Source organism: Phycodurus eques, chromosome 5 (genome assembly GCF_024500275.1).
Source record: "Phycodurus eques isolate BA_2022a chromosome 5, UOR_Pequ_1.1, whole genome shotgun sequence".
Classification (NCBI taxonomy): domain Eukaryota; kingdom Metazoa; phylum Chordata; class Actinopteri; order Syngnathiformes; family Syngnathidae; genus Phycodurus; species Phycodurus eques.
The window spans coordinates 11,778,125-11,850,213 of NC_084529.1; the positions used below are offsets into that span (position 1 = coordinate 11,778,125).

The window sequence follows — 72,089 nt, forward strand, 5'->3', positions numbered from 1 at the left end:
AAGGATCTCCCAATCAGTTTGGTTACACCTTTAAGTTGCCTGACAAGTTCTTTTTTTTTAAGTCATGAATCACAATCAGAATATCACAATAGCCTCACCTATCTTTTTTCAAAATAGCCCCAACAGCAAGCGTTGCTGAAACATCCTGTTTTTGCGTGTGTTTTGTTTATTTATTTTTGTGGTTCAATTTCACGGTGGCCGACTGGTTAGAGCGTCAGCCTCACAGTTCTGAGGACCCGGGTTCAATACCCGGCCCTGCCTGTGTGGAGTTTACATGTTCTCCCCGTGCCTGCGTGGGCTGAGGCTCCAGCACGCCCGAGATCCTAGGGAGGAGAAGTGGCTCAGAAAATGGATGGATGGATGGAATTACTTATACCAGGCATTTAAACCACAATTAAAGTGTTGCTGCCAAGCTCAACAAAAATGTATGTATGACACGAGAATAAAATTTCTCATGATAAGCAATGTTTTTGTGGATTTTGACGGACAGATTGCTGCTTTTGCAATGTATTTGAAAGCCAGTTGCTTCCACTACATTAGGATGGAAGAGAAGAGAAGAGAAAAGAAGAGAAGAGAAGAGAAGAGAAGAGAAGAGAAGAGAAGAGAAGAGAAGAGAAGAGAAGAGAAGAGAAGAGAAGAGAAGAGAAGAGAAGAGAAGAGAAGTGGCAGTTGTTTCCATTAACATTGTGGGTTCTACGTTTTTTCATCATATGGTACTGACAGTTTTGTGATGTATGTGATAACATACATTGGTTAAGACATAATATTATAATATTGCACTAATAAATATGTAAAACATAAGGAGTATGTCAGTTTGATGTTAATTGAGTAAGGGTGTAGGATATGAATATTGTACCATGTAATTATTATAACAACATGATTGAAGTATCTGAATCAAGACAAGAGAGGAAAACGTATATTACAATAAGAGTAAGGGTGCAACAATGTTAATGGATGTTCCAGTAAACATAGTTTGATATAGTTCTTGATAACATTAACATTAAGAGCGCAGTAATATGAGGAGAAATCTATTCTATGTATACGGGATGTCCCGATCCGGTCACGTGATCGAAAATCGGGACCAATCACGTGATTTTCAGCTGATCGAGATCTGGTGAAAAAGATCGGTTTCCTTCATTTTCTGACATTTTAAATGTCACAAAGAGACAATAATCAAACGGTACAAAGATCTTGCCAAATGGAACAGTATTAGTTTCGTTTTATACTAAACTATTTGTTTATGTGTGCGTGCGTTACATACACGCACATTACGTACGCGCACACACACAGTCTCCGGCCTCCCTGAGCGTGCTTGAAACTGTTTAATGACACCCCAAGTGTAGTTTACTGTAAAACTAGATACGCAACAAAAACAATTACACGCGTTGTATATTTTAATACAAAACACACACGATCGTTTTCTAAATGGCCAGCATAATGCTAACAGTCAATGGAAAACCCCTTTGACGGGCGAGCTAGAATTAGCATTAGATCATGGGGGAAGAGTTACTTTCAAATAACGGATATTTATACACAAACTCCGTAATAACACATACAGACATGAAATATAAAAATACTCAGAGGCATATATTCTTCCTAATGTGTGATAAACGAGTTAAATTAATGTTTTATCGCGACGTGCTTCTTCCATTCTTTTTTTTTTCTTTTTTTACTGCAATCGTGTAGCTCCATGCATGCATTGTACCACACTGCCCCAAAGAGGCCACAGCGCGCACAGCAGGAACAGTAGATCCAGTCATTTTGTTCCCCCTGTCTGTCTGACATGAAATCCGGCAAAGGTTTTCCTGTTTTAGGTAAATTAGGATTGTCAACATTATTTATATTTTCTAAATGCCAAATATTTATTTTATATTATTATCATTTGTTTTTTTTTAATATATTATTTTTAAACATTTATTATTCATTAATTTATTTGATGTATCCAATTGGGTCTCAGTATCAACAGATACTTTAAATCAAAAACTTGGACTCGGGGGCAAAAAAATTTGATCGGAACATCCCTACTATTTATGTAACTATAAATACTTTATTATACATTTTATGTGTACAGTATAGCGTAGAAATGTGCATAACATAAATTGTTTTGGAGTTTTTTGGGGGAGGGCTGTTAGGAAATTATAATTCCCCAAATAAAGTGTTTGTAATGTTTCATTTTATGGTCCTTGATCAGTACAAATTGATGGTATGGCAACCATGTTAATCTGTTGCCCTTTTCTGATAATCCAGCAAAGACCCCACACAAAATGCTTTCTGGGCACTCTCCCGCAATGGTATGTCCCATTATTACTTAATCAGCACTGATCCTGGGCACATATCCAAAAGAGATTTTTGGAATTTTCGTATGACAGACAGCTCTACTAATCCAAGTTTCAAACAACCAAACTCCCCTTACATAAGAGAGGCATGTGCATAATATTATGCTGATACAGTATATGTTTTTTAATGCAGAATCAGCATGGAAGAAAGACCCGCTTGGGCTTCATGCTGTTCTGGCATTATGACACTCTGCGCTCTCATACTGCTACATCTTGTAAGGTGTGTGTGTGATCCATGTTTGTGTAATATCAAGCGATGCATATGGAATGCTAATGGTTAATCTTAGAAATAACCGAAAGTGTAGTCAAAAGGATCAGGAAACTGACGTTACCAGAGGAGAGTAGAAAGAGAGGAAAAACTTATCAAAGTAATGTAAAAACAGATGGGCCAACAGACATAATGGGACATAATAACGAGAATGGTGTGCAGCAGGTAGGCGAGACAGGGTTGCAGACAGACAAGTAAAAACTATGGTCAAGTCATTGAACACTGAAATTCGGTTGAAAGCTAAACCTCATAAATCACTGTTAAGTGTCGTCATCCGTCGAAGGGATTTTGCTTGGGCTTTTTTCCGTCTCAGTTTTTCAAATTTCCATTTGAGGATTAGTCATCTGCTGAAAAGAATGATGGAAAAGGTCCACAGTAGTATGATAGGCAGCTGTTTTCCGCAGTGTAGCGACAGTATATTAGTAATTTTCTGTTGCTCAGTAAGTATGTCACCTATAAAAGGCAACTGGTGACAAATTCAAATTACGTTGTTGAAGAAAGCATTTACAGCATCACATATTGGGGTTCTCTAGAGAAAAAGTGCTAAACACAATTGTTCTTCAAAACCATTGAATAAAAACGAGTTGACTTTTGCTGAAAGACATAACACATACACATACATATCCAATATAGTAATTACAACAACAGTTTTTAGCATTATTGTGTCATTTACAGCTACAAAGCAAGATGTCATTTGGATGTGTTGACACAAAAATGCTTTGTAGATATCCTTAAAGCCTAGCTTTGCCAAATATTCAACTCCATGCATTACTTATTAACCTTCTCCCTTTTTGCCAGCGAGCGGTCTTCTTGTCACATTTTCTGCCCTAAATGTTTGGCAGCCGTTCACAAAAGCTGTTCCATGCTCTGGAGATCTTATGTAGTGTACAATAACTCTGCTTTACTCTCATTGTGTGTGCGTTTTTTGTGCGCATAGATACAGTATATCAGCGCCTGTTAAAAGTGACTGACGCTGACATCAGCAAACTATTCTAACAAGTCAAGCACTACAAAGGTGAAAATATTCAGTAGCATGGTAGTACATCATGTTCTTTGAGGATTTATGCATTTTAATGGAATTAGTATAAAGGATGACCTCTAAAGTAGTGAACAAAAGAAGGGAGTCTGACTTAAACACTGATATGCTGATACTTACACGCTCCCTTTCACATCTTCCTGTGACAAAACAGTCACAGTACATATGGGAATGGGAATTCCCTGAAATCCAGGGGCAAAAGGTGTACAATTAAGAGTGTAACAATTGAGACATGACTTGACCCCACTGAGTTGCAACGCATGACAAAGGCGCTAATTCACAGGCAGGCGGTGCCGCTTGTTAACTTATTGACGACAAATTAAAGTGAGATGCAGATTTATAGAGCACTGATCCCCAACCGCATGCCATGAGAGATCAACAAGTGTTCCGTTACCAATTTCACTTAATTGGTCCAAAGATTATTAATTTACTACAACCAAGCTACTGCTGTTTATCTATGTCAGCAATGTATAGTGACAGACAGAACAATTAAATGTCATTTCACTATGATGGCAGAAGGTACAATTCATTAATTAATTCAGTATATACTTTTAAGACATTTCTGTGAGATTTTTCCAATGTAAAATATGTGCCTTGGTTCAATTAATGTTGCGAAACACTTAGGGCTGCAGCTCGCGAATATTTTTCGAATGGATTATTCTACCGACTATTCCATCAGTTAATCAAATAATTGGATAAAATTGTATGTTGCATCACATTTCAGTGTGAAATATTTTTTCTGATTACTGTTTATGAACTGATTTTTGTTTATTTGGTATTGTTTAATAATGAAGCAAAACCAAATAAACAACAATTACGCAATATCACACGAAAGGGAGTGATTTTGTACTCACCAACTTTTTGGAAACTAAGAGCTACTACTTGGGTACTGATTAATGCAAAGGGCTACAACCAGTAGTTTGTAATACACTTCTGAGGCTGCTTCAGGTACAGCTACATGTCAATTGCAGGTTATTCATACTACGGCTGCAAATGACAATTATTTTCACAATAGATTTAACCGTCTATTGTTTTTCCCCCCCAGAAATTAATTATAATTCAGTTCCTGGGTTGGTCCATAAATCTAAAAACAATAGGCGAAAATGATCCATCCATTGATCCATTTTCCGAACCGCTTATGCTCACTAGGGTCACAGGTGAGCTGGCACCTATTTTCGCTAACTTCGGGCTAGAGGCAGGGTACACCCTGCACTGGTCGGCAGCCAATCGCAGGGCACTATAATTCAGTTCCTGGTTTGGTCCATAACATGTCAAAAAACAGGAAATTATTGTTTTTCAAAGTAAAAGCAGATGTTTGAAAATGCAAATGCAAATAGTCAGTTTGCTTTCATGGAGGACTACAGAAGTGAGACAATATTTACTGTTGAGAGGCTGAAATAAGAGGATTTGGCCAATTTTAAGTTCAATAATGGCGCTAAATGATAAAAATTAATTATCGAAATAGTTTTTAATTAATTTGATAATCGATTAGCTGTCCATTAATCCATTACTTGTTGTATTTCTGGAAGCACTGTTCTGGGGAACGGCGGCACTAGTCGAGGTACTCATTTCTTTTGTGTCTGTCTGACTTGCTGTTCTTGCTGGCGCTCAGTTTTTATTCTAACAGTCCGCTGGGCATGACTGGCATATACTTTGTTTTGGGGTCTATGGGGCAGTTATGATCCAACCCAAGAAATGAAAATAAGTTGTGCCTTCTTTCATCCATACATTTTCTATAGCACTTGTCCACACTGGTGTCACGGGTGAGCTAGAGACAATCCCATTTTACTTTGGGCGAGAGGCTCACTGATATCAAATAAAGGGAAATTACCTTATATACAGTAAATCATCTGAGACACTTAAGAGGCCTGCAGAAAATGAGACTTGCCTCACCTATCACTATTCCACCTTCGTGAAGACCAATGGAAGAACAAGAGGATAATCCCTTCCTGTCCCACAGTGGGATAAATTACATTGATGAGGGGCTGGGACTCCATCCATTCCTCCATTTTCTATACCGCTTATCCTGTTCAGTGTTACGTTGAACTGGAGCCTGTCCCAGACTTTGGTGAAAGGTAGACTGTCACTGCACTCCGGACTGGTCACCAGTAAATCACAGGGCAGCAACTTGCAGTAACCCTCTTAAAGATACTTCTTCAACTCTGGGGGTAATTCAAATCTCAACACTGCATTTATGGTACAAGGAGTATTATCTGTATTCTATTTTCTGCTAGTTTTAAACTTCATAATGGATGGGAATGTTTTTTTGTTGTTGTTGCTGTGGCCGTGTAGCTGTATTAAGCAGTCAGACACAACAACTGACTCTTGTAATCTCTCGCTGTTACGGCTGCGTAACACAGTGACAAATAATCTGCCTCTCTATAGCTCTCCTCCTCGTTGTGCGTGTGTGTGTGTTTGTCTGTGTGTGGGTGTGGATTGTAATCAGTCAGTTTAGCTCCTCATCTCAGTAAACACCATTAGCCCAGAAGGCCAAACCAGCCAATCAAAGTCTTGTACGTCCCGCCGAGTGGCCAATAGCGGCTAGGTACAAAGTCTCTCGTGACACGCTGACCTGCTGCACATCGGTGTGCGTTGCTATGGAAACCCACTGTACTGTATAGAGCAGCTCTGTGGAAATGCAGTGGGCTGCGGGAGGAAAGAGAAAGGTAGGAGGAGAACAAACGTAGGAGACGAGTAAAAAGCCAAACAACAACAGGCGCTTCTTCAGATCAGATGTATTGGAGGGCAGAGTGTAGCTGTCAGCTGATACATGACAGAGAAAGATAGCTAGATCTGTGTACAGTCAATGGGATACTACACTAGTGTAGATATCAGGAGTGATACTTTAGCAGACCTTAAAAAAGCAAGGAAACTAACACCTACATTGTGAGATTAGGAAATACGTACAACTGCAATTAATTGTACATTTCAACTACAATTGTATATCAAAATAAGGCCAGTAAACATATATTTGTTGACAAGGTGAGGCGATCGAGATGTAGTTTGAAATTGAGTATTTCACATATGAAGTATGAAATATGTATAGATACTTGGGATGGTGGAAAAAAAACAACCAGTTCAGATCAATGCATTGTCATAATTGAACTGTCTGTAATTTGATTTAGACTCGCAAAACCCATTACAATTAGGAAAAGAATTTTTTTCCTGCTTATCTGTGACATAACTCATCTTCACATTACCCTTTTGTTATTTATAAGATTTATTATTCAATATATAAACAAACTTCTAGGTAGGGCTGGGCGATTAATGGAAATGTAATTGTGATTTTGATTTCGGCTACTCACGATCATGTTGTAATCGAATAAAAACGATTCATGTGCCATGGCGCGAGTTGTGTACGCAAGATCCTGCATTGTAAAAGCACCATGAACCCTGTGTTGCTTCCTTCAGCAAGTGGGTGATGTATCTTATTCTGCCCTTCCTGAGCATGTTCGATGGCAACCCATATGGAATTTTCTGTAAAACTAAACGTAAAACAAAAAGAATTACACCTATTTTATATTGATATAAGACTCACATCATTTTAGAAATCACCATCTTAAAGGGCCCATATTTTGGCTATTTAGACCTCCATAAAGTGACTCTCTAACATGGACTTAGTAGAAAAGTGTCCATTTCAATGAAAAAAAACACCTTGGTTTTATCATACGAGTGTCACTAAAAGGCCCCTCTGTCAGTTACTTCTGTTTGACCCAGTTTTGTATCCGCTTTGTCCATATTTGGGTAAGACTGCCCCCTTTCCTCTGATTGGTTGCCACTTGCCTCTGTGTAGAAGACCCACTTTCGAGAGCTCACGTGTTTGTTATGCTGACAGCACTGGCTCGGGAGCAGAGAGGTAGGCGGAGATATTCACTCGTGACACAGATAAGCTCGGGAAATTTGAATGACCTGATTTCAAGCCTCTGGGCAGAAAAAAGTCTGGAACTCAGGAATGTGTGGACGATTGTAATTCATATTTCACATGTTTACTTAGGTACAATAGAGCCAATATTACATCCCAAATACAAGAAAAAGTTGGTTTGGTAAAATACTGGACCTTTAATGCTAACAGTTAATAGAAGACCCTATTGACGGGCTTGCTAAAATTAGCATTAGATCACGAGAAGGATTTACCTTGAAATAACAAATATTCACATACAAATGCCGTAGTAACACATACAGACAGGTAGCATAACAATACTCGCATGCTTATATTCATCCTAAACTGTGAAAAACAAGTTTAATAAAGTGTTCTATGGTTACTTTCTTTTTCTACTTTTTTTTTTTTTTTTTTTTTAGCTTATGTTAAAACTGCACCACACTGCCCCAAGGAGGCCAAGGATCGCACAGCAGGAACGGCAGATACAGTCATGGCTTCTTATAAAAACGTTTTTTCCCCTACTGTCTGGCATGAAATCAGACTAAAATTTTCCTGTTTTAAATCAATTAGGATTGCCAAAATGATTTATAATAACATCGGCACCCCAGGGCTGCCAATGTTTTTAGCCATGACTGTATTTATTTATTTTCTTTCTATTTTGGGGTGAATTTTAAGTTTTGAAATCAATAAATAATGGTGTTTCACTTAATACCGACGTACAGGCAAGAACTTAAATGCGCGAAGCCTACAGTGAAAACCGTGAAAAAGTGGACCAATGAAGCAAAGATGGAACTTCAAAGCTGCTTAGACTGCTTTGAAAATTCAGCTGGCAGCCTGGATGAATATCACATCACATCCTGTCACATCCTATATCCGTTTCTGTGAAGATGGGTGTGTACCAACAAAGTCATTTCGCACATTCGACAACAACAAGCTGTGGTTCACTGCCAAACTTAAGCAGCTTCGCCAAGCCAAGGAGGACGCATATCAGAGCAGGACAGGGTTCTGTATAATTACGCTAGAAACCTGCTGACTAAAGAAATTAACATTGCAAAGAGGAACTATGCAGCAAAGTTGGAAAAACAGTTTAGCGCTAACGACTCTAAATCAGTCTGGCATGCATTCCAATCGCTGACAAATTCCAAGCGACGATCCCCCCAAGCTGAGAACAATAGCACACTAGCCAACGACTTGAATACCTTCTACGGCAGATTTGAAAAGGATACTTTCACACCCCACACCCACCCAGCCGCACCACCGACCACTATCACACCTCTGACTTCTGCGTTAACCATCCACGAACAGGATGTGAGCAACAAAAGATTAACAAAGCGGCAGGCCCACACCATGTGTCCCCATCCTGCCTCAAAGTCTTCCATACCAGCTAATAACTCCCAAATAAGCTAACTGCATATACGCTAGTGCATCACAGTGATTCTAGCACTTTACCTTTTGAATGACTTTGGCCACTCGTCATATTCACAACCTCCCTCGTCCTGATTTAAAAGTACTTCGGATGACAATCATCATCCAGACAGGCGTCTTTATGTCATGTGTTCATCAAACTGATTCATGCAACTGTACAGCTGTCCATCCAGCTATCCTTTACATTGTCTCCTGTAGACCATCTGTCTGGCTGAATGTCAAGCCCTCTCTGTCCTGATGAAACCTTTCAAACTAATCTAGTCTGTAGATATCATCGCACCGCCCGCAATGGAGTGTGTACGCGTGCGTGTCTTTGTGTGTGGTCCAGAACAGCATTGTCCTTGTTAGATATATTGTAGAAGTTATCATTTATTTGCTTAGCTTGCATTAGTATTATGGACAATGTTTAGAAAGAAAGATGTCTCGCCTTCAAGAAGATGACTCAGCAGGAATCATCTGAGAGAAGGACGTGGCCGGGACGTGGCAGGTGCCATGTTTTCACCTTGAAACCCTACCCTTAGTGTGTTGTGTCTTGTAGCTTAGTACGTTATGTCTTGTAAACTTAGAAACCTCCCTATTTTCAAATAAATGCAGGAGCGACGGGAGAGATTGTTTAGAGCGTGTTGAGAGGCTGTAATCTGAACAATCTCCCATGCGCCCTCCTCATGAGTAAAATGACCAACGTCTTCATTCCTTTTGTGTTTATTCATTATAATGTTTGGTGAGATAAATCCAACATTAAATTGGTCCTTCGAGCCGGATGTCAACACACCCGAGGATTCCAGTTGTGGAGCCGACACCCAGTTAAGAGACCGTGGCCACGGCAATTGAGACCCTTTCCGGGACTGGTCTTCGTACTCCTCAACTGGGATCTGAAGGTTGACGACAATCCACAGGATTGAAGACGACTGGTGAGTTAAATTTTTTAATTTTTTTAAAGAGTGAATGTATCGCGCGACAAAGAAGTCTGCGGCGAAATAAACCTTGTGTAATACTAGTCACTGGCAAGTAAATGGACGGCGGAGTCCTACAAATTCCGCATGGACGGCGGAGTCCTACAAATTCCGCATGGACGGCGGAGTCCTACAAATTCCGCATGGACGGCGGAGTCCTATACGTGCTAAAATTCCGTGTTAAAATAAAAAAAAAAAAAATAATTCAAAAAATAAAGGACGGCGGAGTCCTAGACGTACTTAAAATTCCGTGCCTTTGTGTTTTCGTGTTTCCATGTTTTCGTGTGTTTGTTAAAACGTTACTAATTTCGTGTGTGTGTGTGTAAAAGTATGGATGTAAGAGACTGGATTGTAAGTGACAACTGAGTTTGGAAGCAGAGGCAAGAATCCTCCGCCCCATTTGGGGTAGAAGGTTGAGGTTTACCATAACTCAGACATTCATTGTCACCCAGTCATTGTTTGAATAAAGTCAGTATTAGGTCACTCTAGGTGCGAATAAACTGACTTCCAAATTCACAAAAATGGGAAACAATAACAATAAAACGAATCCAACAGAAAGCCTGACGTGTAAAGATTGGAAATGCGTACAACTTCAAAACCCTTCCAAAATAAAAAATTTAAACACGCGGATAACCAAATACGGTTTCGCTGGCTAGCTAAATTCGCAAAAATTAGTTCAACTTCGAAACAAAATAGAGGGTCGACACAAAAAATAATATATCACAAATGGAAAAAGATGGATTTGACGACTTACTTTTTGGCTAAACATGGCGTCTAAAAGAGAAAAAGGATAGGAGAAAAATAAATACTATCGAGGCAAAGAGGGAGATAATTTTAGAGGACGCAGCAGAGTAAGATATGGTCGAAAATGTTATGATAATACCATCTGTTGGTGCTGTGGAGATAAAGGCCACATCGCACGTAACTGCCCTAAGAAAAATAACAGAGAATACGGAGAAACAACCGCATGACTAAGCCAACCTGATTCCCAACTCAACAAATCCTCTTGTTTAATTATTACAGAGAATGAGGAAGTGGATTTCAATTTACAGGACATTCTGAGTTTGGACACAAAAAAACAAAAACCTGAAATAACCTTGTCAATAAATGGGAAAGAAATGAAATTTCCTTGCGATACAAAAGCATGTAGGGAAAAGATCCCAGGTTCCAAACTATCGGGACATAAGGCAATAGTTAAATCTGCAAATACGCAAATTACTTTTGCCATGGAACTTGAACTTGAGCCTGTGTGGATTAGAGAGAGTTCTCCCTCAGGGGAGAACTTGTAAAATGCCAATTTTCAAAGTCCCGGAGTGCCCTGTGAATTTGTTGGGAAGAGATGGCTTATTCCAACTAGGACTTATACTCATTCCATCTTCAAATAAAAATATTGTAGTGAAACGAAAACATGAATTAAAAAGAGACAACCTCTATATGACACTAGAAAACAGAGAGAGTACATTCTATTATACAATCGATATCCCAGACAAACCACCGTTAAACATGGGAGAGGCCCTGTTGTCTGCAGCCTTGCAGCTTATCACACAAATAGAAGATAAAAAAAAAACAATGATGAGCTGCATATAACACTGTGGTACAAAAACACGCCAATGCAAGACCCAGTATATGAAAACAAGTTACGATATGCGACACCTGATAAAATTACTGTAGATTATCTGTACTCAGACAATGAAGCAAAAGTCGCGGCAGGAATTATTTTACTGGACAAATTAAAGGAACTGTATAAAAATACAAGTGTCCCACGTATTTCATTGTGCAAAGATTATGGGTCACAATGGAAACATGTGGGAACATTACTGAAACAAGGATAGGAGACAAATGATTGGCGACAAATAGAAAACAAACTGGAATACAGTGCGTCAACTGGTCTAATCAGGAATGCGATGTTTTGGACAACGCAGGCTGATGAAGGGAGACACATGCATCCTGTATGATTGGACCAAATGATCCTCACTGAAATTGATGAAGAAATATTGACATAAGCAATGCTTTCGTTTCTATACCAATAGAAAAGAACAGTCAAATTTGGTTTGCATTTAAATTTGAGGGAGAAAATATATTTTTACTAGATTACCACAAGGTTACTGTGAAAGTCCAACCATTTATTCACAAGTAATAATAACAAGCATGTCTAAATTCACTCCCCCAGGAGGGCGCGACATGCAAAGATTCATTAGCCTTACTGTGTCATCTAGCAGAGGAGGGACATAAAGTTAACAAGAATAAATTGCAATGGTGTAAAAAAACAAGTCAAATATCTGGTACATAATCTAAGTGTAGGAGGAAGGACTATATTAGAAGGCAGAAAAGCTACAGTTTGAAAAAACCCTAAACCACAAACAAAGAAACATATGATGTCATTTTTAGGTCTGACAAATTAAGGGAGAGCATGGATTCAAAACTATGCAGAAATTATTGCACCATTGTCAAAATTTATGTATGAAGCAAACCTTAAAATGACATCACCTGTTCTATGGAATACAGAGGCGGAAAAGACCTTCTGTGACATTAAACAACATTTGGTGTCCAGGGCTGCGCTCGGCCTTCCAAATTTAATGATAAAACATTCATTCAAATTGTAGATTGTAAAAGCTATGACATGACCTCCGTACTTACACAACAATACGAACAGCCTGCTGTTCGTAGTAGACTTATGTAACGAGACTGCATGCATATTACTGTCAGCGCTTTTGCCGTTTATGTGTGTGCATCTTTGTGTGTGTGCGGAAAAATGCACAGACTCATTGACGATGAGCCCAGTTACTCAAAGGGATTTGATTACACCGATGACGTCAAATGATCATGTTCAATTGGACTTTTTTTTATGTGCTTCAGTGTGACAGGATAGTTGAGGTCTTATTGCATTTATAGTGAAATACTGCCCCGATATGACCTCTTTAAAATCTCTTTTTTCATTCAGACTAAAGTAAAGCATGATATCTTTACTTCCGACGCTTCTGCAAGGATCATCATGCACCTGCTTCTGGACCTTCACACTTAGTATTTATCTAGCTACCGCATACTATCGAACAATATCTCTAGTTGGGTGTTTTGCAATCTTATGGTTTATATTTAAAACTCACAGGTCCAAGCTACAGTACGCTCAAACTGTGAAGCTGTACAATTTCTCACTGTGTATCAGTCATTGTCTCTTTTAAAAGCCCCATAAATCCTGAACAACTCTTTTCAAGTTACAATTAACATGTTAGCATCAGTACAGTGGAGGAGGTGTTACCATGGAAATCTATCTACCTATCTATCTGTCGTTCTGCTGCCTGAATGGCTATATATTGAATTTGATTAGACTAGGAATAGTCATTATTCAACATTTATTTTGAGCGGCCAAATACTGTACTTACTATATAAATTTGGTGTTTACATTGGATTTTTATAAAATATAACAAACATATGAGAATAAGAGAAGTCCAAAAAGTAAAGAAAGAGATGGAGAACCTTACAAATGTTGTCAGTTCTTGAGTGACATAATGAATGAAAGATTGATGAGCTCTATTGTATTTATTTTCTCAATAACTTTTGTTTTCATGGGATTTGCATTTTGAAGCCTTACTTTTTCTTGTTGCCGTCTGTCCTGTGTCTCTTGTTCACTCCTTACTCCTTTCTGACCTGAACTGAAGGTATCTAAATACACAGTGTGTAACAATAACAGGGAGGTTTTTCCATAGGTTTTTGGAAATCAGTGCAAAATTGCATGTAATATATATGCCAGGCATTTATAAACAAAACCCTCTGAATACAATTTGTGAGGTTCATGTGAGAGTCTGTTTCGTGGTTAGCATATCAGCCTCGCAGTGGAGAGGTTATGGATTTGAATTTCGGGCCAGCCCCTCCTGTGTGGAGTTTTCATGTTCTCCCCGTGCCTGCGTGGGTTTTCTCCGGGCACTCCGGTTTCCTCTCACATCCCAAAAACACGCATTAATTGGAGACTCTAAATTGCCCGTAGGTATGACTGTGAGTGCGAATGGTTGTTTGTTTCTATGTGCCCTGCGATTGGCTGGCATCCAGTTCAGGGTGTACCCCGCCTCCTGCCCGATGACAGCTGGGATAGGCTCCAGCACGCCCGCGACCCTAGTGAGGAGAAGTGGCTCAGAAAATGGATGGAAGGATGGATGTGCCTCATGGCACTGAGAGCTCTAACTAACTAACTAAAACACCATGGTTGTATAAAGGGACGAGCAAAATGTCACCTTTGTTTTTCGCCTTTGAGTTACGCCTCCCTTATCCCTAATTAAAAGAGGTTTGGTCCCTTATTTATACGATGCTCCATTAACCAGTAACTGTCAGTTGAGTTAGGGACTTTAAAGTGTGTCCCTATTAATATAAAGCTTTTGTATTTAAACTCCTACTTTTGAGACCTTTTTTTCAAATGTTTGCCTTATCAGGCTCCAAACGATAATGTGATTCGCCACTGCGTGTGTGTGTCTGTGTGTGTGTGTGTGCGTGTGTGTAGGTGTGTGTGTGTGTGTGTGTCCGAGCAAGGTCTGATGACCCTGTAAGACACAGGTATCAAACTGGTGGCCCAGTGGCCAGATCCGGCCCACCACGTCATTTTATGTGGCCTGCGAGATTGCGCATCGACTTTGTGTTTCTTGCTAAAATACCAAATTTCAAATTGTCTCCACTTTTAAAAATATTGAGCAAGCATTTTTTGTTATCAACCCCACTTTTAAAATAAAATTGATTCATACTGTAGTTGAACAGTGTTTACTGGCTTTTGATTTCAAAAGTAATTATCCATTAATTTGTGTATATGTAATAATATGAGGCAATCATACATTGATATGGGTTTGCAGCCATAACGGCCCTCCGAGTGGAACCATAACTGTGATGTGGCCCGTGACAAAAATGAGTTTGACACCCCCGCAGTGTAAGACCTCTTGATAACCTCCGACCATTGTACTTCTGTAACTTCTCTAAACATTCTTCCCTTCACGCTCGAACCAACCAAAACAAAAGTCCGTCCCGCTTACCTCCGTCTGAGTACGTTTCAGTGCCGTATCCGTCTTGCAGCCCGTTGTTCCACGTTCCCTCGTACTTTCCGCTCATCCCGGTGCTTTCCCGTAGGCCGTAGCGTCCCTTAAAGCCGTGCGTCCATTCGCCCTTGTAGACCCATCTACCCTTGTTCTCGACGCCCACGCCGTGTCGTTTGCCCTGCGCCCACGTGCCCTGGTAAGTGTTCCCGCTGGGCCAAGTGTAGACGCCCAGCAGCTCGAAGCCATGGGCCCAAGACCCACAGTACTCGCCCTGGCCCTTGGGTCCTGTGCATATCCCGTGGCCGTGCGCCTTACCCTCCTCCCACCCACCGCAATATGACCCCCCATCGTCAAAGTTGAATCTGCCTCCAGTGGACATGCATGAAACAGGTCTCGGCAATTCACTTGAAGCCTCGACAAAAATAAAAATAAAAGAAAAAGAAAAGAGAGGGAGAAGGAAGGAGGACAGCTTGGTGCTATAGGGATCAGTCCATGGCGTTGACTTTGGAGGTAGCGATCAGATGAGGAGAAGAAGAAGAAGAAGAGGGAGAAGTGAGTGGGAGGGAGAGAACTCCCACTCAGTTCAAAACAGGCGTCTGTGCTCAGATGCAATAAGCTTTGGAAACGGAAGAAGAAGATACAAGGTGGCCCTGCACGGCGGCGTCAGGGATCTCCTGGCGGATATTTCACACCATCCTCCTTGTGGGTTTTTTGGAGCACCAAGTCGCAACTTGCCGGCCCCTGAGAGAAGTGAGAAAGGAGGACGGTGGTCCCGTCACTGCCATTATACGCTCTCATCGGGAGACGAAGCTGTAAGAAAGCTCCAGCAGTCCGCCATGGACCAGCCTACAGACTCCACAACACTCACTTGCCTCCTTCCCTGCTTTCAGTCGCCTCCTCCTCCTCTTCCTCCTCCTCCTCCTCCTCCTCCCCCCCCTCCTCCTCCTCTGTGGCGTGCGGAGCACAGAAGTCTCCGCAATGGTAGCTCATCAAACATCCAAGCTTAGGCTTCCACAATCAGGACCGAGGCCTCGACTGCACGGGCATGTGACGTGGTGTCGGCTCGATCAAAGAAGCTGTTTGTCTTCAACTCTGCTCTCAGGGATTAAGCATAGCGTCAATATATCGGACAACTAAGTAATTCTGTAGCTCACTTTTGGTTCCACACACACGCGTACAGCCAGGGAGCGAACACATACTTAGAAAGGCAGAAGGAAAAAATAAGGGACTAACATAAATTAATTGGGCTTTGCTGCTTTTTCTCTCCCCAGTTAGTGCCAGCAAGCAGCAATGCAGTTTCTTGCTTTACACACACACACACACACGCAGTGAAAATAAATAAGTGAATTGATGAATATCTCCGCCCGTGTTCCTCGTGCGCCTTCTCTGAGTCTATCTGCAGGTCTTTAATCCACTGCGTCCATAAGTGGTTTATCCTCGGCGTGGGTTGCCTTCAGCGTGCCTGCTTGATGAGATAATATCCATCTTTATTGTCTTGTTTTGCTGTCTCCTGTGCTCTTCAGCATCCCCTGCTCATCTCCATGTTTCCCCATGGAGAAGCGGCTGACGCATAGCCTGCCTGCCTGCTTGTCTTGCTCCCACAATTTCTTCTTATCCTCTCTCTCTCTCTCTCTCTCCTAGAAAATCTGCTCATTACAGAGGACTGCAGCCAGCCAAACTGCCCCTCCTCCTTCTACTCTGTAGCACGCTCCAGCTTTTAAAGAGACACAGTCTCACTCAAATCCTCACTCACTTGTAGCTTTTCAATGCTCTTTCTTTCAGTACTGCACCTCACACGCGCTTATTACACCTCACAATGACGATGACTCTAGCAACATAATAATCCATCATATGATGGCCTTTTTTGGGCACTCAAAGGCACTTGATTTAAAAAAAAAAATATATATATATATATATATATATATATATTAAAAAACACAAAACATGCAATTAGTTGTTAGGCGTTTCTATACAAAGTGACATCGCCAAGTACAGCCCTAGCATGCATATTACAGAATTTGTTGCCATTTTTTGTGTAAATGGTGATCAATAGAGGAGTGCAGCGCAGTGGAATAGGCATTTCTAGCCCATTTTGGGGTGTGCTGAAGCACCACTAAATTGAATCCCAGCACCCCTAAAATTTGAGCAATCAAAACAAAAAAAAATGTCAACTGTATGTCCTTTATAAACAACCTAGAAAATTGTACTACTATACAGTACTCGGTGTACTACTATACAGTACTCGGTGATAGCGTAATATTTGATCAACAAAAATGCAGAACCGCCATATTGCCTTAAAAATGGTTTGCTCCACCGCTCTGGTGTGACTACCCGGCTTAAACCAGGATATGTGGCACATTTCGTAACTCAATACCAAGACACTATTATCATTACCAGTCCTTATTTTTGCAGCATTTAATCGTAGGTCATGGTTTATGTTGTTAGGTAGTAGTTAGCTGACTTTTTTTTTTTTTCATTTTTTTAGCTATGAAACGATTCAGGTGGTCAGACAGTACCCCTGTCCTCTGTTTAAATTAGAGAAAGAGAAGTTTGTTGTTGTGTAAGATCCACGTGATAATATTAAAGCCAAGGTGCTATTGAATAGCTTACTGACTGCAAGCCCATTAACATTATTAGCCTCCTCCTTTTTGGACACACTCTGTGTCCGACACAGAGAGAGCAGAGCAAAGAGACGGGGTCACATACAGTATTAGTAGGGAAGCACCAAAATGTCAGCCACTGAAATTTTTTGGCCAAAAATGGCTCAAAAGTGCATTTTCGGTTTCGGTCCAAAAGTCTTTTGTCACCAAAATAAAACAACCAAAACATCATGTTGCTTATTGAAGCTAACTCATGGCTTCGCTGCAGCTGTTGTGTGAGTTTGTACATTACATAGTTAAGAAATATTTCCGATTATCAAGCAATGCCCAATATGGCTTAGCTGGCTATGCAGTAGAATTGACTGAGAGCTCACTATATAACACAGAACTCATGGTCACGGTTTGATAATCATGGTCGTGTACCATCAATCAAACATAAATGTTACAGTTAATTAAATCACACATTTAACTAGCGGGAATATAAACACACAGTAACAACAAAAATGAACGTCTTTATTACGGCAATAATTCAAATTTGCATGTCGCAATGAATTGTGGGAACCGTGTGGCTCTCCCATCATTATGCTAGCGGCTAGCCCAAACTGTAGCATTCCTATTGTCGCCTAACCTTGCTTCCACCTTAGTAGCCGCTGTTCGGTTACTAAGGCGGAATGCTTTTTGCATGATATTTTGCACCACCCCATCTACCAACGAGCTACAGCTAACGCTGCTAAATACGTTGCCAAGCCACAGAGGCCAAAGTGCGCCTTATGTCCGTTGTCAACGCAGCATAAGTAACTAATCATCACCTCCATGACAGCAAATAAACTACATTTTGTCAGGTATCATTATCACAACGGACGGAGGGAGGATAAGACGGGAGCAGATGACAGGAATTGCTAAACTATCATGACATGAAGTCGCAAAACACCAAAATAAGGGATTGGGTGACACAGTACATTTGTCACATAGGTCTAACTGGAACCGCGTTATAGCGAGGATAAGTCAACTTTGAAGAGCAAGGTAGCAGGCAAATTAATACGAGTATATAGAGGAAAATACTGAAACATATGATAACGCTAGAGCCCTAACTACATGACGCAGGGACCGGAAATTGGAAATGAATTAGTACGTCCCTGCTCCTACGTCACTTAAGAAAATGGGCCTATAAATTGAAATGTATATCCATCCTCCATCCATTTTCTACACCGCTTATCCTCACTAGGGCATGCTGTAGCCTATCCCAGCTATCTTCAGGCGAGAGGCGGGGTACACCCTGAACTGGTCGCCAGCCAATCGCAGGGCACATACATTCACACTTACATTCACACCTAGGGACAATTTCGAGTCTTCAATCAACCTACCACGCATGTTTTTGGAATGTGGCAAGAAACTGGAGTACCTGGAGAAAACCCACGCAGGCACGGGGAGAAGATGCAAACTCCACACTGGTGGGACTGGGATTTGAACCCCAGTCCTCAGAACTCTGAGGCAGATGTGTTAACCAGTTGTCCACTGTGATGCCTTAAAAGTATATTCATATAATTAATATTTAGAAGATACGATAACTTTTATTCGTCCTCCAATGGGGAATTTGCATAATTTCAGCATCAATAGTGGATACAGTAAATAGAAAAAGAGCATGCAAGAGAAGACATTTGGCTGCAAATGCATCCACCATTACAAAGTTGAATAATAATAATAATAAATACAGTAAAATAAAATCTTGAAGCCATAATTTATTAGGGATCACGATTACAGAGCAATGATTATGCTGTGAAACTGAACAATTTGCAGAATTATTATATTTATTTATTTACATTACATACTGCAATAACTTTCCTATGATAATGTTCCTGACATAATTTGATAAATGGAAATAGAAATTCAGACAAACTGTTCCATCCATCCATCCATTTTCTACCGCTTATCCGAGGTCGGGTCGCGGGGGCAGTAGCTTTAGCAGGGACGCCCAGACTTCCCTCTCCCCAGCCACTTCATCCAGCTCTTCCGGGGGAATCCCGAGGCGTTCCCAGGCCAGCCGAAGGATGTAGTTTCTCCAGCATGTCCTGGATCGTCCCCGGGGTCTCCTCCCAGTGGGACGTGCCCGGAACACCTCACTGGGGAGGCGTCCGGGAGGCATCCGAATCAGATGCCCCAGCCACCTCATCTGGCTCCTCTCGATGTGGAGGAGCAGCGGCTCTACTCTGAAATCCTCCCAGATGACCGAGCTTCTCACCCTATCTCTAAGGGAGAGCCCGGACACCCTGCGGAAGAAACTCATTTCGGCCGCTTGTATCCGGGATCTTATTCTTTCGGTCACGACCCACAGCTCTTGACCAATCCATTCTTCTTTCGCTGTGGTTCAACATTTAAAAACGGTTTACCGGATTTGACAGTTTACTCACAGACTTTCCCAAAAAGTGTTACGTTTTTCCAACAGAAATGTGGGGATGAAATTAGGTTAAATTGTACAAAACTGCCGCGACCCTCGTGGGGATAAGCGGTACAGAAAATGGATGGATGGGATGGATGTACAAAACTGTGAAATTTACCTTGCCTGGCTGGGAGCTCAGCACCCCCCTAAACCACATCTGCCTCACAGCTCTGAGATTTGGATTTCTCCTTCCTGTGAGTTTTCATGCCCTCCCTGTGCTTGCACAGTTTTTCTACGGCTACTCTGGCTTCCTTCCACATTCCAAAAAACATGTTAAGTACAGTAAATTGAAGACTCCAAAATGCTAATGGCTGTTTGTTTATGTGTGCCTTTTGACTGGCCCAGCTTCCACCATTCCAGGGTGTACCCCGCCTCTCATCCAAAGTAAGCTGCGATATCGTCAGTTCACCCGCAACCCAATGAGGGTAAATGTTCTATAAAATGGATGAATGGATGGATGCTTGTCTGAATGTACCCTGTGGTTTGCTGATGATGATTCCTGGACTTTGCCAGTCCAAATCATCACTCAGTTCTATAGCAAAAGAATACAATAGATTCTCCAAGTAAGAGGCAAAACGTGCTTGCTTCAAGCTGTTTATTTGTCACTCCCAGTCGAAGTTTAACATGAAATTGACACATAAAGCAAAAGACAATCAAACATTGTATATTTAAACACCAAACTGTTCAAATAAAAATGGATGGATGAATTTGGTGATATAAATTAATCCATCCATCCAACCATCCATTTTCTTCTGCTTATCCGGAGTTGGGTCGCGGGGCAGCAGCTGAAGCAGGGAAGCCCAAACGTCCCTCTCCCCACCCACTTAGTCTAGCTCCTCTTGGAGGATCCGAGGCCAGACAGGAGACGTAGTCTCAGCAGCGTGTCCTGGGTTGTCCCCGAGGCCTCACGTGCCCGGAATACTTCACCAGCGAGCCGTCCAGGGGGCATCCTAATTAGATGCCCGAGCCACCTCATCTGGCTCCTTTTGATGCAGAAGAGCAGCGACTCGAGTCTTACCCAGTCCCAGATGACGGAGCTTGTCACCCTATCACTAAGGGAGGAGGAAACTAATTTTGGCCACTTGCATCAATGATCTTGTTCTTTCTGTCATGACACACAGCTCGTGACCATAGGTGAGGGTAGGAACGTAGATCGACCAGTGAATCGAGAGCGTCACCTTTCCGATCAGCTCCTTCTTCACCACGACAGACCGATACAGACTCTGCATCACTGCAGACGCTGCACCAATCCACCTATTGATCTCCTGCTCCATTCTTCCCTGACTTGTGAACAAGACCCCAAGATAATTGAACTCCTCCACTTGGGGCAGGATCTCTGCCTCGACCCGGAGAAGGCACTCCACCCTTTTCCGACGGGGACCATCGCCTCAGATTTGCAGAGCTGTGAAATGCTCCAGCGAGAGTTGAAGCTCACGGTTTGATGAAGCCATTAGAACCACATAGCTGTAATCTGCAAAAAGCAGAGACGCAATAGTGAGGCCACCAAACTGGACGCTCTCAACATCTCAGCTGTGCCTAGAAAATCTGTCCATAAAGGTAATTAACAGAATCGGTGACAAAGACCAGCCTTGGCGGAGTCCAACCCTCACCGGAAATGAATCAGATTTACGATCCGGACTGTAACACCGGTCATACAGGGACCAAACAGCCCTTATCAAGGGTTCCAGTACTCCATATAATACTCTCACAGGCATATATTCTCTGTTCTGTGGGAACAAAAAATCAAGTCAAAACATGATCAGCGGTACCACAAAAGGACAGGCAAGCCAAGCAATTGCCTAAGGGGGCTGTGGTTGATGGCAGACATTGGCCTACAGTATATCAGTGACAAAGCGCTGTAACGACAACATGTTGCTGTCGGAACCCCTGCATATGGACCCTTATTAGCTGTTGCTGGATGGTGGGCCCCAAGAGACAGCTGGTATTGGTCCATATCAACAATACAACTGGAACCGGGCATTGACGCGTTGGGATTCGGAGAGCCCCCTTTGAGCAGGTTTGTTGGAAAGTCACCTACAGTACAACAAAATGAAGGAGACCTATCACTCAGGGCATGCCCGAAAAAAAATAGAGAATGAAGAAACAAAACAACAAGATAGTTGAAATTGTGTATGTGCATTTGTTACGTTGGAAAAGTAGTGAAACCACACAGAAAAGTTTACTATACATGAGCTAACATTAGTTAAACAGCTGCTAATAAACAAGGAGACAAAACAATAAGTTTTATTTTGATTTTTTTTTTAACAGAACAGGTATATCTACTGTATGCCATTATTAGCCATGTTGCAAGTGGTTAGTCCTGTGCTACCAATGATAGCTTCTCCCATTAGCAGAATATTGCATTTGTTGTCAAATGCTAAAATTGATGCCAAACTCAATTCTGCTGACAACTCTGTTTGGAATAGAAGGATATTGTATAGACAGTATCCTTAATTTTTTGGGTACAGGCGAAATGTTACTTTAAACAAAATGCGTTGATGTTGTTACTGCAAAAAGCTGTTCAATTAATATTTCCATACAAATCTTTAGTTTAGTGAGTTGAGTGAGTGTGGCACACATACAGTAATTCTTTACTTGCATGAACATAATAAAGCAACCTAATCAAATACAGCGGCTGAAATAAGTATTTAACACATCAACATTTTTCTCATTAAATATATTTCCAAAGGTGCTATTGACTGGAAAATTTCACCAGATGTTGGGAAGAACCCAAGTAATCCATACATACAAAGAAAGTAGAACAAATAAGATCAGAAATTAAGTTGTGTGTAATAATGTGAAATGACACAGGGAAAAAGTATTGAAAACGCTAACTGGTATTTATTTAATACTTTGCAGAAAAGCCTTTGTTTGCAATAACAGTTTCAAGGCGCCTCCTGTATGGAGAAACTAGTCGCACGCATTGCTCTGGTGTGATTTTTGGCACATTCCTCCACACAAGCAATCTTCAAATCTTGATGTTTCCGTGGGCTTCTTTTACGGACCTTGAGTTTCAGTTCTTCCCATAGATTATTGATTGGATTTGAGTCAGGTGATTGGCTGGGCCATTCGAGCAACTTATTTTTTTTTTCTTTGAAACCAATTGAGAGTTTCCTTGGCTTTATGTTTTGGATCATTATCCTGCTGAAATGTCCACCCTCATTTCCTTTTCATCATCCTCGTGGATGGCAGCAGATTTTTGTCAAGAATGTCTTGGTACATTTGTCCATTCATCATTCCTTCAATAATGTGAAGTTTACCAGTACCATTTGTTGAAAATCAGCCCCATACCCTCATGTTTCCGCCTCTGAACTTCACTGTTGATATGGTGTTTTTAGGGTGATGCGCAGTGCCATTTCTCCTCCAAACGTGGTGTGCATTATGGCATCCAAACAATTAAATTTTGCGACCAGACTATATTCTCCCAGTATTTAACTGGCTTGTCCAAATGTTATTCAGCAAATTTTCAGAGCTTTGACATGCTTTTTTTTCTGCAATGGGGTCTTGCGTGGTGATCGAGCATACAAGCCATGGCGGCGGACTACATTACTCACTGATTTCCTTATGGCAGTAATTTTTGAAGATTTTTGAAGTCTTTTTGAAGCTCTCCACAGGTGGTCCTTGGCTCTTGGACAAGTCGTCTGATTATTCTTTGCACTCCTCTGTCAGAAATCTTGCGAGGAGCACCTGATCGAGGCAAATTTATGGTGGTATGATTGGCTTTCCACCTACGTATTATTATTATGGCCCCAACGGTGCTCACTGGAACATTCAGAAGCTTAGATATGCGTTTGTAATCAATGGCATCGTTATGTTTTACAACAATTAGTTTGGGATGGTCTTGAGACAGCTCTTTGCTCTTACCCATCATGAGATGTGTCTTGACTCACACATTGGCAATGAGACCTTTTTTAGGCCATCAATTAAGACTGAACCAGCTGATATTCATTTGCACTGACAAGGGGCTGGTTTGCTGTTTGATTATTGATAGATTTTATGTGTTGTCTCTGCTTTTCATGCCTTTTTGCACCTCCCTTTCTTCATGTGTTCAATACTTTTTCCCTGTGTCATTACACATTTTTTACACGCAACTTAATTTTTGATCTTATTACTTCTACTTTCTTTGTATGTATGGATTATTGATGGATCATTCCCATCTGGTGAAATCTTCAGGTCAATAGCACCTTGGGAAATATATTTAGTGAGAAAAATGGTGACGTGTTAAATACGTATTTCAGCCACTGTATATTATGCTCTTCCAGCCATCCATTTTCTTCTGCTTATCCGAGGCATTTTTCCTCCTCAAGGTGATTCTTTAATTTTTTTTAATAGTAAGTGAATATGTTGGAATTTTGCAGTTATACTGTATATCTGACCATCTTGGCATGCTCTGTTTGTTTCATCATTAATTATTGACGTGCCCTGCTCATAGGCATGTCACTGCTTATGTTTGCAGAAATACAGCACGAGTAAATTGATGCTGGATCTGAAGCATGTGGAAATATAAACGATGCTAAAATCCCCTTCAGTAAGGATTATCTACCCTCGTACAACTCTTCCTCTCTCAACAGTCCTTCTGCTGTTGTCCTTGTCCAGCGTCTTGGAGGGCTAAACCCATTCGGGACCAGATTACGGTAATAAAATCACAGTGAGGTTAGGGATTAAGGTTAAAGCCGCTAACACGCTGATGAAGAGATGTGTGGGAGGAGAGAGGGATGGAGGGGGCACAATTGCATTGCATGTGACTGCATAGCTAAAACCATAACATCATCCATGTTAAATCAATTACAGGCAGAGGCCCCACAGACAAGTGTTCAATGGGGTTGAGATTAGGAATTTTCGATCCGCTCCACTACCAGATTCTGGCGATAATGTGTAGTAAACCCCGCTCTCATGTGGGAGTGATTGTTATCTTGGAGGATAGCGTTTGGTCCCATAGTGTGGAGATACAGTATAGGTTTGCCACTGGTTGCAGAATCTCATCTCATTATCTCTCTGCATTGAGATTAAGAGGCTTGAAGCCTTGTTTTTCCAGTGAGGGAGATGACGCCCCACACCATCATTGCCTTAATGCCGCCACAAAAATATGTCAAACTATTAGTACAGCAATAAGCCTAACAGTGGCGGCTGGTGGAGTTTTCTCCAGGACGGGCATAAATATAGATCATATACAGGGGGACTTAAAATGATTGCAATGGCTGAAAAAGTTATTAATAATGCTATGTATCTCATTTTTCAGATTATCTGAAAGGAAGGGATAACAAAGGAACCTTAATATCTTTATATGAAAAACCTTGGACAACTGAGCAGAGGACCTTTTGCATGAAGACCTATTTTCAAACCAGATCTTTTAAATCTGTGCAGGCAAAATCTCAAACGAAGTTCAAATTCAATTGTTACCCGCACAAAACTAAGAAATTGAAAGCGACTCGACAATGGCGAGTATGTCAACAATGTCCACATCAGTGGTAAATTTGGATACAATTTGAAACTTATTTTCCAATACCTTGGTACTGTAAAGGTTGTTTTAGGCCATGACAAAAGCTACAAAACATAAATTTTGTGCTGTACATTAATATGGGCGGGTACTGGTTAGAGCATCTGCCTCACAGTTCTGAGGACCGGGGTTCAATCCCCGGCCCCACCTTTGTGGAGTTTGCATGTTCTCCCCGTGCCTGCGTGGGTTTTCTCCGGGCGCTCCGGTTTCCTCCCACATCCCAAAAACATGCATGGTAGGTTAATTGACGACTCTAAATTGCCCATAGGTGTGACTGTGAGAGCGAATGGTTGTTTGTTTGTATGTGCCCTGCGATTGGCTGGCAACCAGTTCAGGGTGTACCCCGCCTCCTGCCCGATGACACCTGGGATAGGCTCCAGCACGCCCGCGACCCTAGTGAGAAGAAGCGGCTCAAAAAATGGATGGATGGATGGACGGATACATTAATATGGGTGCATATGACCACAAAAAAAAAAAAAAAAAAAAAAAAGTGTTTCAAAGCACCAGACAATCGGCTATAACGGCTATAATTTTAACTAAATGCCAAAGAGTAGAATTAAGTCTTAAATTGGGATTTAAACATTTCTACTGAGGTAGCAGCTCTTATATCTGTGGGTAGGGCATTCCAAATATCCCAAATAAATATCCCAAAAATCCCAAATAGAAAAAGCTCAAGAGCCTGCAAATTCCTTTCCAGCTCTCGGAGTCACGTAAGGACCAGCGTTTTGCAAGCGTAGGTTTCGGGACGGAACATACGGTTCAGCTAAGTCAGCGAGATAAGAGGGTGCTAACCTGTTTAAGATTTTATCAGTAAGTGATAGGACCTTAAAATCGCATCTCAAGTAAACCGGGAATGCAAGTTGGCCAGAACAGGGGTAATATGATCAAACTTTCTCAACCTCATCATAAGTGGCAGCGTTTTGTACTCTTTCACACACACACACACACGCACGCACACACACCACAGTGGTTTTGATGCGAAGAGGGAGAAAACCTTTTTCTTTTCTGCCTTGTAATGTGTAAGTGTTGTAGGATATGACATAATGGTCGGCCAATCAGAAGCTGTGACAGGAACCACTTTATTTGTTGAATTAATTCACTATTTTGTTTGACATTATATTTTAGTTTATCAATATTGGGAATTATTATTATTATTATTATTATTATTGCTCTGTGCTACATTCATCAAAATAATACATATTTTAAATATGAAATACTTCTCTATGAGTGTGTGCAGTGTGCAGTTCATCTCTATAATTTCACTTTTTGTATTGAACTACCAAATAAAAGATTTACACTATTCATGGGCGAGCACGATTGACATGAACTCGTGAATACCAGTGATGTGTGCGAGAATGTGATTGACGTGCTCGTGTGAACGCATTTGAGTAGTGTTAATGAGAGCAAGACTCATGTGTATGAGAGTATTTGAGTAGTGTAAATGAGAGCATTTGAGTAGTCTAAATGAGAGCATTTGAGTCGTGTTAATGAGAGCATTTGAGTAGTGTTCATGGGAGCAAGACTCGTGTGAATGAGAGCATTTGAGTAGCGTCAATGAGAGCATTTGAGTAGTGTCAATGAGAGCATTTGAGTAGTGTTAATGAGAGCAAGACTCGTGCGTATGAGAGTGTTTGAGTAGTCCTCATGAGAGCCTTTCAGTAGTCTGTGTGTGTGTGAAAGCATTTGAATAGTAAAAGTGAGAGCTAATACTGAATAATGTCCCTAACGGCCTCGTATAAGCTAAGTATTGTACGTCCTTCAGTGAGACAGTCCTTACCCTCCATCCTCCTTGATGATCGCGCACTCGGTATGAATAATTAACCCACAATCCATTGCGCATTTAACACGCCAGTTAAACTGTATTTTTAATGTGTAAATAAAAAAGTAACAACAATGAAATGCATTTTTTAGTAGGGAAAATAATAAAAATAGTGTGGCGACAGTGAAATTGTGCATTTCTTTGCACTTTTATGGTACTGCGCCGTCACTGTGCATTGTAGAATCAGCCATCACTTCCCAATCGCTTTCTTATGATAGTTGAAAAGAAGAGTGGTTTCAGTCAAATGCTGCAGCAGAACTAACTGCTCTTAGTTCAAATCTCTGTCTGCAAATTAGTATTTAGTGGGAGACAAAAGTACCTACTAGGGGTGGCTGATACTGGGAGTTTTGGTATTGATCTGTTACCAAGTAAATATAAGGATAGGAATGGGTCCGACTTACTGCCGGATATGCGGACCAAACTCTGACTCCGGTCGTACAGGGACCGAACAGCCAGGGGGTTCGGTACCCCATAATCCCGAAGCACCCTCCACAGGACTCCCCGAGTCCCCCCAAGTCAATCACATTCAAGTTTATTATCATCTCACCTTTCAAATAGATACAAAAATAAATCAGTTGAGTTGTTTATTGGTGAAAAAAGTTTTAAAATGATTTATCTTGGTCAAAATTATTTTTCAACACAAAAACCTGGCATTTCAACAGGGGTGTGTCTATCTTTTATATCCACTACAGCCTTGTTCCTGTTTTTGTAATCTGCCTGGAGAGCCTACAGAATTGTGCTGTTTAACAAGTAGAAACAATATACAACCCCAATTCCAATGAAGTTGGGCTGTTGTGTTAAACAGAAATAAAAACAGAATGCAAAGATTTGCAAATCATGTTTCAACCTATATTTAATTGCTCAGTCATTCACAAGCAAAGATGGGACGAGGTTCACCTCTTTGTGAACAAGTGCGTGAGAAAATAGTCGTACAGTTTAAGGACAATGTTCCTCAACGTACAATTGCAAGACATTTAGGGATTTCATCATCTACGGTCCACAATATCATCAAAAGGTTCAGAGAATCTGGAGAAAACATTTATTGAATGTTGTTAAAAGAAAAGGTGATGTAACACAGCGGTAAACATGACCCTGTCCCAGCTTTTTTGGAACGTGTTGCAGCCATGAAATTCTAAGTTAATGATTATTTGCTCCTGCGATTGGCTGGCGACCAGTTCAGGGTATACCCCGCCTGTCGTTAGCTGCGATAGGCTCCAGCAAGCCCGCGACCCTTGTGAGGATAAAGCGGTACAGAAAATGGATGGATGATTATTTGCTAAAAACAATCAAATTTATCAGTTTGAACATTAAATATCTTGTCTTTGTAGTGTATTCAATTAAATATAGGTCATTTGCAAATATGTTGCAAAATTAAATGTTATTTATGTTTTAGATTAAGTGATAGTTTCATTTCATTTTCCTTAATGCTTATCCTTACAAGGCTTGCGGGCATGCTGGAGCCTATCCCAGCAATCTTCGGGCCAGAGGCAGAGTACACCTTGAACTGGTCACCAGCCAGTTGCAGGACACATAGAAACAAACAACCATTCGCACTCACATTCATACCTATGGGCAATTTAGAGTCTTCAATCAGTTTACCATGCATGTTTTTGGAATGTGGGAGGAAAACAGAGCTTAAGTGACATTGTTCAGCAGTACCTGAATTTGCACATTATTTAGTTATTTTTATTTGATTTGATGTTCATGCTCCGATTTAAAAAATAAATCAGAATTAACTCATCAAACACACTTAAATATCAGACAAAAATAACCCAAGTGAACTTAAAATGTTGTTTTTAAATTGTGGTTTTACTTTTTTCGGCGAAAAAAAACAAAAACTATTCAATTACCAGTTCCTGTGTGAAAAGGTAATGGCCCACCTAAACTGGTTAGGCCATCCTTAGCAGGAACAACTGAAATATGAGTCTTTCACATCTCTGTGGAGATATTTTGGCACGTTCTTCCTTGCAGAATTATTTGAATTCAGCAAAAATATGGGTTTTCAAGCATGTACAGCCTTTTTAAAGTCATGACACTGCTTTTCAATTGGATTCAAGTCTGGACTTTGACTAGACCACTCCAAAAAACTTCATTTTGTTTTGTTAAGCCACTCAAACGTTTACTTGCTGGTGTGTTTTGGATCGTTATCCTGCTGTAGAACCCAAGTGCGCTTCAGCTTGAGGTCACAAAATGATGGCTGAACATTCTCCTTCAAGATTTTCTGTTAAAGAGCAGAATTCATGGTTCCATCAACCACAGTTGTCCAGGTCCTGCCCAAGCCCATCACACGACCACCACCATGTTAGTATGATGTTCTTTTTCTGAAATGCAGTGCTACATTTATGCCAGAAGTAACAAGATACACACCTTCCAAAAAGCTCAACTTTCATCTTGTCAGACCACATAACATTTTCCTAAAAGTCTTGGGAATCATTCAGATATTTTTTTGCAAAAATAAGATCAGCCTTTGTGTTCTTTTGGTCAGCAGTTTTTTTTTTTGCCTTGGAACTCCGCCATGGATGCCATTTTTGCCCAGTCTCTTCCTTATTGTTGTGTCATGAACACTATCCTTAACTGAGGCAAGGGAGGCCTGCAGTTTTTTAAAGTTGTCCTGAGTTCCTTTGTGACCTCCTGGATGAGTAACTGCTGTTCTCTTGGGGTAATATTTGTAGACCGGACACTCCTCGGAAGTTTCACCACTGTTCTATGTTTTTGACACATGAGGATAATGGCTCTCCCTATGGTTCGCTGGAATCCTAAAGCTTTAGAAATGGCTTTTGTAACCCTTTCCAGACTGATAGATGTCAATTACTTTAGTTCTCGACTGTTTTGGAATTTCTGTGGATCTGACTTGATTTTGATTTATTGATTGAACAGGTCTGGAGATAATCAGGCGTCGGTGTGATCATTGAAAATTAATCAAAAATTGTGCTTAGCCAGGCGGCACGGTGGACGACTGGTTAGAGCGTCAGCCTCACAGTTCTGAGGACCCGGGTTCAATCCCTGGCCCCGCCTGTGTGGAGTTTGCATGTTCTCCCCGTGCCTGCGTGTGTTTTCTCCGGGCACTCCGGTTTCCTCCCACATCCCAAAAACATGCATTAATTGTAGACTCTAAAATTGCCCGTAGGTGTGAATGTGAGTGCGAATGGTTGTTTGTATGTGTCCTTGCGATTGGCTGGCAACCAGTTCAGGGTGTACCCTGCCTCCTGCCCGATGACAGCTGGGATAGGCTCCAGCACGCCCAGCGACCCTATTGAGGAGAAGCGGCTCAGAAAATGGATGGATGGATGGATGGGTGTGACTAGCCACAATAAATTCATGATTTCACCAGGGGTTAAATATTTTTTCACACAGGACCAGGTAACTTTGAATAGTTCTTTTTCAAGGTTCAAGGTTAAATTTTCAATTCATACAGAGGGTGGAAATTACGGTATTCAATGGCCCGCAGTGCTATAAAAATAATAACCAATATAAAAAAACTAAAAAAAACCATGGTATGTAAAGTACAAAACGTTTTGATTGAATGTGCAAATATCAAAGATCAGGTGACGTGTGCAACATAGTCAAGGTCAGAGAACCAATGCAAATAAGACATAAATTAGATAACAAAACTCCAATGCTGCTAAAGTGGCTGGTGCGACCCTCAGTCTGGTGTGTGTGTGTGTGCGTGCGTGTGTGCGCGCGTGTGTATGTGTGTGTGTGTGTGTTTGTGCGTCTTTGTGGGACGTCAGATTTCAGAGTTCAGGTGGGAAGAGGACAGAAGAGGTAGTGGGGACAGAGCAGGCAGAGAGTTCAGATTCCGCAGACTCCGCCGTCTCCTCCATGATGGCAGCAGACTGAAGAGGCTGTGTGATGGATGGGTGGCATCCCCCGCTATGCGGAGGGTTTTGCTGGTGAATCGGGTGCTATAAATGTCCTGCAGGGAGGGAAGAGAGGATCCAATGATCTTCTCAGCTGCCCTCACTATGCGATGGAGAGTCTCGTGGTAGGATGCGGTGCAGGCTCCGTATCACACATTGATGCAGTTGGTCTGGATGCTCTCTATGGTCCCTCTGTAGAATGAGCACATGATGGGAGTTGGGGCTCCGACTCTTCTTGGGGCTCTGGTGAGATTTCTTGGCCAGTGATGAGGTGTTGCTGGTCCAGGAGAGGTCCTCAGTGATGGGCACACCCAGGAACTTGGTGCTGCGCACCCTCTCCACCGCAGCTCCGTTGATGTTCAGGGGAGCATGGTGGGAGTGCGCTCTCCTTAAGTCAACAACAATCTCCTTGGTTTTCTCCACGTTCAGGGAGAGGTTGTCGTCCGTGCACCACCCAGTCAGTCTCTCACCTCACTCCTGCTAGTCTGTCTCATCCCTGTTGCTGATGAAACCCACCACAGTTGTGTCGACTGCAAACTTGAAGAGGTTGGGGCTGTGTATTGGTGTGCAGTCATAGGTCGGCAGGGTAAAGAGGAGGGGGCTAAACACACATCCTTGAGGAGCCCCCGTGTTCAGGGTGATGGTGCTGGATGTGTTGCTGCTGATCCGTACTGCCTGTGGTCTCCCTGTCAGAAAGTCCAGCAGCCAGTTGCACATCCAAGTGTTGATCCCCAGCTGGTCCAGTTTGTGAATCAGTTGTTGGGGGACGGTGGTATTGAATGCTGAGCTGAAGTCTATGAACAGCAGTCTGACATATGAGTCCTTAGAGTCCAGGTGTGTGAGGGCAGGGTGGAGGGCGGTGGAGACAGCGTCATCGGTTGAGCGGTTGGACCGATGTGCAAACTGGAAGGGGTCCAAGGAGGGTGGGGAGGGAGGACTTGATGTGGTGCATGACTAGCTGCTCGAAGCACTTCATCAGGATGGGAGCGAGCGCTACCGTACGGTAGTCATTGAGGCAGGAGGGAGATGACTTCTTCGGGACTGGGATGCTGGTGGTGGCTCTGAAGCACGTGGGGACAACACCCTGACTCAAGGAGGTGTTTAAGATGTCCGTGAAGACGTGTGAGTTCAGCTGGACAGTCCCTCAGAACACGACCAGGTATGTTATCAGGGCCCGGGGCTTTTCGTGTGTTGATCCTATCGAGAGCTTTTCACGCTTTCCCGGGTCAGCGTCAGCCCTTGGTCACCAGGAGGGGGTGGAGACTTGTGTGCAGGTGTGCTGTTGTGTGCCTCAAAGCGACCTTTTTTCTTCATAACTGCAATCACCATTTAAAAACAGCATTGCAAGTTCACTAGTGGGTTATATTTGTCTGTTATTTACATTTGTTTGATGATCTTAATTATTACAGTGGGGGAAACTAATGCAAAAATGTAAGAATTTGAGAAGGGGGCCAATACTTTTTCACTGCACTGTATCACGTCAGCAGTGCCTGCTATAAAAAAAAATTCTCTGGTTATTTATAAAGCCTTTTTTGTCAGAGTTAAAATTAAAATGGGGAAACGCAGGGTAAGAACAGGGACTATGAAGGAGGGAGGGAGGAAGCCTCATTCTCATCCAACTCTGCTCTATTATTCATCAGCTTCTTCTCATCCCTCATTCAGAATGCTGATGGAGAATAAAATAGGTCAGAGCGGGATAGACTGGTGCTCAGTGATTGATGTCTTCTCCGACAAGTCATGCACTTTGTCCTCACCATCTTCCCCTCACTGCATCCCTTGTTCCTCTTCTTCTCCTTGTTCTGTCATTCTCAACATATTTTCATCTTTCACCCACTCCTTCCTTTCTTCCACTTTTGCCTGATTCAGCTTACTGCAACAATGTGTGCATACTTGCAATGAAGTGAGAAAAAACGGTTGATGAAGTGTTGAAAAACAACTGCGCTGTGATGTTGAAATGTGTGAACGCTGTAAAGAAATGTAGACTCGGTTTTACCAGTAGCAGGTGCGATTTTGTTCATTTAAGTGTAAAAATACATTTAACAAAATCATCCTCATTCCAAACACAATGCATTATAGCAGTGATTTTCTTGCATAACCCATCAATAGAGACACATTTTGAAATGTCCTTTACTCGATTAACTGTACAGACCAGCTAAAGGCACACCGATCCATCAATCCATTTTCTATACTCCCTAAACTGTTAAGGTTCACGAGGAGTTGGAGCCTATCCCAGGTGACTACACCTTGGACTGGTCACCAGGCGATCTCAGGGTGTAGAGGCAGACAAAAGTCAGACAAAATATTTGATTTTTTTATTTTAAATACATTACTCAGGAGTAACCAAAATCATAGGAAACATTGTTTTCACCACACATTTGTCCCATTTCCTTCGATTTTTTTTTTCTTATACAAGCCTCACTCTTCTAAAATGTTCTCAAAACATCCCAATACAAGCAATCATTTAAACTTTTTAAAATCCTATATACTGTATACACAATGAACACAAAACAAATGAAATTATGTGGAATTTGTAGCTTTTTACACATTTAAAGTTGGTGTTAAGTGCAAAATTGCCTCAGCACTAATGTAGCGCCACTATGGATTAGTATGTATGGAATCCATGCATAACTTCACTGTGAAAAAAACAAAAGTAGGGGGGATTTTCTTGTGACCGCAGCCACTAGTCGCCCTCTGCTGACCATGATGAATAATGCGGGTTCGATTTTTAATAGTTTGACTGAAAACAAAATTTGATGAGTCGGGTCTCAATATTGAACATATTTTGAAATGTGATTCATTTCTGATGCAGCGGTAAATGAACTTTTAACACACTGTTCACCGTTACCTACATTGCCGTATTTTGGGACTAATAAAGGTAATCTTATGTGATCTTTTACAGTGTTACACAGGTAACAGCTTTATCAATAAATGTCTAGTAATCCATCCATTTTCCATATCGCTTATTTGGGGGCTTGGGTTTATACAGCTCTGATACCCTAGAGTTTCGGGTCACATTGACACCAATGAGCAATTTAGAGTCTTCAATCAACCTAACTTGTTTTTGAAGTGTGCGACGAAAGCTTGTTCCCACAAGCACAGTAAGAACATGCAACGTGCACACAAAAATGTTTGAGATTCAATGCACCTTCTTTCTTGTGTTCAAAGTAATTCTTATTATTTGACTATTTACACAGGCGGCACGGTGAACGACTGGTTAGAGCGTCAGCCTCACAGTTCTGAGGACCCGGGTTCAATCCCCGGCCCCGCCTGTGTGGAGTTTGCATGTTCTCCCCGTGCCTGCGTGGGTTTTCTCCGGGCACTCCGGTTTCCTCCCACAGCCCAAAAACATGCATTAATTGGAGACTCTAAAATTGCCCGTAGGTGTGACTGTGAGTGCGAATGGTTGTTTGTTTGTATGTGCCCTGCGATTGGCTGGCAACCAGTTCAGGGTGTACCCCGCCTCCTGCCCGATGACAGCTGGGATAGGCTCCAGCACGCCCGCGACCCTAGTGAGGAGAAGCGGCTCAGAAAATGGATGGACTATTTAGACAGGTTCTATGGTATATCATGCATAAAAACATACACATAATGTATTTTACAAAGTAAGGCCAAAGTTGCTTAAGCACCCTCCGTGTGGTCTTCATAGAAGACTTTAGCCATGGCTAAGGCGACTTTGACGACTTTTTTGTCCTTAGCATCTGCACCCATGTTGGCGCGTGTGAGTCGTATCCAGTATTGCTCTGTGCGGGCCTGGTATTCTGTCAGCGTCTCCCCGGGCTTCGCTGCTGGATGGTCATCTTCATCTGGGCAGAAACAATAATCTTTCACTTTTTTCTTTTTTTTTTTTTAAATCAAATGATACACTGAAGTCAGCTCGGAAACCAAATTGGAAAAGCCTGTGATGTACCGCAATAGCCAACGCTGATTAAAAATTTCCTCTGGCCGTTAATCAGACAAAATATGGATATTGCTGATTTCAATTTCATATCAATACGCTATAAATGCTTTTTCATTTATGTGGTTTTACTTTGTCACCGTTTGTATGCTGAATGTGCACACAACTGAAAATGCTTACTAATTATATTCCGTCGATATTTGACTATTAATTATTAGCCTTTACACCGTTCTGATCAGCTTGATCGGGATCGGCCGATAATTAGAATTTTATGCTGATCGGCTTTAATGTCGTAATTCGCCAATATTGATCTGCTTCGCAAGACACATTTACTCCGCGTCGCCATTGTGTACAGTATATTTGAATCCAAAAGTTTGTTTATTTTTAGCCTTGTTGCGTGTCTTTTGACGTAGTACTGTAAATATCTGACCACCAATAAAGTTATTTTTATTAAAAAAACGTCGGTGGTGTGGGAGAGACAACACGTAATGCGTGGATCAGACTACAAGACAAATTTGGTCTTTCACAATTGTCAGACTACTGCAATAAACATCTACGCATCCCGTTTTTTACGATCATTGGGCTTTCTCTTGTCAACCTACACGACCGGATACACTCGTTACCATGGTGACGAGAACAAGAGTGGATCGCGGTGACTGTATAATAAGAACAAAATGGGCCGCTATGTAGCCCAGAAAGCTAGTGCTACCACAAACGGTTGCACGTAAACATGCCGCCGTTCTGTCGAATCATGCTCTAACGTTTCGGTGTGGGTGAAGTAATTTAATTGCAATAAAGTCATTTAACTACAGTAAGTTAGCACCCATTATTGCTGTCACGTTGTAATGATCTAATTTGGAATACATGACCTGACGAGAGCAGTGATTTCCAACCTTTAAGGAGCCAAAGCACATATTTTACAATTGAAAAATCTCACAGCACACCAACAAACAAAAATGTCATAAAAAGTGGAGACATTAATTACTGTATGTACTTCCTGCCATCTAATAGAAGACCATTTATTTGTTGTGTCTGCCACTATGGCTCACTGGCATAAATAGATGAACAAAGATAACTTATTTATTGTAAGTACTTTTTTGAGCAATTAAGTACACAAGTATATACAGGAAATTAACAAGTCATTTAAATAGACAAACTGCTCCCTCTTGTGATCGGATCGGTTATCGTTTTTTTAAACTAAAAAAATCCTGATCGTGTCAAGCCGAATAATTATTTGTATTTTGTTTTACTACCGCCTCGAAAACCCATCTTAAATACATCTAGTGTGTATGTATCTATATTTCAACATTTTGTAAGTTAGTTAAACATGATATTTGCCTACATATTTTATTGCACTTTTCTACTCGTGTTTGTACATTTTACAACTATTACTTTTACTTTCATTTTAAATTGTGATGCACTTTGTGACTTCTTTTAATAATGTTCTGGTCTTTGTGCCTAATTGTTCTTAAGGACCAACATAAAGAACGACAACAGTTAAAAATATATATATGAATAATCCCTTGCCTTCCTTATCAGACTCCTCTTCCCCTCCCTCTGCTCCTCCTTCCACCTCCTGTTCCTCATCACTGTCCTCTGATTCAGACTCTTCCAGCCATTCTTGGGTCTCTAAAGAGAATGAATCATAAAACCCAATGAAAACTCACATGGCACCACCAGGCTCCCTGTTGATCTGATGCTGATTATATTTCAGATGTTGATTTATGTGACTTCTAAGGTGGTCTTGACAATTTGTTTTTTCTAACTGGCTGACTCACTTGGATCCATCTCAACCAAGACCTCCCATTGGTCCATTTTGTGGAGGTCCAGACAGTAGAAGTCGTTCAAGGTGAATTGGCGGCTGCCCACCTCAAACATCCCGCCGTAGAGAAAGAGCTTGCCCTGACGCACCGTTGCCATGGCACTGGAGCGTGGGCAGGGCTCCACAATGGCTGATGCTGAATAAGAATGGAAGAAGAAACGCCCAAAAAAAAATCATCTCCATTTGTCACTTGGCTATTATTATAAGAAAATAAACTGTCGAGTGACAGTGACATCCTAACTGATCAATAATGTTTAATTAGGAAAACTGGTTGAAAAGTCCAACCACTTGGGAGATTATTATTTATTTATTTTTTAAAAGACAACAAAAATAAATGGTTAAACTGCAGGTGTAAGTCAGCACAGAGCACAGTGAATATATGCCCATCAGCAAACTTGTATGCTATTTGTATGTGTTGCTGGTGTGTTAAAGTAGTAGTTTGAAGGTTTAAAATTACCATCACATCCATGCTAATTTCTGTTAGCCCGTCTAAGGCATTTCAAATTACAACCCCAATTCCAATGAAGTTGGGACATTGCGTTAAACAAATGAAAACAGAATACAATGATTTGCAAATCATGTTCAACCTATATTTAATTGAATACACTACAAAGACAATATATTTAATGTTCAAACTGGTAAACTATATTGTTTTTAGCAAATAATCATTAACTTAAATTTTTTTAACTGCAACACGTTCCAAAAAAGATGGGACAGGGTCATGTTTACCACTGTGTTACATCACCTTTTCTTTAAACAACATTTAATAAACGTTTGGGAACTGAGGACACTGTTGAAGCTTTGTAGGTGGAATCCTTTCCCATTCTTGCTTGATGTACAGCTTCAGCTGTTCAACAGTCCGGGGTCTCCATTGCCGTATTTTCCGCTTCATAATGCGCCACGCATTTTCAATGGGAGACAGGTCTGGATTGCAGGCAGGCCAGTCTAGTACCCGCACTCTTTTACTACGAAACCACGCCGTTGTAACACGTCCATAAAGTGGTTTGGCATTGTCTTGCTGAAATAATCAGGGGCGTCCATGAAAAAGACATTGCTTGGATGGCAGCATGTTTCTCCAAAACCTCTATGTACCTTTCAGCATTAATGGTGCCTTCACAGATGTGTAAGTTGCCCATGCCATCGGCACTAACACAGCCCCATAACATCACAGATTCTGGTTTTTGAACTTTGCGTCCATAACAGTCCTGATGGTTCTTTTCCTCTTTGGCCCGGAGGACACGACGGCCACAATTTCCAAAAACAATTTGAAATGTGGACACGTTGGACCACACAACACTTTTCCACTTTGCATCACTCCATCTTAGATGAGCTCGGGCCCAGAGAAGCCAGCGGTGTTTCTGGGTGTTGTTGATAAATGGCTTTTGCTTTGCATAGAAGAGTTTCAAGTTGCACTTACGGATGTAGCGCCAAACTGTATTTACTGACATTGGTTTTCTGAAGTGTTCCTGAGCCCATGTGGTGATATCCTTTACACATTGATGCCGGTTTTTGATGCAGTGCCGCCTGAGGATCGAAGGTCACGGGCATCCAATGTTGGTTTTCGGCCTTGCGGCTGACATGCAGTGATTTCTCCAGATTCTTTGAACCTTTTGATATTATGGACCGTAGATGATGAAATCCCTAAATTCCTTGCAATTGTACGTTGAGGAACATTGTCCTTAAACTGTACGACAATTTTCTTACGCACTTGTTTACAAAGAGGTGAACCTCGCCCCATCTTTGCTTGTGAATGACTGAGCAATTCAGGGAAGTTCCTTTCATAGCCAATCATGGCACCCACCTGTTCCCAATTAGCCTGTTCACCTGTGGGATGTTCCAAACAGGTGTTAGATGAGCATTCCTCAACTTTCTCAGTCTTTTTTGCCACCTGTCCCAGCTTTTTTGGAACATGTTGCAACCATAAAATTCTAAGTTCATGATTATTTGCTAAAACCAATAAAGTTTATCAGTTTGAACATTAAATATCTTGTCTTTGTAGTGTATTCAATTAAATATAGGTTGAACATGATTTGCAAATCATTGTATTCTGTTTTTAATTATCTTTAACACAACATCCCAACTTCATTGGAATTGGGGTTGTATATGTTAGATACAATTTTGTTGTTTGTTTTGTGTGTCAGTATTACGGTAAATTTCAACTGGGAGTGACAAATCTTTGCCTCTTATTTAGAGAATTGTACGAATGTTTTCTTAAAGTGCCGTTACCTCTCCCATCTCTTGACAGCGAAAGTGAGAACAGTTGCTAAGGAATACTTTAAAAAGTGTAATAAGTTGAAATGTGTTCGAAGCATGTGAGAGGTGTAAAACTATAAAAATAAAATTAAGTTTTTTTTTTATCCGGTCACGCATTGGTTTAAAGGAGGGTAACATTGACGTCTACAAGTATTCTCCTTATTTAATGATCTATACATCTCTAATGTACCATATTAACGTCACATTTAATGGCCAAAGCTTTGTCTATGGTTTTGATTTACAGTGGGTGTTTTTTAATGCCCTTTTTGTTTTTGTGGGCAGACACAGGTGCATTTACATCACTGATCGGCATATTCCCCTGGTGTCAGAGTCGTATTGATGGGGTATATTGAAATTATAATAGTAGATGTACATGTACTTTTAGACCACAGCTACCTTGGCCATCGTGTGTCGGATTACATTCAATATCAATCGGATTCTTGCTTATGCCTGACAATTTTTTTACAAGCAGACTCCTGACAAGAGCAAGTTGTGTCTGGTGAGAAATCAATAGTGTTCTTGCTTCAAGAAAGACAAACAACCTCTAAAGACAATGAGGTCAGCGCAAACAAGAAAACAAAACTGCTGTCATCTCACTGGTTCACAGGGACTCTGGATTGTAATTCCGTTAAAGTGTGTATTCGATCGTACCATCCTCCTCTTCCTCCTCCTCTTCATCATCGGCATTTGTCTCGTCCGCTTCCTGAGCTTCGGGGATTAGTTCCTTGATGGTCATCACTGTGCCATCTTCTGTAACAATCTCCTTGATGACCTCAGTGGGCCCTGTGGGAGCATCTTCTTCTTTCTCCTTATCTGCCGCCTCCCCCCCAGCTTCATCCTTCTTCCCTCGCCGACGTTTCTTCTTGTCCGTCTTGTTACCCTGAAAAGACAGATCGACATTCCGCTCACTACTTTACTACTAGTACTGTATTTATTTATTTATTAGCCCTTGCGCAATCTATTAGTTTTGGCATGTCAGAGAGACTTTTGTCACATGACTCTGTTTCCACAATACAAGGTAACTACTGGTGACGTTTGTACGGAGCCAGGCAGTCACATGACTGCATACAAAACCTCCACGGCCCCGCCCGCACAGAAGTTAAATTTGCAAAGTTTTTACATTTACAGTATATAAAGCACGGCATAGCAGAAACAATGGAGGGTTTCCTCAGCGTGCGACTCGCAGTCAGAGAATGCACAACTTTCCTGGCCTCATTGAATCAGCTTTCCTTCCTGACTACAAACAAAAAAAAACAGCTGTCGTGCATTGTCATTTGTGTCTTCCTAAAAAGTCCATATTTCAGCCTACATGAACTCCACTTAGAACTTGTGCTGTGTAAACAAAGAACGTTGACAAAAGGCCATTTCTTCTGACTCAATTAGCCTTAATTTGTTATTTTATAAAGATCTAATTTATTATTGTTTTATTTAAGTGATATTGCTGGGTAGTATTACCACCGACAGTATTTCATATTTTTGTCAATCTGATGTTCATGCTTTGAAAAAATTATAAATCACAAGTTACTCACCAGTTACTTGAGTAGTTTTATCACTGAATACTTGATCAAGTAATTATTTGGAAGACTGCTTTTTAATTTTACTTGAGTCATATTATTATTAAGTAACAGTACTCTTAAATACAATATTTGGCTACTGTACTCACCTCTAATTATATGATTTGGTTCAACATTTTAATATTCAAATAATGTTTAATTCCCTTTCTGTATGTGACAGTTTTACAGTGGAATTTAACTGGGAGTGACAAATAAGCAGCTTGAAGCAAGCATGGTTTGCCAATTATTATTTCAACAACTGTGCAAACGAGACCGTGACAACAGGCGCCAAGGAAGATTTTAAAGTGTTTTGTTGTAATTATGTGTTTTAATACGTTTAAAGCATGTGGGAGGGGTAAAAATACTAGAAAAAAAACAATACGGTCTTTCTATATTGTAGAATTTTACCCACCTGCGGGTGGGTCTGGAGTGCATCCCCGACAATAATAATAATAATGATAATGGGTTCTCTATATTTGTAATTTTGCACTGTGAATTTAACCGGTCAGTTGATAGCAGCTCACCCTGAGTTGACTAGGATACCAGCGGTTCTTGACTGTATCAAACAAGTAGAGGTCATTGTAGAAGTCACCCTCCAGCGTCTCCTCCTCTTCCTCATCATAAACCCCACCGAACAACACGGCGCGCCCTGACGGGCCAACCGCCATGGAGAAGCCAGAGCGGGGAGGCGGCTTGTTTCCTGATGGGCTCAATCTGGACCATGTCCACTTCTCTGGAAAAACACAGACAAATTACAAAATCAAACAAGATGTCAACTTTACATTGCATTGTGCTTATGTTGGCTGTACCTTGGCCAACTTTACCCTCTTGCCTGAGGAGAAACATGTCAGAGTGGATCGTTCCCTTGTCAATGTCCTTTTTCAGTCTCTATGTGAACACAGCAGCTATTAGGGCATTGGCACATTGCATTTACACTTACAGTGATACCTTAACTTACAAGTTTAATTTCTTTTGACCAAACTCGTAACTCAATTTACTAATTTCTCAAAAACATTTTTCTATTTGAAATGAACTGAAAGCCCTTAATCAGTTTGAAGCAGCACCCCCCCCAAAAAGAAAACAGTTTTTGGGCTGGATAAAAATAGCACTGCACCTCGTGGGAGACGTCAGGAGCTCTTGTGGGTTAGTCTGCCTACAGCAGTGTCTTCAATTTGTATTTGTGTGGGACTGTTTGTCCTATTCAAGAAATTGCTGAAAGTATATCGGCAAGGGCATTGGAGCACCTTAATCTGTGCACCTGGAGCTCACGCCTAACAAATTTTGGCCCGCAAAACAAAGCAAAAATAAAAATAAAAATAAAAAAATAAATATATATATATATATATATATATATATATATATATATATATATATCTCAAAACCATAAACACACACACACCAGTTTGGAGTATCCTCCATAGATGATGACACCGGAGCCATCAGGCGTAGAGGTCATCTGACAGGCGGAGCGTGGCGAGGGGGCAACGCCTGACACAGAGAGCCGTGACCAAGAGAAAATGTCCAAGGAGAACGAGTAGATGTCATTGTAGTAGATAAAATCTCTGTGAGGTGAAAAACATGTCAAAGAAAAAAAAAAAAAAAAAGAAAATCCAAAAGAAAATGTTCAGTAAAGCTGAGGCAATAATGACAAATCATCATTTCCATCATTGCAAATGTTATTTATATCCATCCATCCATCCATTTTCCCTACCACTTATTGTCACTAGGGTCGCAGGTGTGATGGAGCCTCTCAGCTGACTCTGGGCGAGAGGCAGGGTACACCATGAACTGGTTGCCAGCCAATCGCAGGGCACACACAGACAAATAACCATTCGCACGGACAGTCACGCCTATGGGCAATTTAGAGTCTTCAATTAACCTACTGTGCATGTTTTTGGGATGTGGGAGGAAACCGGAGTACCCGGAGAAAACCCAAGCAGGAACGGGGAGAACATGCAAACTCCACACAGGCGAGGCCAGATTTGAACCCAGGACCTCAGAACTGTGAGCCAGATGTGATAACCTGTCTTCAACCGTGCTGCACATTTTGTTTATATGACTCTGGCAATTATCAAATTGTCTCCAGTATGGGGGTCGAGATCATTCCACTCACGATTCTCCTTGGAGTTATGATTGCACTCAGAGGGACGATTACAGTACGCAAATGTGAAGTGCTCAACATACTGTAAAGGACGAGTACACCCTGTATGAAAAGAAAGCTTTTTTTCAATTTCTTAGTGAACACAAGTTCAGTTTTTAGAGTGTTGGTGATTAAACTCACCTGTAGCGTCTCAAATTTGTATTCACAAATTTAGCTTTGCAGTACTGTATACACATTTTTGCAACATTAAATGAATTTTCTAGACAAAATACCTGTTTTTGTGTGCACAGTGACAAATCTTACTTACAATCAGTGGCCGAAATTTGTGGAAGTATTTTGTAGAACAGGTATAGTATGTGATGGAAAAATGTTATTTATTATTGTATAAAAATACATTGTTGCTGTAACTGTATTGAGATGATAGCACCCTTGTTCACTGGAAGCAAGAGCAGCTTGGAGGAGTGCTACAATGCACATTTCACAAGGCAATAAAACCCCCACACTTCCACGCACTGACCACATCCTTAAAAGGTCATGGAATGTGATACCACCTACTCAAGGCTTAATAAAAAGAGCTGCGCAGGGACAGGCACATCAGAGGAGTTGGGAGAGAAAAGCATGGTGCTTGTTCTTGCAGCTGCTCTCACTTTGCAAAGTTACTTAATTCAGGTTTCTTGATTTCTTACGTCTGTCTCCTTCCTTGGTGAACGTGTTAGTTAAAATAACCCTATCGTAACTTGGTCCTTCGAGCCGGATGCCAACATATCTGTGGTCCTCGGGGGTGTTGCTGACGGCGACTGAAGACTGTGCACAGCCAGACGAGTTCTGAAAAAGAAGTCCTACTTTCCGTGGCCAGTTGCATCAGCTTCCTCCCCGGGATCGTGGATTGACGGCATTCCGAATTCAGGACACCATCAAGGAGGACAGACGAGGAGTCACGAACTGTGAGTGCAACCCTTCTTGTGCATGCGCGTGTAAGCGCTTCCCATGCCACAGGGGGGGAGGAGAAGTCCATCCCGGCGTCGACCAGAAAGCAGGGACTTAGTCTTGTGCTATAGGAGGGATTTTAGTCTTGCACGTACTTAAAAGTGGAGTTTATGTCTCGCAGTTAATCAGAAAAGTGGGGTTTAAGTCCAGCACTTATCCAAAAACGTGGGGTAGTCCCGTGGAGGATATTCCAGCACATCAAAAACGTGGAGTAGTCCCGTCCAAAAAGGTCAGCCGTACACAGGAAGGGTTGAGGTGTGAAAGAGTGGGAGTGTGTGTTGGATGAATGCAACGAGTCACTAAAAAACCAAAGCAGCGGGCAGCCAGAAACCTGACGGGTGTTAACGTACGGCTGTCGTCTGTTGAAGTAGGTGGCAAGTGACAAGTCGATATTTTTTCCAGTCAAAGGGTGAATCTAAAACGGACAAGACCCACAAGGTTGTGTTCGCTCCACTGAGAGATTTTCATTCTGTTTGTTGCACTGTTGGCGTATTTAATTATGCTAAAGTGTTGTTGAAAAGCCAAGTTGGCAGGGAATTGGCTGGTGATGAAAAGTATGAAAGCTCAACTGAGAATGTGCTCAGGTGGAATAAGAAATATAATTTTAATGGAAAAGTGACAATACCAAGGATCATTGAATTGGGGAAAAATAAATACATAATTTGAGCAGCTATTAAATGGGAAGTAGAAGCACAAAAAAACGGAAAAAAGGTCAGTTAGATGATAAACAAAGATTGGTTATCAGAAATTAAGACAATGGGACGCAGACAACAGGGAGGGGCACCTCTCTGCTCCTCTCTTATCTGGCCCTGAGCAGGAGGAGAAGCCTCCAGCATATACTGGCTCTCCTCCGCCTTCTGTAAACAAGAATGCGATAAGCCTGTATCCGCCTCTTCCAGCCACACTAGCGCAAACAAGAAGTAAAACTGGTGGTCTGGGCAATTGGAGCAGAATGATGGGTGGAGTATTAAGTCCAGACTCCTCTCCCAAATTGCAAGATTAACTGAAGTGGACCTGGATCCCATAATCGAAGTGGCAAATCCTGCATATGGAGGTGAAGGAGGCAGAGAAGGCAGAACAATTCTTGGTTACAGAACTTGATCAAAAGAAGAGTTTGCGAAAGCGGTGGAAAGCTTAACACCTTACAAAAGAGATGTAGAAGAGTGGTGCCGTGATATGCAACAACTGGTTAGCACATATCACTGAAATGGAATGAGATCAGAAGTAAAAGAGTGGATTAAGAAACATGATGTAAATCTGGCTACTCAAAGCTTGGATGAGTTTATGAATCATGCTAGACATGCTGAAAGTGTAGTACGAAATAAAAAGAAAAAGAATGTGGCGAAGAAAACAGAGACATTCTGGTGTACTAAAGGAGAAGAGGAAATAAATTATGCTGGTAATAGTGGAAGAGAGAGTTGGAATCAGTCAAAACTGAATACAGAAGGTTGCTGGAATTGTGGCCAAGAAGGACATTGGGCAAGAGATCTTGACTTGATAAATCTGATCACAGACAAATTGTAAAAGATGACTGTGTTCGTGATATACAAATCGAAAATGATATAAACTAATTAGAGAAAGTAGCTGGACAAAGTTACATGTTTTTGTGTGGTTCAGGAGCATGTAGAATAGTGATAAGAAAGAAAGAAAAAAAAAAAATGTAGAAATGTCTAAAGAGAAAACCATGGTTTGAGTTGCTAGTGGAGCAATAAATATAGACACCCTGATAAAACCACTAGTTATCTATGATCCAGAAACAGGAAACCATGTTAGAGCACCCCTAGTAGTCACCCCACAGTTCCCAGTAAATTTACTGGGCAGCGATTTAATAACAGTATTGAACATAGCAGTTGTTCCATTCAAAGATGGAATGATTGCAAAAAGACTGGGCAAAGAAAACAATATATAGGTGCGTGAGGGCCATGGGACTGCACATTTTTATTGGACTTTGGTTTTGGTGAATGTGCCCCCTTTGTGGGTAGCGGAAGAATTGCTTATATGTGCTGAAAGTAAGATTAATAAGCCTGAAGAAAAAAAAAATTGCATATCATATTGAGATACAAGGAGACCCCTTGTCCTGATGACAAATATGAACATGAAGTAATGAAACTAGGGCCACAAACAGTGCAATTGCTATATTTGTCCTGGAAGTAGACTAGTGCAGTAGTAGCAGTCGCTTTAAGTGATGAGGCAGAAAGACTGTTTTGTAATCATACAATTTCACACGTGTCTCTAATGAAAAGTAAACGAGACATGGGCCTAATTTAGGCCTTATGGCAGCTAGAGGACAAAGAGGTACAGATTGAGAGCCAAGGTCTGGGAATAGAACAGACTTTAGCAAAACATTGCAGATGTGGAGATGGTACTTAGGATGGCATATAAGAATGATGCCAGCGCAGGACATTGCAGACATACAAATAGAAGAGGTATGAGATAAATTTTTTACCAAAGAGCAGGAAGAGCAGCTGAACCAGCTGCTTCCTGATGAATTATGGACAAAAAGCAGCTCTGATGTTGGCTTAACGACAACATATGAGCCAGTGGAAATTAGAGCCAAAAATGAATATCGTCCATGCAAAAAATAATATCCATTAAAGCAAGATGCTAAAGAAGGTATAAAACCAGTAATTGATGGCTTGCTAAAAGCAGGAGTGTTAATTGAATGTTCAGATTTACCATGCAATACACCAATATTTCCATCAAGAAAGCACCCCCATCTGTAGGATGGAGGATGGTTCATGATTTGCAAGCAGCAAATAGTGCAGTGATTGCTAGAGCACCAAATGTGCCAGATCCACACACGTTGTTAAATAATTTGGCTCCTGAAGTAAAAATATTTTCTGTTGTGGATTTAAGTAATGCATTCTTCTCTATGCCAGATCTTTAACAGATCTTTGAAAATGTGCGAAGTTCCATCCTGCTTCAAACGCTCCACCATCATTCCAGTCCCCAAGAAACCTGCAATCTCTAGTCTGAATGACTACCGGCCTGTCGCTTTGACATCTGTGGTCATGAAGTCCTTTGAACGTCTCGTGCTGGACCACCTCAAGAGTGTCACAGGTCCCCTGCTGGACCCCCTGCAGTTTGCCTACCAAGCGAACAGGTCTGCGGATGATGCAGTCAACATGGGACTGCACTTCATCCTAGAACACCTCGACAGTGCAGGGACCTACGCGAGGATCCTGTTCGTGGACTTCAGCTCAGCGTTCAACACCATCATCCCTGAACTCCTTTCAACCAAGCTTCTCCAGCTCAGCGTCTCACCTGCCATCTGCCAGTGGATTTACAGCTTTCTGACGGGCAGGACACAGCAGGTCAGGCTGGGGGAGGCCACCTCATCCACACGCAGCATCAGCACTGGGGCGCCCCAAGGTTGTGTCCTCTCTCCGCTGCTCTTCTCTCTCTACACGAACGACTGCACCTCAGCGAACCCGACTGTCAAGCTCCTGAAGTTCGAAACTGCTGAAAGGATTGTCGGTACCCCCCGACCCACCATTGAGGACTTGCACGCTGCCAGAACTAAGACAAGGGCGTGCAAAATCTTCTCGGACCGTCTGCACCCCGGTCACCAGCTCTTCCAGCTCCTTCCCTCAGGTAGGCGCTACCGATCAACGCAAACTAGAACTAGTAGACATTCCAACAGCTTCTTCCCTCTTGCGATCAACTTCTTAAGCACCTAACCTATAATTCCATTACAACAAGCTGGCAATTTTTTGACTTGAGTTCGTTGTCACATTTCTGTGGGGCCAATTATGTATTACTCACTGTAGTTGTCTCGCCATGCTGCACTATTTGCATATACTGGCCACTCATGCCAGAGTAGCATCTGCTCCATTTGCACACTGATTGAGGAGTATCTGTAACATTTGCACAACCGACATTGTCCCAGATGATCGCACTACTCGTCACTTTAAACCGCATACACTCCTTGAAGTCTCAGCGCCCTTTGCACAATGGTCATTGCACCGGACTATTGCAATATTAGTCGTTCGAACTGCTCTAAGTGCTAGAGGACTCTGCATCTTTTTGCACAATTGTTTTTTGTCAATGTCTTTATGTCCCCAAAGTGTTCTGTAAATTGACTGTTTGTTGTACTAGAGCGGCTCCAACTACCGGAGACAAATTCCTTGTGTGTTTTGGACATACTTGGCAAATAAAGATGATTCTGATTCTGATTCTGATGTACACGATTACCTCAAGGATATCGTGAAAGTCCCACAATGTTCTCCCAAGCAATCAACACTTGCTTGCGCACATTTGATCCTCCATGTGGAAGTCAGATTTTGACTTACGTGGACGACATTCTTCTGGCATCAAAATATGAACAGGACTGTGAAAAAGACACATTGGCTCTGTTGCAACACCTTGCCAAAACAAACAAACAAAAAGTGAACAAAGCTAAATTACAATTTTGTGTGACAGAAGTGAAATATTTAGGTCATATGTTGACGGCAAGCGGTCGTCATGTGGACCCAATGAGAAAAGATGCCATCTTGTCAGCTCCACAACCTGAAACAAAACGACAGATGATGTTTTTTTGTTTGGGGCTGTGCAATTAGAGCAGGAGTTGGGTAGCTAATTATGCAGCGATAACAACACCGTTGCAAAATTAGATTTATGGACCAGCAATGGCAATGTCTGACAAAATTCAATGGACAGAGGAAGGAGAAAGAGTATTTTGTGAATTGAAAAGAATTTTGGCAGGAACAACAGTATTGGTGTTACCAAATTATGAAAACCCATTTGAACAGACAGTTGATTGTCGAAACGGTCACATGACCTCAGTTTTGTTGCAAAAACATGGAGCAAAACTCAGGCCAGTAGCATACTATTCAACTAGGCTTGATGCAGTTGCACGAGTAACGCCAATGTGTGTGCAGGCTGTAGTTGCAGCTGCAATGGCCGTGCAGGCATCAGCGGATATTTGTGTTGTTTCATCAGCTGACACATCTTAAAGATCTGCCCCTGGAGGATTCATTGTATATTTATGTGGATGGCTCATCACAAAAAAGACCTAATGGTATGAATGCTACGGGAGATGCTGTAATGACGACGGAAAAAGTTTTAGAAGCGGGACAATTACCGCCAAATTTTTCAGCACAAGCAGCTGAACTAGTAGCATTAACAGAAGCATGTAAATTGATGAAAGATAACAGAGTGACTATTTGGACAGATAGTCAATATGCAGACAAAGTAGCTAAAGAAGCAGCTGTCGGTATGCACGACACATTTTCAGTCGACCAAAAAATAGATGAAAACACACCACTCGACAACACAATATTAAAAGATATGCAAAAAGTGCACCAGAAAGTGAAAAAAACATTTAGGAAAAATAAAGGTGCAATAACAAACGATGACGGAATAATTTGTAGTAAAAAAGGGAAACCCATCCTCCCGAAAGGCTTGTTTAAGTGGGCAGCAGTTATAAGTCATGGGCCGTGCCATGTCTCAACAGGAGCGATGGTGCAGATAGTGGGACAACACTTTGCTATGTATGGATTCAATCGTTTCTCTAAAACTTTTTGTCGAGTGTGTGTGACAAGATCAGGCCCAAGAGAGGCCGATTTCCAAAAGCACAGCATAATTTTTAAGCGCTGCATATGGATTTTATTGAAATGACTAAAGTAGGACAATACAAATATTGCCTAGTGTTGATTCAAGTGTTCTCAAACTGGGTTGAAATTGTTCCAGCAAAACACCCAGATGCTATTACTGTGGCAATGACATCGTGTAAATATATCGTGTGGTATGGCATACCACAAATCATTTGAAGTGACAACGGAAGTCATTTTGTAAATAATATTGTTGAGAAAACAGGACAAAATTTAGACATCCAGTTCAAGCACCATTGTTCATATCATCCACACAGTGCAGGATTAGTGGAAAGAACGAATGGCACTGTAAACAGATTTTAAAAATGCATGACCAAGACAGGAAGGTCATGGCTGAATTGTTTGGATCTGGTCAAAATGTACATGAGAATTGTGAACGGAGCAGGACAGATAAGTCCGTTTGAAATTCTCTACGGAAGACCATTTAAAATACTTATTGTAAATAGCCCGTTAAGTCCTGAGCAAATGGAAGAAATGCATTTAAGTGACTATACGAGGGAAGTATTTAACGACAAAGAAGTGACAGTGTCTAATCAAATGTCAGATGAATCTCTGTCGCTGCAGGAAGGCCAACCTCCCATCGAACTTGGAGACTGGGACCTGATCAAAGTGATCAAATGAAAGTGTTGGTCCAGTCTGCGGTGGGAAGGTCCATTTCAAGTGTTGTTGACGACCCCAACTGCTGTGAGGATCGCTGAACGATCTTCTTGGGTCCATTTGTCACACTCCAATAGACGGTACCACTGATAAGCAGCTCACCCGGTTGTGGGGCTGAGTCTGACTACAAAGGGGGTTAGGCATATAGAGCCTATCAGTCTCAACGTCAGGGAAGAGGGAGGCTTGCTCCATAGAACTCCCCCAACTTCTTAGGAGCTGTGAAGTCGCAGGACCTGAGCATCGAGCAGGAAGTGACTTAGAGCGTATCCAGTGCCCCTCCCGCATCAACAAAAGGGTAAAGTGCAATCCAAACCATCGGGGGGCGTCCTTTTGTCCTTCTGAAGGGGCGAGAGTGAGAAGTGGCCCAGGAGCAGAATAATACACACAATTGGTCAAGAACGGGACAAGAATACTGTTAGTTGGGAAAAGAGGTGAAAGTGCTAGGAACCTCTCCCTCTCAGAAGATAGGAAGATGATTGGGTTCTGGCTTAAGAAGTAACCAGGAATTGAAAAGACCATGTGACATCACATTGACTACATGCCAAGAGTAATATTATGTATAGGATTGTTGTATGTGGTGTTAATGATTACACCACTTTTGCATAGAAGAGAAGAAAATGGTATTGATCCTCTTGCCAAAAGACCAAGATTTGTGTCGAAAGAACATCATGACATACTCCATGAAGGTTGGAATGTATCACATATATATTTAACGAATACATGGTACTGGTACGTTTCAATGATTGTAAAAGAAAAAAAAAAATCATCCAGTTGTTACGCAGGTACAAAGATGCCTGCATCGTCAATGCACCCTACACGAGATGCAATGTCTATTTTTATAAATACTAGCATTAAAGCATGGGAAACAAATAATGAGGAAATGACTGACATGGTGATAATGGTTTTATAAAATCGAATAGTTCTTGATATTAATTGTGGCATAAGGAGGAGTTTGCGCCATGATCAATGAAACATGTACCATATTCCTGAAAATGCTGGAGACGGACATAATTGCTGAAGCCATACAAAGAATGTAAAATATAAGAAATGCTCAATCCCAAGATTATGTGAACAAAAGTTGGAATCCTTAGACATGGTTTACATCTGGTAGATGGACAAGAGTATTGGTGATAATTATAAATAATTGTTATATTGTTGTTGGTTTGTTTATTTGCTGGATGTATCTTGCCATCCCTTCGTAACATGATGTCCAAAATGGTACACTGTCACCTGATTGATGTTGAGTGATGAATATATGATTTTGTTGAAAGAAGAACAATATGATGATTGTGAGACAAGAGGTTGAAGTACATGATGAAATACATGTTATGGTTATTGTCATGAAAATCATTGTGAAATGTGACAGTATGATGAGTAATGTATTTTTATTTGATAAACAGGAGGGAAATGATGGAAAAATTGTATATATTATTGCATAAAAATACATTGTTGCTGTAACTGTATTGAGATGACAGCACCCTTGTTCACTGGACGCAAGAGCAGCTTGGAGGAGTGCTACAATGCACATTTCACAAGGCAATAAAACCCCCTCACCCCCAGGCACTGACCACATCCTTAAAAGGTCATGGAATGTGATACCACCTACTCAAGCCTTAATAAAAAGAGCTGCGCAGGGACAGGCACCTCAGAGGATTTGGGAGAGATAAGGACGGTGCTTGTTCTTGCAGCTGCTCTCACTTTGCAGTTACTTAACTCAGGTTTCTTGATTTCTTACGTCAGTCCCCTCCCTTGGTGAACGTGTTTGTTAAAATAACCCTATCAGTATGTCATTGGAACTCTTGATTTTGAAAGGAAACTCAAGGTTTCATAACAAATCAGCTGTGTGAACTAATTTATGTCACCTTCAAATCAATGAAATGTGTTGTTTCTCTCATATTGCTTTTTCATTCCTTAAAATGGATATTGTATGAAAAGGCAGTTTCAAAACTAGGCTTTACATGATCAGGATTTTTGGGGCCGATCACCGATCAGCAAGTTTAAAAAAACGATAACCAATCACCAATCCGATCACAAGATGGAGCAACGTGTCTATTTAAATGACCTGTTCAATTACTGTATATACTTGTGTACTTGTGCTCAAAAAAATTATATTTACAATAAATAATGTATCTTTGTTCATCTATTTATGCCAGTGAGGCATAGTGACAGACAGAATAAATGATAAATTGCCTTCTATTAGATGGCAGGAAGTACATACAGTAATTAATGTATCCACTTTTTGTGACATTTTTGTTTGTTGGTGTGCCGTGAGATTTTTCAATTGTAAAATATGTTCCTTGGCTCCATAAAGGTTGGAAATCACTGCTCTAGTCAGATCGTGTATTCTAATTAGTCAGGTCAAACCAACATTACAACGTGACAGAAATAATGGGTGCTAACTTACAGTAATTAAATTACTTTATTGTAATTAAATTACTTCAGTCACACCGAAACTTTAGAGCATGATTCGACAGAACGGCGGCATGTTTACGTCCAACCGTTTGTGGTAACACTAGCTTTCTAGGCTACATAACGGTTTGTTGCCTGCTTGCAAGCCGTATCGTATTAAAAGTACGGGAACATACCTCAAGCAAGCCTTAAATGAACGTCCTCTCCTGTCCTGAGCACCAGTGACCACCAACACACGTTTTTCCCCATTTTCGGCACGACACACTCTTGTTGTCATCGCCACCATAACGAGTGTATCCGGTCGCATTTGAGTTGACAAGATAAAGCTCAACGATCGTAAAAAAACGGGATGCGGTAGTATCGGAATACAATATTTTATTGCAGTAGTCTGACAATCATGAAAGAGCCAATTTGCCTTGCAGTCTGATCTGGGCATTACGTGTTGTCTGTCCCACACCGCCGAAATGTTTTTTTTTTTTTTAGAACTTTATTGGCCGTCAGATATTTACAGTACTACATCAAAAGACACGTGACAAGGCTAAAATTAACTAGCTTTTAGATTCAAATATACTGTCCACGATGGTGACGCGGAGTCAATGTCTTTTGGAGCCGATCGATCGGCGAATGATGACATTAAAGCCGATCAGCATAAAATGATAATAATCGGCCGATACCGATCAGGTCGATAAAATCAGTGTAAAGTCTAGTCACAGCGTCTCATGTTTTGACCACTGTTACTTGTCCTGATGTTTTGTGTCATAGTGCCGCTAAGTTTGCTTCTTTGACTGCGGACAAAGTATCGCCACGAACAAGGTAGGTTTACTTTCAGAGTCAACAAACAAGTACCGCCACCAGCTCTGGAATCTCAAAGTCCACTTTTCATTTGGCCACTTGCAAGAATGTAAATGTCTTGACGCTGACTTATGCATTCGTTGACTGTCCATCACTGTCAGTGCTCAGCGAGGCCAGCACGGCAGCTGTCGCGTTGCGTTAGGGGAGTTGTGGGATGAGTGGTATTGAGTAAGTCCCATTTACTGGCAGGCTGTTTGTAACATACATTTATTTATTTTATTTTTTTAATTATTTTTTTACAGACGTGATCCATGGCCTTGAATTTAAAATGCCTGGTCTATAGGTTAACATTGTGCCTACCTGGTGCTCTCATGGAAACCTCCAAACACCAGCAGCTGTCTCCTGCTGAGGGCCATCCGGTGGCCACTGCGACCCGATGGACCACCAGGTGCTCTTGACAAACACATTAAAGGTTCATATATGTTAAAAAATAAGCTATGTCTCAAATAGTGCCTTAATCAACTTTAACTGTCTAGTCAGCCTACCTACTGGCAAACTGATGTGGATCTTTCAAGCAATAAAATCAAATGAAGTGATGCTTAAATAAAAAACAATAAGCAGTAGTCTTTAACAGAGCCTGACTGTCATACTTGATATTCTCCCAGGTATTTGTAGCAAGGTGCAACACCCAAAGATCCTTGTAGTGGTAGAATTGTTCCCCGTTTGGAGATGCAAACTCTCCTCCAAACACCCACAGCTGGCCCCCCCCTTGAGAGACTGCCACCGCCTGAAGGGGGGGCGATACACAAAAGGAGGAGAAGGGAGGCAATGTTAAACTTTAGATCTTCTTGAAAAAACACCTGAGTGAAGCTTTTGCAGGATAACACCTGCCTCTATGTGGTGAATATCTTGGTAATTTCTTTAAAAATCTGCATCTGTTAACATTAGGTAACTGGCTAAGTGAGGCTGAAATGTCAATTGGTGCAATGAACCTTTGCAATGTTTAGAGAAGAGCAGACATGTTAGCAGAGTACGTGTGTGACTGTGACATACCTGGTGAGAGCATCGTGGAGGTGGAGGGTTGGGGATCTCTGACTTAACCCAGCTATCCTTTTTAATGTTATAGAAAAACAGATCATTGTACAGGTATGTCTGCAAAAAAGAAAAACACGAGAATTTAGATTGAAGGTCTGGGTCAATCAGAAAGCAAAGGAAACATATCTATGGAGCTTTATTAGAGAAACATTCTAAGGAATTTACAGATAAGCATATTTGTAAAGATTGCATTAGAAATAGTTTGTGTTATATTACCTTCTTTCCATTAAAGAATTCACCACCAAATAGGATGAGCTCATCTTTCTCTGGATGAGCAGAAAGGGATGCACTTAATCTGAAAACCATAAAGAAATGTTAAGAATGAGATCATGAGTTCAATCAATTTCAATAAAAATAAGGCTTTCAAAGAAATATCCAAAATGGGCCACATTTTGAGAGTACGATTTGTGTGCTTGGAAAACTGTGTCAACTTCTCGGTTTGAGCGGTTGTGTTCTGGTTCTATTTGATGTCATTATGACACTAACACTGAAGGGTGCACTGCACTCTCACCTTGCTGATGGAGGGGGACATGCAGTCTCTACTACCTGAGTCTTCTTGGCATCCATACTCTGAAATTCAGCAATCAGAGCCTCCAAATCTTCCTAGATTAACAGGATAAATTAGCACCTTCATCGCCTTTCAATTATTATGCTGTCAGTTATGTTGAGTGGTTATTGACTGTTTTGTTTGACTGAATTGCACGACGGTAATGTTGGAATTTGTTTTCCATTTGAAGCATGGCGAAAGGCTACAAAACTGCGAGCTTAATGTTAGGTTCATAAAATGTCAAACATTTGTCACCTCTTCACGTTTGGACCTTTTGGAAACCTTTTTCTCCATTTTGGCAGCGGTCTTCTCTGCTCCCTTCACTTTTTTTTCAGTTTTGCTTTTTTTCCCCATAGCCGCTGGTGATTTTATCCAGTGAGAAGAAACGACAACGTTCAATTGGCATCCACAAACACGTCCCACATGTTCAGTGAGCTCCAATGCTGTCCCGCAATAGCAGGCTTCGGTTTCCGGAAACTTGATGCAAGGCTGTCTAAACGTGAGAGCGCCCCCTAGCGTCTCGGATAAATACTCTATAATTGTTCAACGGAATTTCGTCCGCGAACAATTTAAATACTGTATTTCGTTATTACACATATGTGACTTTTCTGGTATATTTTATTTACTTTAGTATTTATTTTTAAAAAGAAGAGTAAAAAAAAGATGTAAATAGAAAGGGATTGATTGACTGATTGAGTCCTTTATTCATTCATTGAATAAATGAATGATTAATTGATTGATTGATTGGTTGAGCTCTTGGGGACCAAACAGGGACACCAGCGACATGGAGGAACGTGGAAAAAAAAGCAAGATATTCCCAATCCAGGGTTAGTTATTAGTCCATTGTAAATTTGGGATTTAAAGTCATCTGAGTCCAAGTTGAAGTTGAAATAGAAGCTCTTATTTTGTTGGTTGGTGAGAAGTGCCTGGTCAAAATATATTGGTTCCAATCTTATCTGTAAGAAAAAAGGCCTCAAACGGGATGCAACACAAATAACAATGATGTGTATAACACGTATGGATATTTGTGCCCACGATTTATGTGTAGTGCATGAGGAATGTCACAGACTGTGTCAGACAGCTATACTATAAAATCTTGACACTGACTTTACACTGCATTTTGCTTACACAACTGCTCTCTCTTGAAACAAATAAAGGCCAGATAAGAATGTGATGTGCAAAATGTCTGTTAACTACTTTATCTGTGAACTAGTACTACTATTTATTAAGCCTGTGACACTATGGAGAGACAGAGAAATGGAGTTGGTAAAATTAGACTACACTTTGTAGCCAGAAGAGGGACATATAGTGTGTTTCACAGCCAAGCCACCTCCAGATGTGTTCTATTTCTTCCCCTTTGATAGTTGGAGATTCAACGTTGAATGCGTCTTGTAGACTTGAAAATTACTTTAGATATGCATATATGCAAGTATTAGCTGAGCAAATGCTGACTGCATTTGGCACATGACAATTCTCCGCACCAGTGAAGACGGCATACCTTTGTTGGTTTTCTGAGACACCCTCACGTGTGTGGTTGTGTTTGTATTTGAATAAATATGAGTCTCCACCTTTTGCAGCTTTCCAGCTAACGTGTTAGTTCTATGGTAGTAGTTAGAATAAAGTATAACCCATTGTGATGATGTGCCAGAAATATTTGTTTATTTTGCTGGGAGCCAAATGTAAAACCGATGAATAAAGTCATGTGAGAAGCAACGAGACCCTCATGCTACATTGGTTGAGAGGCCATTGTTCTTGGTGTCTGGACTCAATTCCTATATTTTTTTTCTCTAGATTAAAAACATTTGGCTTCAAAAGATGAGATAAGACATCAGCAGATCAGCTTTTATTTCCAGGGCAAAAAACAATGAGATTGTTGTGGACTTCAGAAGAGCGCAATCCCAGCATGCTCCCCTGAACATAAACGGCGCTGTGCTGGAGAGGTTGTGCAGCACCGAGTTCCGGGGAGTGCACATCACCGAGGACCTCTCCTGGACCAGCAACACATCGTCACTGGCCAAGAAAGCTCACCAGCATTTCTACTTCCTGCGCAAGCTGAGAAGAGTCAGAGCCCCGACCCCCATCATGTGCTTGTTCTACAGAGGGGCCATAGAGAGCATCTTGACCAACTGCATTGGTCTGCATTGCAACTGTGTGGTACGGAGCCTGCATTGCATCCTGCCGCAAGACTCTCCATCGCATAGTGAGGGCAGCTGAGAAGATCATCGGAACCTCTCTTCCCTCCCTGCAGTACATTTACAGCACCCGCCTCACCCGCAAAGCCCTCCGCATAGCGGGGGATGCCAGCCATCCGTCCCGCAGCCTCTTCAGTCTGCTGCCATCAGGCAGGAGACTGTGGAGTCTGCGGACCAGGACTAGCCGACTCAAAGACAGTTTTATTCATCAGGCTGTGAGGAATCTGAAATCTCTGTCCACTCTGCCCCCTCTACCTCTTCTGTCCTCTGCCCACTAGTGCCCACACCTGAACTCTGACGACCCACAAACATGTAGATGCACACACACTATACACGCACACGCTCACGGATAAACTATAGTTTATTTAGCTTATTTAGCTTTTATATTGATATTCTCTGTTGTCTTTTGTAGCACCTTGTAGCACCTTTTGTAGCACCTTGAGTACCGTAATTTCAAACCTCTGTATATTTTACAGCTCTAATTGCAATAACACATTACTGTGAAACCGTCATATTTTTTATTTTTAAGGTTTTCATCCAGTTGGAATCTGATACAGGCCAATGCCTAGTGTCTTGAGAGTCAATGCCTGAACATCATCACCTTGAACTTTGGGTGTATCTCATGTCTCTTATTTTCAACCATCCTCAGTCCTTGACCTTTGCAAAAGTCTTCTGGCAGTGATGTGTAAAAATGGGTGTACGCCAGCTGTATTGTCAGCAGAGCGGGACTTCACAAATGGTATGGTAGCATTTATTTTCAGTCCTCGACATATGTGAAACATATCGAGACCCGGCGGCACGTTGGGTGACTGGTTGGCACATCTGCCTCACAGTTCTGAGGACCGGGTTTCAAATTCCAGCCCCGCCTGTGTAGAGTTTGCATGTTCTCCCCATGCCTGCGTGGGTTTTCTCCGGGCACTCCGGTTTCCTCCCACATCCCAGAAACCTGCGTGGTAGCTTGATTGAAGACTCTAAATTGCCCGCAGGTGTGAATGTGAGTGCGAATGATTGTTTGTTTATAAGTGCCCTGTGATTGGCTGGCAACCAGTTCAGGGTGTACCCCGCCTCTCGCCCGAAGATAGCTGGGATAGGCTCCAGCACACCCGCGACCCTTGTGAGGAAAAGCGGTACAGAAAATGGATGGATGGATGTATCTGTGGATCTGATACACAAGTTTGCAGTAATAGGGCATTAATTGATTGACTGATTTATTTATTTATTCCATCCATCCATTTTCTTCCGCTTATCCAGCGTCGGGTCGCGGGGGCAGTAGCTTGAGCAGGGATGCACAGACCTCCCTCTCCCCAGCCAGTTCATCCAGCTCTTCTGGGGGGGATACCCAGGCATTCCCAGGCCAGCCGGGAGACGTAGTCTCATCAGTGTGTCCTGGGTCATCCCGAGGGTCTCCTCCCTGTGGAACACCACACCAGGGAGGCATCTAGGAGGCATGCAGATGCCCGAGCCACCTCATCTGGTTCCTCTCAATGCGGAGGATCAGCGGCTCGACTCTTGAGCCCCTGCCAGATGACCGAGCTTCTCACCCTATCTCTTAGGGAGAGACCTTACACTCTGCGGAGGAAACTCAATTTGCTTGTACCCGGGATCTTGTTCTTTCAGTCACGATATTGTATATGTCAACACAGAAAAACAAAAAGGGATGGCATCTAATATCTCACTATATTTTGTTCACTTTAACGTAAACACATGGTCATTTTGCACCTGAGGCCTTGACAATGACCACAGCAACTCTAACGTCAAATGGTTCGGTGAGTCAACATGTTTGCGTCAATACGCTTGTGTCTGGTGTCTAGTGCAGGACCTGCTTGTGACTGTGGCCGCAAGGAGAGAATAAAAAGGGCAGAGATAATGACATGAAAAGGGGGCTTAAAATGAAAGACTATTACCCAGGCTATTGATGCAATTACTGAATGACACAAGAAGGCTAACGTGTATGAATATCAATGCACAGTTTGAAATGTTGTAACATTCAAAGCAAAGCAAAGCAAATTTATTAATATAGCGCATTTCATACACAAGGTAACTCAATGTGTTTTACATGATTAAAAGAAATTTTAAAAAACAAAGCCAAAAAACAGCTTATAAATATTTAAAACGAAGAGAGAAAAAATAAAAATACAATTAAAACAGCGTACATTGCAATAAATATTTAAAAGTGGAAATGCTCTAAAAAGCATGGGAAAAAATAAGTTTCTTCAGATGCTAGAAGCCAGTTTTAGTAATAGATTTGATATGACTGTTGAAAGGCGACACGGTGGACGACTAGTTAGAGTGTCAGCCTCACAGTTCTGAGGACCGGGGTTCAATCTCCGGCCCCGCCTGTGTAGAGTTTGCATGTTTTCCCCATGCCTGTGTGGGTTTTCTCCGGGTACTCCGGTTTCCTCCCACATCCCATAAACATAAATAAATTGGAGACTCTAAATTGCCCGTAGGTGTGAATGTGAGTGTGAATGGTTGTTTGTTTGTATGTGCGCTGCAATTGGCTGGCTACCAGTTCAGGGTGTACCCCGCCTCCTGCCCGAAGATAGCTGGAATAGGCTCCAGCACGCCCGCGACCCTTAGTGAGGAGAAGCGGCTCAGAAAATGGATGACTGTTGAAAGTCAGGTCGGAATCTAAGGTTTCGGACTTGGTCTTTGGTTTTTAAAGAGAGTGACTCCAGGTATTTACGAACAGCAATCCTCTTATCTTTATTGCCAAAAACAGTTTTGTTGTGGTTTTGGCTCATCCAGTTATTTATCTGTTTTCGACAGTGACACAACACCTCAATAGAACTGTAGTCCTCTGGAGACACTGCTAGATATAACTGTGGGTCATCTGCATAGCTATGATAGTTAAAATTAAAGTTCTGAAGAATTTGACCCAAGGGTAGCATATACAGGCTGAACAGGAGGGGTCCAAGAACTGACCCTTGAGGGACCACATAGGTCATTGCTATTCGATGATATTGAACAAATCCAATGGTTACAAAATAACTCCTTTTCTCCAGGTAGGACCTGAAACGTTAAAGGACTGTTCCATTCAGTCCTACCCACGTTTCCAACTTGTTCAGCAGTATATTATGATCTACCATATCAAAAGCCACACTGAGGTCCAACAAGACCAGAATTGACACCTTTCCCAAGTCAGTATTCAACATTATATCATTTAGCACTTTGAAAAGAGCAGATTCTGTACTGTGATGAGCTCGGAAACCTGATTGAAATTTGTCAAAAAGTCCATTTAAGTTCAAGAAATGGCTGAGTTGCTTAAAAATAACTTTCTCAACAATCTTGGCTATGAAAGGAAGATTTGAGATGGAACTATAGCTTGCTAACATGGAAGTGTCCAGCATTCTATTTTTTAGCAGAGGCTTAATGGCAGTTACTTTAAGAGCTTTAGGGAACTCGCCTGACTGAAGTGAGCAATTGATTATTTGCTGCAAATCAATTAGCACTGAATTCGCAATAGCTTTGAAAAAGTCAGATGGGATTGAGTCAAGAGCAGTTCGTTGATGGTTTCAGCTGCTGAATCGTTTTCTCTCTAGTTTTTTGGTCAACTGTATCCAATTCTGACATGGTTTTTCCTGGGTGGCTTCAGATGTACTATCATTTTATCATTTTGCTGATTTGTGCTAATATTTAACCTGATGGATTGCATTTTTTTACTAAAATAACAAGCAAATTCATTGCATTTATCTGGTGTTAGGAGTTCTGGAGCTATCTTATTCGGGGGGGTTGTGAACTTGTCAACCACAGCAAACAGAGTGTGAGTTTGATCTCCATAGGGGTCTGATATTTTGGAAAAGACCCCGCAGTACATACAATGGCTACCAACACAAATACGATACTTCTGGACCTAAGTGTACATATTATTGATCGCATATTTATTTAGGCGGCACGGTGACTGACTGGTTAGAGCGTCAGCCTCACAGAGCGTCAGCCTCACAGTTCTGAGGACCCGGGTTCTATCCTCGGCCCCGCCTGTGTGGAGTTTGCATGTTCTCCCCGTGCCTGCGTGGGTTTTCTCCGGGCACCCCGGTTTCCTCCCACATCCCAAAATCATGCATTAATTGGAGACTCTAAATTGCCCATAAGTGTGAATGTGAGTGCGGATGGTTGTTTGTTTGTATGTGCCCTGCGATTGGCTGGCAACCAGTTCAGGGTGTACCCCGCCTCCTGCCCGATGACAGCTGGGATAGGCTCCAGCACGCCCGTGACCCTAGTGAGGAGAAGCAGCTCAGAAAATGGATGGATGGCATACTTATTGAGTAAATTACTTACTTAATCTTATGTTTAAGTAAACCTAAAAGTGTAATTTTACGAATTGAAACCATATCCAGTTTTGCTTCAGTATATACTTCTGTGTTAACACACAACAGTACAGTTTGCTAAATGTAAATATATTAAAATGTCTGTTATTGTTGTTTTCCAAAGTAAATTTACAAAACCCCTCCTTGAGCCGTCACCTTGTCGTGGTGGAGGGGTTTGTGTGTCCCAGTGATCCTAGGAGCTAAGTTGTCTGGGGCTTTATGCCCCTGGCAGGGTCACCCATGACAAACTGGTCCTAGGTGAGGGACCAGACAAAGCACGGCTCAAAGACCCCTAATGATGACGACAAACAATGGACTTCGTTTTCCCTTGCCCGGACGCGGGTCACCGGGGCCCCCCACTGGAGCCAGGCCTGGTGGTGGGGCTCGAAGGCGAGCGCCTGGTGGCCGGGCCTGCACCCAGGGGGCCGTGTAACGTGGGTCCCCCTACCCATGGGCTCACGACCTGTGGGAGGGGCCATAGGGGTCGGATGCAGTGTGAGCTGTGCGGTGGCCGAAGGCGGGGACCTTGGCGATCCGATCCCCGGCTACAGAAGCTGGCTCTAGGGACGTGGAATGTCACCTCTCTGGCAGGGAAGGAGCCCGAGCTGGTGTGTGAGGTCGAGAAGTTCCGACTACATATAGTCGGACTCGCCTCCACACACAGCTTGGGCTCTGGTACCAGTCCTCTCGAGAGGGGTTGGACTCTCTTCCACTCTGGAGTTGCCCACGGTGAGAGGCAGCCGAGCAGGTGTGGGTATACTTATTGCCCCCCGGCTCGGCGCCTGTACGTTGTGGTTCCACCTTCGGGTGGGGGGACGGGTCCTAACTGTTGTTTGTGCCTATGCACCAAACAGCAGTTCAGAATACCCACCCTTTTTGGAGTCCTTGGAGGGGGTGCTGGAGAGCGCTCCCGCTGGGGATTCCATTGTTCTGTTGGGGGACTTCAATGCATCACGTGGGCAATGACAGTGAGACCTGGAAGGGCGTGATTGGGAGGAACGGCCCCCCCCCCCCCCCCCGATCAGAACCCGTGTGGTGTTCTGTTATTGGACTTCTGTGCTCGTCACGGATTGTCCAGAACGAACACCATGTTCAAGCATAAGGGTGCCCACACGTGCACTTGGCACCAGGACACCCTAGGTCGCAGTTCGATGATCAACTTTGTGGTCGTGTCATCGGACTTGCGGCCGCATGTCTTGGACACTCGGGTGAAGAGAGGGGCGGAGCTGTTAACTGATCACCACCTGGTGGTGAGTTGGCTCCGATGGTGGGAGAAGATGCCGGTCCGACGTGGGAGGCCCAAACGTATTGTGAGGGTCTCCTGGGAACGTCTGGCAGAATCCCCTGTCAGAAGGAGTTTCAACTCCCACCTCCGACAGAACTTTGCTCATGTTCCGGGGGAGGCGGGCGACATCGAGTCCGTATGGACCATGTTCCACGCCTCCATTGCTGAGGCGGCCGACCGGAGCTGCGGCCGTAAGGTGGTCATGCCTGTCGTGGCGGCAATCCCCGAACCCGTTGGTGGACACCAACGGTGAGGGATGCCGTCAAGCTGAAGAAGGAGTCCTATTGGGCCTTTTTGGCCTGTGGGACTCCTGAGGCAGCTGATGGGTACCGGCTGACCAAGCGGAATGCAGCTATGGTGGTCGCTGTAGCAAAAACTCGGGTATGGGAGGAGTTCGGTGAGGCCATGGAGAAAGACTTCCGGATGGCTTTGAGGAAACCCCGGGGACGACCCATGACATGCTGCAGAGACTATGTCTTTCAGCTGGTCTGGGAACACCTCGGGATCCCCCCAGAAGAGCTGGATGAAGTGGCTGAGGAGAGGGAAGTCTGGGCGTCCCTGCTAAAGTTACTGCTCCCGCGACCCGACCTCTGATAAGCGGTAGAAAATGGATGGATCGATGGGTGATTTAACGATGTCACGATGGTTTATTGTGTGGCATTTGGTTGTTCAAATGGTTCAGGCAGCGGCAAGTATTATTTTTTTTTTGGCTTTCCAAGTGAAAAAGGAATACGTGACCAGTGGATAGGCAAAGTCAATCGACAGGGGAAGGAATGTGCTCAGCTATGTGTGCCGAGCAACCATAACTGTATAAAAAGACATGCTTTTGACATAGTGTCACATGGAGCCAGTGGCCACTCTTGTTTTTCCTTTTGTACACCTGCTACTTGGCTGCTTGTCGTCGTCACTATCTGATCGGCTCAAACATGTACGCTTTGATGATCCCAAGTTCAGTTGGGTGCTCCTGTAAGTCGAGAACACTTTGGAGACATAAAGACATTGACAAAAAACAATTGTGCAAAAAGATGCAGAGTCCTCTAGCACTTAGAGCAGTTTGAATGACGAATATTGCAATAGTCCGGTGCAATGACCATTGTGCAAAGGGCGCTGAGACTTCAAGGAGTGTATCCGGTTTAAAGTGACGAGTAGTGCGATCATCTGGGACAATGTTGGTTGTGCAAATGTTAGATACTCCTCAATCAGTGTGCAAATGGAGCAGATGCTACTCTGGCATGAGTGGCCAGTATATGCAAATAGTGCAACATGGGGAGACAACCAGAGTGAGTGCACAAGTAATACATAATTGGCCCTACAGAAATGTGAACTCAAGTAAAAAAATTGCGATCTTATTGAAATGGAATGGAAACTCCTGAAATGGAGCGTTAGCAATGCGGCGTTCGTGTTAGCTTGAGGCGTAATATAGACTCCAGCCAGTATGAACAATGCAAACTCACGTGGCGAGTAGAATGGTTTACAGTTCAAAAACAGCGACTCCAAATGCGGGCTGCAGTGTGTGCTGAGCACACACACGTCCGTACACCATTTTCCGTTGATGTGGAGGCATATCCCGCCGCCATTTGTTTTCCCCGATGATTCCATGTCGCGGTCCGCTCGATGAATGTTGAAGCCGGGAAGCATGACGGCGCCATCGGGTACGACGTCCGTCAAGCACATGGCCGCCGCACATGGCCGCGGAACGTCCGAAGTCTTTACTGGTCTTGAACAGAAGATGAAGCTCGTCCATTTTGTTGGGTAGGGAGCGTACATTCGCGAGGTGGATCGACGGGAACGCCAATCTGTGTCCTCTCTTGCGGAGTTTCACCTGAATGCCGGCTCGTTTCCCTCTGTGGCGCCGCTTCAGTCTCCACAGGACCGGACCATGTGTCCCCATCCTGCCTCAAAGTCTGCGCGGACCAGCTCGCTCCAGTCTTCACTCAGATCTTTAACAGATCTTTGGAAATGTGCGAAGTTCCATCCTGCTTCAAACGCTCCACCATCATTCCAGTCCCCAAGAAACCTGCAATCTCTAGTCTGAATGACTACAGGCCTGTCGCTTTGACATCTGTGGTCATGAAGTCCTTTGAACGTCTCGTGCTGGACCACCTCAAGAGTGTCACAGGTCCCTTGCTGGACCCCCTGCAGTTTGCCTACCAAGCGAACAGGTCTGCGGATGATGCAGTCAACATGAAAAGGACTCCACTTCATCCTAGAACACCTCGACAGTGCAGGGACCTACGCGAGGATCCTGTTCGTGGACTTCAGCTCAGCGTTCAACACCATCATCCCTGAACTCCTTTCAACCAAGCTTCTCCAGCTCAGCGTCTCACCTGCCATCTGCCAGTGGATTTACAGCTTTCTGACGGGCAGGACACAGCAGGTCAGGCTGGGGGAGGCCACCTCATCCACACGCAGCATCAGCACTGGGGCGCCCCAAGGTTGTGTCCTCTCTCCGCTGCTCTTCTCTCTCTACACGAACGACTGCACCTCAGCGAACCCGACTGTCAAGCTCCTGAAGTTTGCAGATGACACCACTGTCATCGGCCTCATCAAGGACGGTGACGAGTCTGCATATCGACAGGAAGCGGAGCGGCTGGAGCTGTGGTGCGGGCGACACAACCTGGAGCTGAACACGCTCAAGACGGTAGAGATGATCGTGGACTTCAGGAGGCATCCTTCGCCACAGCTGCCCCTCACGTTGTCCAGCTGCCTTGTGTCAACCGTCGAGACCTTCAAGTTCCTGGGAATTACAATCTCTCAGGACCTGAAGTGGGCGAACAACATCAACTCCGTCCTCAAAAAGGCCCAGCAGAGGATGTACTTCCTGCGGCTTCTGAGAAAGCACGGCCTGCCACCGGAGCTGCTGAGACAGTTCTACACAGCGGTCATCGAATCGGTCCTGTGTTCTTCCATCACAGTCTGGTTTGGTGCTGCTACAAAAAAGGACAAACTCCGACTGCAACGGACAATCAAAACTGCTGAAAGGATTGTCGGTACCCCCCTACCCACCATTGAGGACTTGCACGCTGCCAGAACTAAGACAAGGGCGTGCAAAATCTTCTCGGACCGTCTGCACCCCGGTCACCAGCTCTTCCAGCTCCTTCCCTCAGGTAGGCGCTACCGATCAACGCAAACTAGAACTAGTAGACATTCCAACAGCTTCTTCCCTCTTGCGATCAACTTCTTAAACACCTAACCTATAATTCCATTACAACAAGCTGGCAATTTTTTGACTTGAGTTCGTTGTCACATTTCTGTGGGGCCAATTATGTATTACTTGTGCACTCACTGTAGTTGTCTCGCCATGCTGCACTATTTGCATATACTGGCCACTCATGCCAGAGTAGCATCTGCTCCATTTGCACACTGATTGAGGAGTATCTGTAACATTTGCACAACCGACATTGTCCCAGATGATCGCACTACTCGTCACTTTAAACCGCATACACTCCTTGAAGTCTCAGCGCCCTTTGCACAATGGTCATTGCACCGGACTATTGCAATATTAGTCGTTCGAACTGCTCTAAGTGCTAGAGGACTCTGCATCTTTTTGCACAATTGTTTTTTGTCAATGTCTTTATGTCCCCAAAGTGTTCTGTAAATTGACTGTTTGTTGTACTAGAGCGGCTCCAACTACCGGAGACAAATTCCTTGTGTGTTTTGGACATACTTGGCAAATAAAGATGATTCTGATTCTGATTCTGATTCTGATTCTGATGCGCCGAAAACCGCGGACGCCGCTCTGGTGAGTAACTCGGGGAAAAAACTGAGCGGATCTTCGAAAGTTGGTGACAGAAAGTCCGGAGTAGCCTCCTTGATGGTTAGCAGGTCTCCCCATGTGTATGTGAGTCGTGTAAGGTCTCCAAAGACGGACGAAAAACACAAAAACAAAAGACAATACTAGAGAGCGCGTTACCGAGGCGACCACACTGGTAGGCGCTATCTTGTCCATGTCATCTCGCGTGGACATCGGGGACAGTGCCTCTGGATTGGCAGACTGGGGTGGTGGTCCCCCCTTTTTAAGAAGGGGGACCGGAGGGTGTGTTCCAACTACAGGGGGATCACACTGCTCAGCCTCCCTGGTAAGGTCTATTCAGGGGTGCTGGAGAGGAGGGTCCGTCGGGAAGTCGAATCTCAGATTCAGGAGGAGCAGTGTGGTTTTCGTCCTGGCCATGGAACAGTGGACCAGCTCTACACCCTCGGCAGGGTCCTCGAGGGTGCATGGGAGTCCGCCCAACCAGTCTACATGTGTTTTGTGGACTTGGAGAAGGCGTTCGACCGTGTCCTTCGGCGAGTCCTGTGGAGGGTGCTTCGGGATTATGGGGTACCGAACCCCCTGATACGGGCTGTTCGGTCCCTGTACGACCGGAGTCAGAGTTTGGTCCGCATATCCGGCAGTAAGTCGGACTCGTTCCCGGTGAGGGTTGGACTCCGCCAAGGCTGCCCTTTGTCGCCGATTCTGTTCATAACTTTTATGGACAGAATTTCTAGGCGCAGCCAAGGTGTAGAGGGGGTCCGGTTTGATGGCCTCAGTATTGCATCTCTGCTTTTTGCTGATGATGTGGTTCTGTTGGCTTCATCAAGCCGTGAGCTCCAACTCTCACTGGAGCAGTTCACAGCTGAGTGTGAAGCGGCTGGGATGAGAATCAGCACCTCCAAATCTGAGACCATGGTCCTCAGTCGGAAAAGGGTGGCGTGCCCTCTCCAGGTCGGGGATGAGATCCTGCCCCAAGTGAAGGAGTTCAAGTATCTTGGGGTCTTGTTGACGAGTGAGGGAAGAATGGAACGGGAGATCGACGGGCGGATCGGTGCAGCGTCTGCAGTGATGCGGACTTTGTATTGGTCCGTTGTGGTAAAGAAGGAGCTAAGCCGAAAGGCGAAGCTCTCAATTTACCGGTCGATCTTCGTTCCTACCCTCACCTATGGTCATGAGCTGTGGGTCGTGACCGAAAGAACAAGATCCCGGATACAAGCGGCCGAAATGAGTTTCCTCCGCAGGGTGTCCGGGCTCTCCCTTAGAGATAGGGTGAGAAGTTTCGGTCATCCGGGAGGATATCAGAGTAGAGCCGCTGTTCCTCCGCATTGAGAGGAGCCAGATGAGGTGCCTGGGGCATCTGATTCGGATGCCTCCCTGGTGAGGTGTTCCGGGCACGTCCCACCGGGAGGATACCCTGGGGACGACCCAGGACACGCTGGAAAGACTACGTCCTTCGGCTGGCCTGGGAACGCCTCTGGATCCCCTTGGAAGAGCTGGATGAAGTGGCTGGGTAGAGGGAAGTCTGGGCGTCCCTGCTAAAGCTACTGCCCCCACGACCCGACCCGGATAAGCGGTAGAAAATGGATGGATGGATGAAATTTACAAAAAACTAAATTGCATGGAACCGGTTCTCATAAGTAGAGTAAGTTTAATACAATTATCGGTACTGCTTGATTGCGATTGATGCTAAACTTGGGATTTATACTTTTTGTGTTAGGTCTGCAGGTGGTCGTATCGCAGCTGTGAGAGATATGCCTGTTTCAGAATCAGAATCAGAATCATCTTTATTTGCCAAGTATGTCCAAAACACACAAGGAATTTGTCTCCGGTAGTTGGAGCCGCTCTAGTACAACAGACAGTCAATATACAGAACACTTTGGAGACATAAAGACATTGACAAAAAAAATTGTGCAAAAAGATGCAGAGTCCTCTAGCACTTAGAGCAGTTCGAATTACTAATATTGCGATAGGCCGGTACAATGACCATAGTGCAAAGGGCGCTGAGACTTCAAGGAGTGTATGCGGTTTAAAGTGACGAGTAGTGCGATCATCTGGGACATTGTTGGTTGTGCAAATGTTACAGATGCTACTTTGGCATGAGTGGCCAGTATATGCAAATAGTGCAGCATGGCAAGACAACTACAGTGAGTGCACGAGTAATACATAATTGGCCCCACAGAAATGTGACAACGAACTCAAGTCAGAAACTGCCAGCTTATTGTCATGGAATTATAGGTTAGGTGTTTAAGAAGTTGATCGCAAGAGGGAAGAAGCTGTTGGAATGTCTACTAGTTCTAGATTGCGTTGATCGGTAGCGCCTACCTGAGGGAAGGAGCTGGAAGAGCTGGTGACCGGGGTGCAGACGGTCCGAGAGGATTTTGCACGCCCTTGTCTTTGTTCTGGCAACGTGCAAGTCCTCAATGGTGGGTAGGGGGGTACCGACAATCCTTTTCACAGTTTTGATTGTCCGTTGCAGTCGGAGTTTGTCCTTTTTTGTAGCAGCACCAAACCAGACTGTGATGGAAGAACACATGACTGATTCGATGACCGCCGTGTAGAACTGTCTCAGCAGCTCCGGTGGCAGGCCGTGCTTTCTCAGAAGCCGCAGGAAGTACATCCTCTGCTGGGCCATTTTGAGGACGGAGTTGATGTTGGTCGCCCACTTCAGGTCCTGAGAGATTGTAATTCCCAGGAACTTGAAGGTCTCGACGGTTGACACAAGGCAGCTGGACAACGTGAGGGGCAGCTGTGGCGAAGGATGCCTCCTGAAGTCCACGATCATCTCTACCGTCTTGAGCGTGTTCAGCTCCAGGTTGTGTCGGCCGCACCACAGCTCCAGCCGCTCCGCTTCCTGTCGATATGCAGACTCGTCACCGTCCTTGATGAGGCCGATGACAGTGGTGGCATCTGCAAACTTCAGGAGCTTGACAGTCGGGTTCGCTGAGGTGCAGTCGTTCGTGTAGAGAGAGAAGAGCAGCGGAGAGAGGACACAACCTTGGGGCGCCCCAGTGCTGATGCTGCGTGTGGATGAGGTGGCCTCCCCCAGCCTGACCTGCTGTGTCCTGCCCGTCAGAAAGCTGTAAATCCACTGGCAGATGGCAGGTGAGACGCTGAGCTGGAGAAGCTTGGTTGAAAGGAGTTCAGGGATGATGGTGTTGAACGCTGAGCTGAAGTCCACGAACAGGATCCTCGCGTAGGTCCCTGCACTGTCGAGGTGTTCTAGGATGAAATGCAGTCCCATGTTGACTGCATCATCCGCAGACCTGTTCGCTTGGTAGGCAAACTGCAGGGGGTCCAGCAGGGGACCTGTGACACTCTTGAGGTGGTCCAGCACGAGACGTTCAAAGGACTTCATGACCACAGATGTCAAAGCGACAGGCCTGTAGTCATTCAGACCAGAGATTGCAGGTTTCTTGGGGACTGGAATGATGGTGGAGCGTTTGAAACAGGATGGAACTTCGCACATTTCCAAAGATCTGTTGAAGATCTGAGTGAAGACTGGAGCGAGCTGGTCCGCGCAGACTTTGAGGCAGGATGGGGATACATGGTCCGGTCCTGACGCTTTGTTAATCTTCTGTTGTTTGAAGATGCGTCTCACATCCTGTTCATGGATGGTTAACGCAGAAGTCAGAGGTGTGGTTGTGGTCGCGGGTGCGGCCGGGTGGGTGTGTGGAGTGAAACTGTCCTTCTCAAATCTGCAATAGAAGGTATTCAAGTCGTTGGCTAGTGTGCTATTGTTCTCAGCTTGGGGTGATCGTCGCTTGTAATCAGTCAGCGATTGGAATGCACGCCAGACTGATTTTGAGTCGTTCGCACTAAACTGTTTTTCCAACTTTGCTGCATAGATCCTCTTTGCAATGTTAATTTCTTTAGTAAGCTGGTTTCTAGCTCGATTATACAGGGCCCTGTCCCCGCTCTGATATGCATCTTCCTTAGCTTGGCGAAGCTGCTTAAGTTTAGCAGTGAACCACGGCTTGTGGTTGTTGAATGTCCGAAATGATTTTGTTGGTACACAAACCTCTTCACAGAAACTGATATAGGATGTGACAGTGTCCGTATATTCATCCAGGCTGCCAGCTGAATTTTCAAAGACACTCCAGTCTGTGCAGTCTAAACAGCTTTGAAGTTCCATCTTGGCTTCATTGGTCCACTTTTTGACTGTTTTCACTGTAGGCTTCGCACATTTAAGTTCTTGCTTGTACGTCGGTATTAAGTGAATTAAGCAGTGATCAGACGAGCCCAGGGCTGCACGAGGTATAGCACGGTATGCGTTTTTACCGTAGTGTAGCAGTGGTCTAAAGTATTATTTTCCCTGGTAGGACAGTCGATGTGCTGCTTGTATTTAGGGAGTTCGTGGTTGAGTTTAGCTTTGTTAAAGTCCCCGAGAATAATGAGGGGTGAGTCCGGGTGTTTTTTTTTCAATTTCATTGACTTGTTCGGCGAGCGTTAGCAATGCGGCGTTCGTGTTAGCTTGCGGTGTAATATAGACTCCAGCCAGTATAAACGATGCAAACTCACGTGGGGAGTAGAATGGTTTACAGTTCAAAAACAGCCACTCCAAATGCGGGCTGCAGTGTGTGCTGAGCACCGTGAGGTCCGTACACCATTTTTCGTTGATATGGAGGCATATCCCGCCGCCCTTTGTTTTCCCCGATGATTCCATGTCGCGGTCCGCTCGATGAATGTTGAAGCCGGACGATGCATGACGCATGACGGCGCCATCGGGTACAGCGTCGCAAAGCCAGCTCTCCGTGAAGCACATGGCCGCGGAACGTCCGAAGTCTTTACTGGTCTTTAACAGAAGATGAAGCTCGTCCATTTTGTTGGGTAGGTAGCGTACATTCGCGAGGTGGATCGACGGGAACGCCAATCTGTGTCCTCTCATGCGGAGTTTCACCTGAATGCCGGCTCGTTTTCCTCTGTGGCGCCGCTTCCGCCTCCATGCGCCGAAAACCGCGGACGCCGCTCCGGTGAGCAACTCGGGGAAAAAACTGAGCGGATTTTCGAAAGTTGGTGACAGAAAGTCCGGAGTAGCCTCCTTGATGGTTAGCAGGTCTCCCCTTGTGTAAGTGAGTCGTGTAAGGTCTCCAAAGACTGACGAAAAACACAAAAACAAAGACAATACTAGAGAGCGTGTTATCGAGGCGACCACACTGGTAGGCGCCATCTTGTTTTTTTTTCTTGTTTTTTTCAAAACATACATTCCATTCCATACACACTATCTACGTATATTAATTTGCTGTTCTGGTATGTTTGTGTGTCTTTTTGAGCTTCCTTGTACATGTCTTGCTCGTAAATGTCACTAGATGTGTTTGTGTTTCTTTTGGGGAGTGAATACACCTTTAGTGTTACGTCCACTGTGTCCTGTCTAGTTTCCGTGCTTTCTCGCAAAGACAATGGGAACAAACAAAGTGAATGGGAATAATAAACAATCTGTATTTTGTTCTGCTAACAGTCAATCAACCATATTGCTGGGTCTACCCAGATGGATCACGAGCCATTCACAGGGCTGATTGTGACACATACTGTATGTATAGCAAACAACTATTCACACTTTCAGTCACACCTACGGGCAAATGTTTGACGTTTGAAGTTCTTCAAACAATCTTTGTATGTTTCATTCTGTGTGAAAGACATTATAAGTAGAATATATTCATTATATGTACCATCACCTTAACAGCAAAGGAAAGGTGGATGACTAAGAT

The 72,089-nt window shown here is 43.0% G+C and overlaps 2 protein-coding genes across 6 annotated transcripts in view; both read right to left on the reverse strand.

The window, feature by feature from the left end:
* jph3b (junctophilin 3b) overlaps positions 1-15,808 on the reverse strand; it is a 77,247-nt gene extending 61,439 nt beyond the window's left edge. For both annotated transcript variants that reach the window (XM_061677504.1, XM_061677505.1), the window contains exon 1: positions 14,908-15,808. In XM_061677504.1, the coding sequence (XP_061533488.1) occupies positions 14,908-15,289 (382 nt within the window). In that variant the 5' untranslated portion in view covers positions 15,290-15,808. The remainder of the gene's footprint in view (positions 1-14,907) is intronic.
* Positions 15,809-33,458: 17,650 nt separating this feature from the next.
* Positions 33,459-55,288, reverse strand: klhdc4 (kelch domain containing 4). Of its 4 annotated transcripts, none has more exons than XM_061677506.1 (13): positions 55,102-55,288; positions 54,811-54,902; positions 54,516-54,594; positions 54,258-54,356; positions 53,855-53,991; positions 53,565-53,657; positions 42,046-42,208; positions 41,456-41,534; positions 41,171-41,379; positions 39,745-39,973; positions 36,797-36,976; positions 36,546-36,647; positions 33,459-34,926 (listed from the first exon to the last, which is right to left on the reverse strand). In XM_061677506.1, the coding sequence occupies exons 1-13, from the start codon at positions 55,198-55,200 to the stop codon at positions 34,742-34,744; spliced, it is 1,746 nt and encodes a 581-aa protein (XP_061533490.1). In that variant the 5' UTR covers positions 55,201-55,288; the 3' UTR covers positions 33,459-34,741. The 4 variants fall into 4 exon arrangements, with proteins under 4 accessions (XP_061533490.1, XP_061533492.1, XP_061533491.1 ...); XM_061677508.1 differs by having other exon boundaries at positions 54,811-54,898; positions 55,102-55,187; XM_061677507.1 differs by lacking the exon at positions 36,546-36,647.
* Between the last annotated feature and the right edge of the window lie 16,801 nt (positions 55,289-72,089).

Excerpts from the sequence above, each read along its gene's own strand:
- klhdc4 (XM_061677506.1), bottom strand. The coding sequence starts at position 55,200 with ATGGGGAAAAAAAGCAAAACTGAAAAAAAAGTGAAGGGAGCAGAGAAG. Across the intron at positions 53,658-53,854 it reads AATACCTGGGAGAATATCAA|AGCACCTGGTGGTCCATCGG; the intron begins GTATGACAGTCA and ends GTGTTTGTCAAG. Across the intron at positions 41,535-42,045 it reads ATGGAGGATACTCCAAACTG|AGACTGAAAAAGGACATTGA; the intron begins GTGTGTGTGTGT and ends GTGTTCACATAG.